This window comes from Desmodus rotundus, chromosome 12 (assembly GCF_022682495.2).
Source record: "Desmodus rotundus isolate HL8 chromosome 12, HLdesRot8A.1, whole genome shotgun sequence".
In the NCBI taxonomy this organism is placed as follows: domain Eukaryota; kingdom Metazoa; phylum Chordata; class Mammalia; order Chiroptera; family Phyllostomidae; genus Desmodus; species Desmodus rotundus.
Window position 1 is genome coordinate 61,473,371 of NC_071398.1, and position 70,748 is coordinate 61,544,118.

General features: G+C 44.7%; 3 protein-coding genes and 1 long non-coding RNA gene across 12 annotated transcripts in view; 2 read left to right on the forward strand and 2 right to left on the reverse strand.

Moving 5' to 3' along the window:
• The first annotated feature begins 19,423 nt into the window (after positions 1–19,423).
• On the forward strand, positions 19,424–29,950 carry LOC112313974 (olfactory receptor 11A1). 5 transcript variants are annotated; one of them, XR_008425864.1, is made up of 4 exons: positions 19,424–19,669; positions 20,224–20,462; positions 23,730–26,170; positions 26,638–29,950. XR_008425864.1 is itself a non-coding variant. In XM_071219830.1 (4 exons), exon 4 carries the CDS (start codon positions 24,082–24,084, stop codon positions 24,847–24,849), a length of 768 nt encoding a protein of 255 aa, XP_071075931.1. In that variant the 5' UTR covers positions 19,424–19,669; positions 20,224–20,462; positions 23,730–23,829; positions 24,005–24,081; the 3' UTR covers positions 24,850–29,950. The 5 variants fall into 5 exon arrangements, 4 of the variants coding, with proteins under 4 accessions (XP_071075931.1, XP_045059876.2, XP_024426351.2 ...); XM_071219830.1 differs by having other exon boundaries at positions 23,730–23,829; positions 24,005–29,950; XM_045203941.2 differs by having other exon boundaries at positions 23,730–29,950.
• On the reverse strand, positions 22,869–25,669 carry LOC128779794 (uncharacterized). Its single transcript, XR_008425865.1, has 3 exons — positions 25,546–25,669; positions 25,332–25,437; positions 22,869–23,060 (listed from the first exon to the last, which is right to left on the reverse strand). It is a non-coding gene; the product is annotated as an uncharacterized lncRNA (long non-coding RNA).
• Positions 29,951–32,075: 2,125 nt separating the features above from the next.
• Positions 32,076–51,849, forward strand: CD53 (CD53 molecule). Its single transcript, XM_024570368.3, has 8 exons — positions 32,076–32,208; positions 42,722–42,801; positions 43,660–43,848; positions 45,044–45,118; positions 45,706–45,801; positions 49,299–49,379; positions 50,131–50,214; positions 51,025–51,849. The coding sequence occupies exons 2-8, from the start codon at positions 42,739–42,741 to the stop codon at positions 51,094–51,096; spliced, it is 660 nt and encodes a 219-aa protein (XP_024426136.1). The 5' UTR covers positions 32,076–32,208; positions 42,722–42,738; the 3' UTR covers positions 51,097–51,849.
• Positions 51,850–66,100: 14,251 nt separating this feature from the next.
• LRIF1 (ligand dependent nuclear receptor interacting factor 1) overlaps positions 66,101–70,748 on the reverse strand; it is a 15,585-nt gene continuing 10,937 nt past the window's right edge. For 3 of the 5 annotated variants that reach the window (XM_024570432.4, XM_045203738.3, XM_024570431.4), the window contains 3 exons: positions 70,489–70,748; positions 69,064–69,327; positions 66,101–67,850 (listed from right to left, as the gene is read on the reverse strand). The exon at positions 70,489–70,748 is cut by the window's right edge. In XM_024570432.4, the coding sequence (XP_024426200.2) occupies positions 67,416–67,850; positions 69,064–69,327; positions 70,489–70,748 (959 nt within the window). In that variant the 3' untranslated portion in view covers positions 66,101–67,415. The remainder of the gene's footprint in view (positions 67,851–69,063; positions 69,328–70,488) is intronic. The other 2 variants (XM_045203740.3, XM_024570433.4) reach the window with 1 other exon arrangement.

The following is a 70,748-nucleotide window of genomic DNA, read 5'->3' on the forward strand; positions in this document are numbered from 1 at the left end:
CTGGCTTTCAGAGAAGACACATTGGGTCTTGAGCCTGGAGGCATCTAGCCTAGAGCCTGGGAGGAGGAGAAATCTGGAGTGGATCCCTGTTCCAAATTCACCCAAATCCCTCTCCCCTCCAGCCACCAGAGCCTTTAACCCCACCCGGGGCTGTGGAGAAAGCCCCCAGATGACCCTCTTTCCTGTTTGGCCACAGCGGATCACCTGTTCTTTTTAAAGCTTCCGAGCCCTTTCACGACTCAATGCCTTGTGCCAACGTCTTCCCCTGACTGAAGCGCCCCCTCTCCCCCGATTTGCTCAGTAAACTGCCGTCCTTTCCTTCCAGGCTTGGCTTAAATGTCACCTTCTCTGAGAAGCCTTTCCTGGCCCGGTTAGACAAGCCACCGTGGAGAGGCTGGATGGGCAGCCCATGGTGCAGGAGAGCACTTTCCAGGACATGAGCCAGAAAGGACCCCTGCTCCGTGTCTGCTAGAAGGTGGGCCGGGCAGCGAGGGTCTTCTCCAGGGTCGGTCGCAGCACCCCACACACCTGACAAGAAGCAGTCGGGTACCCAACCGAGCCACCAGCTGATGGTCAAGGACTCAGTGGCGTCGAGCATGGCCATGATGAAAGTAGCAGGAAGAAGATGAAGCGGGTGAAACCCCCACCTCGGCCACGACGGTTCTCAGTGGGGCAGTCACAGAACATCCAAGCTTCAGTGAGCCTTCCCGACGATCCTCAGGATGCGCTGACTAGAACACACGTGGCCCCAGAGTGGGAGAACTCACTGGCTGTGGGTGGCCGTCAGGGGACGCAGCTCAGTGCTGGAGGGTTCCTGCCCAAACCAGCGGCCCTTGCGGTAGAAACAGTGATCCGTTAGTCTGTTGTCAGAGACTAGAGACAATGATCGATGAAGGGTATTCCTAATTCGCGATATTGATGCTACTTCAAAATGTTTAATTGTGGTGAATGTGCATACCATAAAACTTACCACCGTAGCTGTCTTTAATGTCCAGTGCGGAGCCATTCAGTCGCTCCCACTGCTGTGCAGACATCACCGCCATCACCTCCAGAACTCTTACAACCTTGCAAAACTGAAATCTGTGCCCTGAAACAGGAATTCACTTCCCCGACCCAGCCCCTGGGAACCAACATTCTACTCGTTGTCTCTGTGAATTTGATCACTCAAAGTGCCTCCTACAAGTGCAATCATATAGGCTGTGTCTTTTTGTAACTGGCTTATTTCCTTGACTATGATGTCTTCAAGGTTCATCAGCATGTATCAGAATTCCCTTTCTTTTTAAGACTGGATAATGTTCCACTGACATGCATACACCTCCCACATTTCGTTTATGTACTCGTTCATTGATGGACACTTGGGCTGCTTCCCTGTTTTAGCTATTGTGAATGAGGCTGTGAACAGGGGTGGATCAGTATCTCTTTGAGAACTTGCTTTCAATTCTTCTGGGCCTCGGCCCAGAAGTGGAATGCTGGATCATATGGCGATTCTACTTTTGGTGTTGGAGGAACCACCATACAGCTTTCCACAGCGCCGGCACCACTTTATGTTCCCACCAGCCGTGCCCAAGGGTTCCAACTTCTTTGCATCCTCACCAGCACTTGTTACTTTCTTTCTTACAGCAGTCGTCCTGATGGGTGCGAGGTGGTACTGCATTGTGGTTCTGACTTTCATTTCCCTGGACGTTAGTGATGTCGAGCATCCTTTTGCCATTGCCATGGAAAAGAATACTATCTTCGTATTCTCTTTGTTGTGCTGGGGAGGTACAGGCCTCGCGCCGCTGTTATTAGCTATGTGTCAATGTTTTTAAAGCCCATAACACAACTTTGTTCATGTCATTTCGTGACGATGGTGCCGGTAGGCCCATCAAAATCACATCCTAACTCCTCCCACTCTTAGAGCAGCTAAAGGCTTGTTCTGCACAAGTGTCAATAGCCAGAGGCCAGTGTCCAGGCCGTGTGGCTTTTCTCATGACCATTTCCCATCCACAGAGCATGTGAGGGGCACTGCCAGGTCCCCTCCTGCAGCCCCGGGTCTTTTGGGGCACAGGAAGCCTGTGATAAATTCATCTGAGGAATTCCTGGACGGCCTCTCTGAGTCCCACTTTGCGTGTTTCCTCCTTGTCAAGCAAGGAGCCAGGATGGTAAATTCTATATTTGCTAGAATCCACTGTGAATAAAATTATTTTTAAAGGAATGGCAATTCATTCGGAGGAGATGAGAGGAGAAACCTCTCCTTTGAGGCATCCGAGGTTTAAAAGACTCTTTGATAGTAACAGCTCAAATGGAGCTAGAAAAGCCCGGTGTGTTTCTTGCCAGTCCACTAACCTCCCAGCCCAATCACACGTACGTATGGGCTCCAAGGAGGCTGGGCGAAGGCGGGCGAGGGGGAAATGTATACTTTTTACTAAGACCACAGCAAAAAAGGGCTAATCACGTAATATAATATATAATATAGATAGAAATATAATTCCCGGAAATTTATTCTGTGTACCACCTAGCCTTCGTACCACTGTATTTCAAGGATAATAAGTTCGGCGAGGATTTTTGTTTTTCAGTTCGATTAATAAATCTCTCTCTGAAGGGAATTATCAGCAGGCAACGTGGAGTCTGGGCTGAACACTCCCCCTGGGGACTTCTCCGGCACCTGCCATCTTCCGTGTCACGGAAGCCCGCCTGAGAGCTGGCCTCACCTGGGAGGGAGAAACCCCTCAGGACAGAGACAGGGAGGGAAGGGCCCCAGTCAGGATGGGTACTTGCACCCCACCCCCTATTCTAACCAGCACATTTGGGGCAGGGCTAGTTTGGAACTGTGTCTGTAGGCAGTCGTTCCCAGGGGTTGGGGTGGACGTCTTGGCAGCTGTCCCTGTGGCTTCCTGACAATTGTCTCCTCTCTCCTGACATGCTTCCCGGCCCCGTAGTTCTAGTGCTCAGACTCCTTGTCATTGGGACACACCTTAGGAGGAGGCTGCTTTTCCGGGTATGGAGGAAGTGGGGAGGCAAACGGGGTCAGGACATACCTGGTTCTCTTCCTGTGGGAACAGCTGCCCAGGGTCCCCACCCACTGCAGGTGATGCTGGGGTTTCTCTTCAGCTCCCCAAACTCTACAGCTCCCAGGAAGTCATCCTAAATTAATTCCATTTATGATGTTCCCTTAAGATTCAGTAATTTATTTGTTCATTTCTCTATTCATTTACTATTTTTTATTCTACGAATATCTACTGAATAGATATTTATTGAGTGACTAATATGTGCCACGATGCTAAGCACTATGGCAGAAGGCCTAGAAAGGCTGATTCTCACATGAACAGTTCATTTCATAGGTGCAGATGCAGGCCTAGAATTGCAATAGCCACTAGCCACATGTGGCTACTTAAAGCTAAATTAATTAAAATCAAACAGTCAGTTTTTGAGTCACATTAGTCACATTGCAATTTATCAATATCCCCATGAGTGTTGGCTGCCATATTGGACAGACAGTGCGGATCTGGGGCATTTCCAAAGGTTCTGTTGGACCAGGAAGCTCTAGAGAGTTCGGTGAGTCTCACTGGATCACACAGCCATTCATTCGTTCAAGTCAGACTCGGAACAGTCATGATTTTCCAGCGTCTAACGTTTATGCCCAAATAAAAATGAGACTGAGAATTATTCCAGTTGCAAACACCAGCGTATTTGGAAGGAAACAACACAAATAGAGACGCACACACAGGTATCTATTTTGAAAGAATCCAGGTGGCTGACGCCGACTAGACTAAAATGTCCAAGCATCCTGAGTGAGTGTTTTTATTCATAAAACAAGTCACTAAGACCATTGAAAGCAGGGCTTAAATGGTCACCATGGGCCCCTGAGGACCAGGTCCCTGCTGTGACTGTGGCACACTCCTTCGGCTGGGGCAGACTCGGCCCCTCCCTGATGGAGCCAGGAGGACCCACGGCCGCTCTGTCATCGAGGAGTGTCCCCGCGGAGGACAGTGTGGGGGACGGAGGCAGGTCAGAGTCCTGCCTCCAGCTCGGGACCAGCTTCTCACTCTCTCTAACCCTCCTGTCTGGAGTGAGCAGAATACCACCCACCTGGCAAGGTCGTCGGAAGGTGAAGTGCAGTGATTTAGGTGGAAGTGCTCCAGAGGCTGGAAAGCATTCGTTAGACATTCTTGTTAAAATGCCATTCCTGTCACCCTGGCTGGGCCACCTGCCTGCCTTTAAAAAAAAATTGTTTTTTAATACTCACCTGGAGATGCTTTTTTAAGAGAGAGAAGAAGGGAGAGAAAAACATTGATGTGAAACCTTGATTGGTTGCCTCCTGTATGTGCCCTGACTGGGGATCGAACCGGCAACCTGTTGGTACACAGGATGATGCTCTGACCAACCGACCCACCTGGCCAGGGCCTGCCTTTGTGCTTTCCTGCTGCATCATGGTTAAACCCTACCATCCCATTTCTCAGGTGATGTTTCCACCTGTGTGGGGAGCTCAAGGCTTGCTCTGACAAGGGAAGTTAAAATGCCCTGTTTTGTATCACTGTGGTTGTTGTTATCTTTTTTTAAAGATTTTATTTATTTATTGTTAGAGAGAGGGAGGGGAAGGGAGAACGAGAAGGAAACATTAATGTGTGGCTGCCTCTCATGCGCCCCCTACTGGGGACCTGGCCCGCAACCCAGGCATGTGCCCTGGACTGGGAATCAAACCAGCAGCCCTTTGGTTCACAGGCTGGTGCTCAATCCACTGAGCCACATCAGCCAGGGCTGGTGGTTGTTATTTTTGAGTTTCAAAGCAACATTATTGCCACATAACATAACAAATCAGCTGGAACTACTTCAAAAGGCCAGATGATGTCAGCCCCCTACTGTCTCTGCCTGCGCGTGGGGGCCAGCTCAGGGAAGGTCGGGATTCTCTGTTTCTTCATCACAGCTGCCGCCGACGTGTTCCTGTACTGCGGAGGCCCAGCTGCAAGGATCAGGCTGATGGCCGGACTTGGCAATGTTCTTGGGGAGAGATTCTTTGTGTGGGGCAGGGGCCGTGCCATCAGACAGAAACAGAAACGTGAGCTGGTAACAGGCGTCCCCAGACTCTGCACAACAGATTATTATGATTGAAACTGAAGGAGGTGTCACAGAGCAGAACGATAGTGTGGCTGCCACACGCGCGCATGGGGTGGGGGGCCGAGCTGTCTGTCCCTTTTGGAGTCTGTGTCACACCCAGGGCACTCACAGTGACGACCGTCGCCACTGCCGTGTACTGCGTGCTCACAACGCACCCTTCACACGCATGACCTCCCTTAGCTATGCAGAATGGCCCCAAGGGGTAGGAGCTATTACTCTCATTTTTGTAGATGAATAACCCGAGACTTTAAGAGGATCGTCTCCTTTAAGTGCATTGATTATGTGCTTCCACATTTTCGCATCTTTTAAAATATCTGAAGACATGTCACTGTCAGACGCTGTCTCCAGCCGTCACACGATATCCAGTGTTGCCAGTGAACCCAATTCTGGTCCAGGCCAAGAAGTCTGAGGCTGGGGTTTGCACTTACACCTTCATGTAGGGACGTATACATTTCAGTCGAGTTTTGGGGCAATAATTTAAAGTGCGCGTGAGCTTATCTGGGGGTCTGGCTGTGTTCATTGGGTTGGGGACCACTGGGACCCCGAAGGGGTGACTGATCTGACCAAAAATAACCATCAGAATCCCCTTGTGTTATTGTAAGGGGCTCTGGAACATTTAAAACTATGTTTCCAAGCCGAAAGTACATTTTTAAAATCTTGACCCTGAACTACCTACTACAATGCCTATTTCCCCCTTTCTAATGTTAGTTAGAGCGCGTCAAAGGCAAGTGCTGGTGTCACCAAGAACGACGATAGAGCTCTGTCTCTGGCCCTGTTCTCTGCCTGTCTGCCCCGTGTAATTCCATGCCATCCGGGCTCTGCAATCCGTTAGTAAGTTGCTGATTTCAAAACACAGCTCTTTCCAGGCCTGACATCTTCCCTGGGTTCTAGATGACTGAGACTCTACACCTGGATGCCCACCAGGTCTCTCAGGCTGACTAGTCCAAACAGAGTTGTCACCCTGCACCCAGACCTTTGCCATCTTCCCTGTTCCAGCCCACGGTATCACCCTTCACCGAGCAGCTTAAGTCGAAACCTATGGATCATGCCCGATTCTATCTTCTCCCTCCCTGCCAGGTCCAATCCTCTCACCTGTGCCCCCAAACTCATCCCCCAAGTCTTTCTTCCTTTCCACCTTCCCTCCCGACTGCTCCACCCCAAGGCCGCGTCTCTCTTCCATGTCCTATGCTTCTACTTCAGGGAACTTCGAATCAAGGAGTCCATATGCAATTACTTGGCCTTTGTCTTTACATGAAAACAAGAGAGGAAGTGAACGTGAATGACAGAAGGAAGGGTCTAAGTTAGATGTAAAGATCAAAACAACTTCTTGTCAAAACAGTGGTTCCTCGTGTCTGCGTCTGTGGGGTGTTGACCGAGGCACGACGGGAATCCCTGGGTTGCTAGAAATGCTCCGTATCTTCATCGGAGCGGTGGCTATGTGGGTGCATAGATGCCAGCCCTCGGTTTTTTAAAGTTGAAAAAAAAGAGAAAGAAACAGGAAAGAACTTCTTGCCAAGATTCTGAAGACGGCTTGGCAGCACATAAAGGGATGTTGTGGAATCTACGTTTCCTGGCTTTCTCTCAGAACGGGATGGAGGGCTGGCTGCCCGGGGAGTTCGGTGCCTAGAATTGAAGAGGTGTAATCAGACATCACATTTGTTCGGCTTAATTCTACCCTTGGCCCTGTGCTAGGTGCATCGTGATGAATATTTAATGTGTCACTTAGCATTTTGTCACAGAGGAGTATCTGAGGACAGGATGAATCATTAATATGCTGAGCACAGAGATGTTTGAGAGCAGCCGGCCCGGGCCATCCTCACTGTGGAACCAAATGACGAGGGGACTCTGTGAGGTCACAGACAGCCATCTGTCCGTCAGGCCTTTCCTGGAGATGCGCAAATGCCATGGTGTCCTTCAGCTTCAGAAATAAACCAGCCCAAAGCAAACCAGGCTCCGGGGATAGAATTATGTCTTGGCAAGGCACATTTGTGTGGGGGCACACTTGGGGGCACCCCCAGGAAGCCAGGGTGACTTTCCCTTTCTCAACAATGGGACCAACTGACCAACTTGCCGGCAGGCAGCTGAGTAGACATGACCTAGGTGTGTCGCCACCTGCAGGCAGGCGCCTTGCCTGCTGGATTGGGTGGGATGGGTGTGTGGGAGTGGGTGTGCAGTGTGACAACACGGCGGTGAAAGCATGCGCTGTGGAGTGCAAGGCCCACTGGGGCCACCTCCGAGCTGTGAAACTTCGGGCAAGCTTCCAAATCTCTGCGCCTAAAGTAACCACAGGCAACAGACCCTATCTCGTGGGGCTGTTCCAATGGTTTTAGGTGTTAGTACATGTCATTAAAATAGTCCCGGGCATATGATGTGGTTTTTACAGACATGGAAACTAAGATAAGCTAAATAATCTGGTAGGCACTGGGCACAACCTCAGGCCTCTCGGATCCCAAGCCCCTGCGTGTAACCACTGCTCCGCACTCCCTCTGTGACGGCTTTGGATCCTCAGAGAGGTGTGCTGGGTGTCAAGGTCAGGGGCAGGCTGACACATTGTCTGTAGGAAAGGAAGGAGGCCTCCTGAATTGGTCATATGTGCATAATGTGGCCCAGGTGTGGGGGCGTGGAAATGCCATCCAGAGACCTGAGTTCATAGCCTGGCCCTGTCACACCCCAGCCACATGACCTTGAGCAGGACACTCGCCTCTTGGCTTCAGCTGTGCAGTGGGGGGCTGCGCGGGCCCTCTAAGATCCCTCTGACCCCGACACTTCACGGTCCCAAGGCCCCACACTCGGCTCTGCCCCCGGCAGGTGCTCTGGGATGAGTGAGCAGCTGCGGTGGGAAAACAGAGGCTGTGTGAGTACATCTGAAGGCACCTCGAACGACAAACGTGTCTGAGCAAATCTTTCTCCTGTCCTCGCCAATATCGATTTTTTCCAAGTGTGGGATCGATGTGCTGCTGGGACGGGCGGGGGCAGGGCACACGGTGTTCCTCCCTGAGCCTGGGGGCGGGGTGGGGGCCTTGCAGAGCTGTCTGCTGCAGCACCTGCCTCGAGACCCTCCCAGGGCCTCTGAAGGCACCACCCTGACACGTTGTCTGGAGGAGGGGGCAGCTGGGGGGAGGGGGGCAGTGCGGAAGCACGTTTTCCCTGGCTTCCACTCCAGGGACCCATGCCACCTGACTTCTAGTCACAGCCTCTCTGCTTCTGGTCTCTGGAACCCTGCGTCAGTCCCTCTCAGGGCCTTGGCTTCCTAATCTGTCGGAGGAGGCAATCGCATCCTCAGCCAGTTTGGAATGTGAAAGGGCTCGGTGTCGGCTTCATGAGATGGATGTGGTTTCCCTCTTCTTGGAAAACTTCCAGAGCCCAACAGACACCGTTTACAAATACCTCCAGGCTTTGGGGTGGAGACTAAAAGCTTTGGTTTCTCAAGAGTACAGTTCTGCCAGGGGAGCAGGGGTAACAAGAAGCCAGCCATGGCTTTCTGCTTGGCATCCAAAGCCGGGTCTAGGTGAAGAGCATGTGAGTCTGTACTAACACCCAGCAGGGAGGCAGTGTGACGAGGACCAGGGCACTGTGCTGGGCTACAGGTGTGCTAAGATAAGTGGTGGCCCAGAAGGGAAGACAAGTGGGGTAGACAGTGGCTACCTGTGGTAGAGGACCTACAGGGGCCATGGGCATGTAGAACAGGGACATCGAACCCAGGGAGGCATGGTGGGGAGCGAGCAGGGGGACCTCCCTGGACAAGGAAGTCCTGAGGATCAGTTGGAGTTGGGGGTGGGGGATGCACATTTTAAGAAAGGGAATTCAAAGCCGGAGTCAGGGCAGGAAAGAATGGCCACTCCTGGGAAGACAAGCGGTCCGAACGGCTGGAGTGTAGAGTCCTGCTGTGGGGGACCCATGGGGAAGGAGCAAGGAGAAGGGAGAGCTAAGAGAAGAAGCAAGGGAGCAGGAGAGAACTTTCTTCTGGCTTCCAATTGAAAAATACTGGAACACGGGTTGGGTAAGTGATTTGCCCGAGATCATATTGGGAAAAACATGGCCAGCAGTGTGTGGGGGTGAGGTGGGCCCGAAGCGCCCAGACGCTGTGCTCAGGGTCACCTGCCAGAGATTGTCCTGGGAGACGTCGCGAAAGGTGACGATCGCAACCAGAGGAGTTGCATAGCAGGTCAATAATACACTAACCTGGAGGTATTTGCAGGTCAGGCAACAAGATTCCAGATTTCCCTCCTTTCCTGCGCGGGGAGAAACTAGTTAGACTGCAGGGGCGGGAGGCCTGTGTGTGAGCACGAACAGAGGGCGAGAGTAGCTAATCTGACATTTCACACCCTTTCCACGACCTTGGCAGATACGTCTGTTCAGGGACTTCAGTTCCTCGTTCTTCACTCAGATATCTTCTGAAGGCTTGAGCAGGAAGCATTTAGAAATGGAGTATCCAGATCCCAGATTTTAAAAAAACCTCTCCTTCCCAGTAGCACTGCCCTACAAGAGCAAATGTTTTCAAATGTAAGGAACAAAAGCCCAGACTGTCTTAGCGATTTCTCCAGAACAGAGAAACTGAAGCTGAAACCTGGCTCCCTGTTTCCTGGTCCAAGATGCTTGGCCCATGCCTCCCTGAGGGGAGGTGCTGTCTTGTACAGCCTGTGTGGGGGGAAGCCAGAAAGTTCTGTCACAGGGGTGGGACCACCCTGGGCCACAGATAACCGACCCCACCTCTTAATCTCCTACAGGGGCCCTGGAGTTCAGAGGCTTCTGCCACCTTCACCTCCAACCCCACTCTGCCCTTTGTTTTCAAGATCGACATGACCACAAGGTAGAGTAAGACAGGAGGATGGGGACACAGGGATGCTATTGTAGGAATGATGCCGCTTCCTGCAAGCTACTTACGGATTGACCAAATGTGCTGCGACCCAGTCTGCCCAGGTGAGAGCCCTCCGCTAGCGCCGAGGCTTTCAGGGCTCTACGATGTGAAAACGTGTCTGCAGCTGAGAGGGTCAAGCCAGCCCCTCATCTTGATTTCCTTTCCTTTGCATTAGTTGAAGTGCTCAACATCCAGGAGGACCAGTCAGGGACACTCCCGGGCCTTCTACGATGCTGGGCTGATAGCTTTGGCCCTCTGCCCCACCCCCACACTCTCCTCCCTCACCCCTTTCCTCTTTATCAGGCAAGTGGCGGCTGAGACAGAAACCTGGACGCCTGCATGGGCACCACCTGGGGTGAGGGGCCTGAGCAGGTGGAATGTCTGTAATTATAAATTGGTCTCCAAGATCCTGGGCCAAGCAGCGAGACTGAATTAGGAACAGCTGTAACCCAGCGTTGCGACTCAAGATTTCTCATGGTGACGCTCTGCCCTCTGGTGGTGGATCTGTAGAGATGCTCGCGTTTCCTTGGGTGCCCGATTCCAAGAGCGTCAGTGACTTCAACCCCTAACCAGAGCTAGGTTCTCTGGAACACCCGCAGAGACGGGCCCTGTTCCTGCAGACAGGCAGGACGGAAGGAGACTGCAGGGAAAAGAATGCTGAACTGGGCACCGGGGCACGCACCTCTGCCGTATGAACCGTGGCAGGCGTTCTCCAATGAAGTGGTTTCCCCGAGGCCCTGGGGTGCTGCAGGGGCAGTGAACGATCCTAACCAATGGAGTCAATGTGGCCGTTTTTCTACCCTTCCTGCCCCCTCATTCCTCTGTTTCTCTTCTTCTGTCTCCGAGGCCCACGGTGCCAGGGAAAGCCATTGGTGGATTGGGAGAACACAATCATTAGCCACATTCGTGGGAGGGAGGAATGCTCCAGGCTGGTCAGGTGGATTCCATGCTCTGTTGACTCCCTTTAAAGTTCATGGTAATCATCCCCGGCCGGTGTGGCCTGGTTGCTTGGAGCGTCCTCCTGTAGACCGGAGGGTCATGGGTTCGATTCCTGGTCAGGGCACATACCCTGACTGGGGCGCATATGAGAAGGCAACCAATAGTGTTTCTCTCTCACATCAATGTTTCTCTCTGTTCCTCTCCCCCTCCCCTTCTCTCTAAAAGCAATGAAAAAATGTCTTCGGTTGAGGATAAAAAATAAAGTTCATAGTAATCGTAAGAGCAAATTCTTCTACAGACCTTACTCTGTGCCAGGCAACGTTCTAGACTATTGTTATACTCACTTAATGCTAATGACAGCTCCCTAAGGTAGGAGCGGCTTTATGCCCATTTTACAGACGAGGAAAGAGGTTAACAAGCTTGTCAAGTGGAACCTAGTACATGTCTGAACTACTCTCCTGTGATGCTTCTTGCCCTTCTCTTGCCTCAAAATAGCAGGTCACCGGAGGCAGAGAGCCTGGATGCAGAGAGGCCATTAGAGTTAGAAGCTCCCAAGGAAACAGTAGGATCCCTAAGTCTTTCAAAGGGAAGAAGCGGAATGTTGGGTGACCTGTCTGAGACAGATTCTGCAGGGAAAGTGTTACCCGAGATGGACCCTCTGAGAGCCCCTCTTCAAATAACATCATAACGATAGTGGCTTCCACGAGATGATTCAGGAGTTGACAAATACTAACCTGGAAACTCCTAAGCACCTTGAGAACAGGAATTGTTTTAACAGTGACCAGTGTCTAGCCATGCCTTGCACTTGGTCGGTGTATAATAAATGGTGGGGAATAGAGAATGAATAACAATAATAACTAACATTTAATAAGCAATTACAGTACGCCAGGCAACCATAAGGTCCTTGCATGGATTACCTCCAGTGACATTCACGACATCTGTATCATTGTCATCACTTCCACTCTCATTTCATAGATAAGGATCTGAGGCCCTGAAAGTTAAGCAACTTTCCTGTGGTCGGTCACACAGTGAGGGTTTTAACGCAGAAAATGTGTCTCCAGTGTCCGGGCCCCTAACCACCACTGCACTCGCTGTCTTTCGGGGTCAGAAGAAAGGGGAGGAATCTAGTAGAAATAAAAAAGTCCTCAAGATGCCCACTCTGGATCAGTCTTCCCTAGAAGACCATTGATGGGATTCAGGCATTTGAAGTGTATTTTCTAGGAAGAAAGACCTGATAATAGCAGATGACCTTCACTTGCTTGCATGAAGTACTTGTGGACTGAGTAGTTTTAAACCTCACAGCTCCCTTATGTAGAAGGGCCAGGTGGTTGGATCAATCCATTTTGGGCAGATGTCACAGGAAGACTGTGAGGGAAGAGAGTTGAGGATGCTGAAAAGAGGGGTGTCTCAGGTGGAGAGACAGGGAGTGTCTCGGGTGGAGAGAGGCGAACGCAAAAGTTGGAGGGCTCTACTCAACTTTGAGGACAAGGAAGAGGCAGAGGCAAAGTGCTGGGATGCCATTATCAGATGAGAGAGCTAGACGTTCACGAGGCTTTAGTCATCATCGTCCACCATTTCGGAGCTGGAGGAAGTATAACGTGTAAGATGTGGTCAGGAATGCAGGGGCTAAAAGAAAGAGGAAGTCAAGAAATTGGGGTGCTAGGGTGGTTTGACACTGAAGTTCTCATAAACGTTAAAAATACGTTGGTGAGTCAAGTGCCAAAGCTTGGGTCCATGTGGGACAGACCCCACCCTGGCTGAGACGTAAGGAGGGGTCTCCTGAGGAATTCTGGGAAGAGCTATCCTCCTGATGAAGGATGTGGAGAAGGCTTGGCCTCTGCATTTCTGCTTTTGTGGATTGTTGTTCAAGGGACTGTCCTAATGCTTTAAGATACTGCAGAATTCTTGTAACCATTGGAGAGAGACCCAAAGAACTACTGAGAAGGCTTCTCAGAGACTGGCGTGATTGACCTGCTGGAGAAACTCTGCAATTACCTACTTCTTCCCTGTGAAGGTACAACTCAGGTAATCACCCAGAACCTTCCTCCCCTGTGCTTGTAAACAAGGGAAGGAAGGTTGGTAAAAGGAGTGTGGATAGAGGAGAAATCTTCTCCACACACCTCTGAGTATAGCTTCGTTGAAGAAGAGAGTAGAGTTGACTGCTCTTAAAAATTGATGATCTTAGAAAATGCCAGTAGAAGGGGGGGTGGGATTGGATAATTAATTATAACGAGTTCCATGAATCATTGTTTAAAAGTTTCATACTTTTCTCTTTGTTTAAATTGACCTTAAAGCCCGAGGGACTTCATTAAAAGTTAAGAGTGTTTAACACCAAGGGAATGGAGATTTGTTTAGACTTCCATGGTTTTAATGAGAAAATGGTCCAATGGTGTAATTAAGATGTAGAAACCAGCTCCTCCCCTGCACATGACTAGAGGTACTGGCTGTCATCCTCTATGGGTAGGGTCTTTGTACTACAAGAATATGGGTCCCTGGAGGAGTGTGGATGGTGGAACAGGTCCAGTGAGGGACCTTCCTTCTCTGAAGAGACTGTGTATTCCTCCCATTCCAGGGGAACACACGCCCTCAGGAATGTAAATGTAGACACGTGGCAGCAAGCCCTGTGCTGGGCTGCTCTGGTACTGACGAGGTCGCTGCATCGTGACTCTCAGGGTCAGACTCTAGTTCTCCAGGACACCCATCACTCGTTCAGCCATTAAATTGGTTGGCGGCTAGAATGGAATGTGGCTAAGCAGGATTTGTTCAGATCTCTGATGTTGACAGTCATTCTGGGAGAAACTGACTACACAGTGGCCCAACATCAGAATGGTGCTGCTGAAGCACAGCTGCTCCATGAAGTCGTTCCTGATCCACACCATCTGTTCCCCCATCTTCCAGAACAATCCAAGATTCATCTCTTCCCTAACGCATGTAGGCGGTAACCATATTTTCATGTTTCTGTTCTAATGACAATAATAATAACGCCTCAGAGTTTGAGCACGTAGCTCATGCCAGAGACACTTCCGAGTGCTTTAGGTACATTAGGTACACTAATCCACACAATGGCTCTCTGAGGTAGGTACTACTCTTATTCCCATTTTGCAGATGAAGAAACTGAGGTTAGAAGGTCAACTTACTGACTCAAGGTCTTACAATTCCTATGTGGTAGAGCCAGAATCTGAACCTCGTATTCTGATTCTGGAATCCAGCCTAACCATTGTCATGTCAACTCCTTTTATTAGACCAAAGAATCCAAGGACTCTTAAAGAATATCCTCCTCTCTTTAAGTTTTTCCCCAGGCTCACAGTACCCTGCTATTGCTCTGCAACCCTACAAAGACTGATAAGACATTCAAATACCTATTCTGCCACCGCTTCCAAAAGCTAGAGAGAGAGGCAGGGGAGGCACACTCAGAAAACTCAGAGCAACCTTCTTTGCATCTGCAGGGTGTCACACAGCACCCAGCATATAGAAGGGACATAATAAATAAATAAATACTAAGTACTTAATGAACCCAGTCATACAATAGTGGCCATTCTACATTCTTAGAAGAATGTATTTAGCTTTAAGTTAGAGAAACTCTCTAAAATGCCTTTTAAAAAATCCTAGATTTATTGTTCTAAAATACTGAGAAGCCTAGAAGTGAACTACCCAGAGATGATACTGTGGATCAGAGACAACACAAAGGCCCAGGTTCATTTTTATCGTTTTGATCCACAAAACTTAGCATAAAGTTTCTGTCTTCCTTGCCACACGGCTAATATATATACAGCCTTGGAGACTTAAGATTTCTCCCTTGTTAACTATGATTAGCCAACTTATTTTATAAGGAGAAACTATCTAAATGGCCCTCTGGCTCTAAAAGATTTTTAGTCTTTAAAACTCTAGTAAACACAAAGCTCCACTCTGGTTTACCTTGGCCTCTGTTAGTGATGATGGTGCCACAGCATCACCATTAGGGGAGTTACAGTACAAATCCATACGACGTTCTGCTTCATCAGTATTTTTTCCACGGCGACCTCGGAGAGAGGAAAGTAACTATAGAAAGAAAAAGAAAAGGGAAAAGGAAGGAAAGGGGGAAGGAAAAATAGCTCTTTATCAAGGTTGCTACTGAGGTCTGAATAACATTCTGAGACCTTACATATCCAGGGGTTAGACTAGCCGATGACATCCAGAACGGTCTCTAATTAAAGCAACAAATCTGAACATCGTGTTTCAGCTAAGACAAGTGCAAAAATTCCCGCAACAATTACGTTACTTTTCAAGATGCTGGTTGATGTTGACCAACATCTTCCTTTGGTCTAATCTCCTTGCTTCTGACCTTTAATCTACAGAATTGGCCCCTGTTTAAAGAAAAGCTTGAAAATATGATATTTATTCTGTATCTCCAAGGGGAAACGCTGGCAACAGCAGGCAATAATGCACTAATAATAAAGTTGCTTTACTCAGATATAGCCAACTACGTAAATCTCACATTCTTAGGATGAAAGGATTCCACATGCCAGCAGCCACACTTTTGGTGAGCTGTCCAGGGTACTGAACTCCCTCGGCCTTGAATCCTCTTTGATCCAGAAGAGCAGAATCTTTGGTCTTTGTGCCTGTCCTAGTTATGCTATGAATGCAGTATTGAATTTTATTTTTAGGAAAACTTTTAAGGTAAAGTTTCTGTTCTGATTGTAAGAGGAGAAAAGAAAATTCGTCCACAAATGTATTGCCTCCAAACAACTATAAATATCTAGTTTAATTTTTCTCTAGTCTTTTTATCTCCATATATTTTTACATGTTTGAGACCACTCCGCATACGCAATTTAATCTTGTATCTTGCTCTTTTTCCCAGTGGTGCATGTATTTCTTGTTACTATAAACTCTTTGAATACATCTTTGTAAGAAGATGCATAACACGTTGCCAAGTTCTGTTCCATAACTGGCAAAATCATGCTTATGTAATTGGATATTATTTTTACTTAAAATGTTATTTATAATAAATAATTTTATTCTCTGGATGAATTCCAGAAAACTAGTGAAACAAATCCAAAAAGATCAGGTATTGTATGATGCCATTTATTTGACATTCTTAAATTATAAAAAATAATTTTTTGAATAAAAAATTATAAGAATAAAGATACAATTATAGAATTATAGAACATGTTAGTGACTGCCAGGGGGGAGGTAAAAGGGATGTGGTTATAGCTGCAAAAAGGCAACATTAAGAATCCTTGTGGTTCCTAGTCAGTTAGCTCAGTTGGTTAGAGCATCATCCTAATAAGCCAAGGTTGCAGGTTCAATCCCAAGTCAGGGCACCTACAAGAATCAACCAATGAATGCATCAATAAGTGCAACAACAAACCAATCTCTCTCTCTCTTTCTCTCTCTCTCTCAAAATCAATTCAAAAGAATCCTTGTGGTGATGTAAATATTCTTTATCTTATCAACAGCAATATCACAGTTCTGGTATTTTGCTATAGTTTTGCAAGATGTGTCCATTGAAGGAAACTGGAGAAAGGGTACACGGAATCTATGTTATTTCTTACAAATTCATATGAATCTACAATTATCTCAAGATAAATGAACTTTTTAAAAAGAAAAATAAAACAAAATTTGATTCGCTTCTCTGGTGAAGTACTTGCTATCTAGTGGTGACCTTGGGGGTGGAAGGCCCTGCTGGGCTTCACCCACAGAGATCAAGGTCACCAAGGCAGCCATGAGCACTGGAGACTCACGGTTCTACCAGGGCATAGAACTCAAGGAGGAGGACTGAGAAGTGGCAAGAGTGTGAGGACCTGCCTTCTGTCTCTGGCTACCAAATAGGGGGAGAGCATTTTGCAGGCTCCCTTTGGCAAATGTTTCTACAACTTCTGGGAAAGGAAACTGATGACAAGATGTTTAGAAAGTGGATAGTCGATTATCCGGTTATGGCCATATATTGCTTAACAATGGGGACACATTCTAAGAAATGCATTGCTAGGTGATTTCATCACTGTGTCAACATCATAGATTTCACTTATACAAACCTAGATGGTATAGCCTACGACACACCTGGGCGATGGTTCTAGCCTATTGCTCCTAGGCTACAAACTTGTACAGCATGTTATTGTACTGTATACTGTAGATAATTGTAACACAATGGTAATTATTTGTGCCCAAACATATAAATGGTACAGTAAGATACAGTATAAATAATAAACTGTCTGTATGTGCAGGCTCACTGATGGGTGATGGAGGAAGACATCCATCCTTGGAGGGATAGTAAATGTCAGAAAGAGGGAGAGAGGAAAGGAAGAGAAGGAGAGAGCAGAGACTGAGAGAGACCCAGAAGGATTAGCTTGAAACAAGATATAATAAATGGGAGAGGGGGATGAGAGAGAAGGAGAGAGAGAGAGTGGGATTAGGGAGAGAGAGGAATGGGAGTAAGAGAGATACAGAGAGACAGAGAGAAGAGAAGTGACTTTGTGCTCAGCAGGGTAGGCATGGGCAGGCGGAGAACAGGCTTGGGCTCCTCTCTTCTCCACCTCGGTCCCCTCGCTCCCTCGCCAGCTCCCAGCCCCAGCCTCTGGCTGGCACATACGGTGAGTGGACAGAATGCTGAAACTTCTCCTAGTGCTGATTTGCGGAGCCAGAGAAAGAGAGACCACAAAACTTTTGCACAAAACTTATTACAGCATATTGTTATAGTCATTCTATTTCACTATCAGTTATTGGCGTTTGCCTCTTATTGTGCCTCCATTAAACTTTATCTAGGTAGGTAGGTACAGGAGGGTTCGGTACTCTCTGTGGTCACAGGAATCCACTGGGGGTCTCAGACACAGGGGGGACTACTGTACCCACAAAGTCACATTCCCAGTCATGTTGAATAAGTGAAGTTAACACATTAGGCTCAAAAATATTTTTATTTTAACCACATTTATTTTCTTTTTAGATTTTTTTAACCTTTTTAAGACTTACAGTCTATAGACATTGTAAACTAAAACTTTTCCGAAGTCAAAGAATCAGAGTTGTAATTGTTCCTTGGGCTCCATAGGTTGAGAGTTGAGATACTGGTACTTAGTTGACTCTGCACCAGCCGTAGAGCATATTTGAAGCTTATATTCTTGAGTAAATCTGTATCAGTGGCTTGGCTTCCAAAAAAGTAAATATCTGCTTTTTCTTTTCAAGAGTAACAGTGGTTTTACAGTCTCTCAGCAATTGCGAAGTAGCCTTGCTGCTGAGTAACTGATTGACTCAAACACTGAAGTAGGCTTCTCTCGGATGGCGCTGCTCTAAATAAAATAATCTTTGTTGTTTTTATTCGTGGACTTTTACTTTTTCATGAAGAACTTACCATTACAAAAATTAACATCCGTAGCCACTTCTACCATATATTCAGCTTCTACCTGGGTTCCAGAGCCCTTCCGTTTCCCCGACAGGAAACAGTACCACTTTGTGAATCGGAAGAAAGGCATTTGCTAAAATGCAGAGGACATCGATTTGATGTCAGACATCTGCACACATATTTATTCATTCCTTTTTCTTTTAAATAAATATTTACTTAAAATCTTACTATGTGCCAGGCTCTGAGACAGACAGGCTCTGTCCCCATGGAACTTCCGGTCTGATCCCACCTCCCTCCCATGCTCCTGCCCCGGGAATTTTGAACAAGTCACTTCATCTCTCCAAGCCCGGACTTGCTCATTTGCAAGGTGGCAATGTGCACAGGAATTGAGAGGGCTGCAGAGAGCAGAGGCAGAGCCTGTGCCGGGCACAGGGGCCACTTAGTAGATTTCAATCCCGACATCCTACGCGCAGCCTCGCATACGCGAATATTTGTTGGTGAATTCAATACTGGCGAGTACCAAGGCCTCAAGAGGTCCGGCCTCTTGATCTTACAGAAAATAGTTCCATTTTAAAGAACAAATGGGGTGGTTCCACTTCACCGACATTTTGTCACTGTGTCACTTGATACACTTACTGGACAGCTATATTAATGTGTTACTTTAAGTGAATATTTCTCCGGTTCACGAATGCCTGCAAGAGAACGAGAACTTCAATTCCATTATGTTGTCACTCACAAACTGACAATTCCAGGAGCAGGACCAGCCTCAGTTACTATTTTTAATCAATGCCAGCAATCCAGGAGTTCACAGGCTCTTTAGCATCCTAATTAATGGCTTTAACAATCAATGTTCACTATCACAGATACTTGTTCCAGCTCCTTCCCAAACCTACAACCGTGAGGACATGCCCGGTGATTTCACTTCCTGTGGATAGGAACAAATCGAATACTTCCTTCAAAATATTATTCAATCCACCGTAGAACATAACATAATCATGCATTTTCAATCACTAAATTAAAGTTCTTTCCAAAGGTCATATAAACACAGAGTCACAACTAAAGCAAAGCTTAGCACACAGCAAGGAGGAAAAAGAGGTTTCCTCTAAAGTGGAGGTAACTTGGTTTCATATAATTTGCAAGATAAACAGCAATTCGCCACCAGAGCCATTTGGGAAATGCCCCGAAGTCTTAGTGTCAGGGGAGGCTATGGCTTTGGCCACAGAGGGGCACAAGTTGACAAAGAGGAAGGAGGCTGAACATTGGAACCAAAACATAACCGTCCTCCTAGGTTCATGGGTTCAAATGGCCTTAACTTAGTTTGGGTTGAGTCCGCAGGGCGGTGTATTTGTGGATAAAAGCAGGATTGCAGGGTCTAGCCCAGTCCTCTGAATCCAGGAGAGATGGTCGTGCCATTGTGTCTGCAGCCTGGCTCCCTGAAGGAGGTGTGACCCTCTGCGAGGTGCTGACAGGTGAAGCTTATCCGTTCTGCTGTGTTCAGCCTTTCCTGCTTTAAGTCTATCCCTTGCTAGGTGAGGCCAGGGGTGCCGTTTCCTAGCACATGCAATCAACTATTTGTTTTACAACGAAGCCTAACTATTGAGATGTGTCTACTGTGTTGGTCAACTGTTCACCTGACTTGACCAGCAGCTGGCGAGAGTCAACAGCTCTTACCCATAAGCTGAATGTTGGCTGCATTGATTGGCTCATTCACCGGGTATTTAATTCAGCCAAGAGAATGGACCCATTCAGATAGCACCTAAGTCTCTGTATGTCCTTCCTTGCTTTTTTATTGTTGTTGTTGTTGTTGTTGTTAGTGCAAGCAACACAACCTGTGTTTATTCACTGAGTATTTGTGTTTTCACTTTGCTTTGTGATAAACCTCTTCGCTTTCCTGTGTCCTTGCTCCACATTTGTGTCCTGGGGAAATGGAATGTTTCCCAATTAGAAAACAAAAAAATCAAGTCTAAAAAGGATGTTAAAAATGATCCAATCCAGTGCTTCCGTTTCCTTTAATTGTATTTAGAAGCTATTCCTGCTGGACATGTGCAGTGAAGGGGGCAGATACCTTCCTAAGAGCCTGTCTACCTGTAACTGGGAGAAAAGGCGGGAGCGGAAGAGAAAAGGGATGAAGAGGGGAGGAAAGAGCTCTACCATCTACTGAGCCCTTAGCCCACATCCCTGTGAATGGCAGACATGTGCCTGGTTTGGGCTTATGGCTCCAGATTCCTGCAGCCTAGATGAGCAACGTTAACATAAAAGCAGGTGAGAAATGCACGCACCTCTAGCTTTTTCCTTACTGTTTTTTTTTTTTTTTTTTGGGCAATTCCTCCCTTCAGCTGAGGAGGCAGAGGAAGGGTGGTGGCTGCGTGCCAGGGCCGGCAGGGGAGGGTTCTCAGCCTCCCTGCTGCCAGGGAAAGACTCTCTCATACCGACCTGGAGGCCGCAGGGCAGCGCTTCCCTTCAGGTGGTGAAATGAATGCCTTTGCTCCCACGTCTTTGTGGGTGAGCAGGGGTTTGAATCCAGGCTGTGCTCCCAGGCAGGTATCTCCGCCTGTTTGGTCCATTCCCACCTGCCTTTCACCTGCTTTCCACTGTCCGTCTGTCCTGCGTTTCTGCACAGCGCTTGGTAGAAATGCGAGGGCCAGCTGGACCAAAGTGGCAGCTCCCCGTGCATGCTCTCAAAAAGGATTCTTCAGTTTCTTTAAGGTAATAGGCTAACCTGGGTTTGTTGGGGTTTTTTTTAAGATGCTGAAGAAAGGACACAGAAGTAGCAGCAGGAAAGCCAGTCTGTAGGAGGGTAGAGAAGGCTGTCAGGGGTGGGGAGTCTTTCGGGGTGGCTCTCTCATCGACCAGGGAAGCAGGCCTCCCTTTCCCGGAATTTAAAACCTGGACAAGAGGCTGCCCTGGGGGACCTTCCTGCCCTCTTCCCGCCACCATGAGATAGCGCAAACCAGCTGAGGTACCCCGGGCAGGGCAGCAGTATTAGTGGTTGGGAGCCACGGTTCCAGGGTGAGCCTGAATCTCGCCTCTGCCGTTTTCCAGCTGATGAGCACAGGTAAGTGAATGAGCCTCTCTGCGACTCCAACCAGAAAGTAAGGACCTAACACTGTGGTGATGCTTAAGTGAGTCATACCTTTTCAGCAGTTAGAATAGTGCCTGGGATCAAGTAACATCATCATGAGCGGTGTTGGGGTGCAGGGCAGGCAGCCCCCAAATATCTCACAACAACATAGTGATTGTTTTGAATTAAAATTACTTGATAGACAACCGGCACAAGAAAGGCACACTGACCCTCCATCAATGTTCTCCAGGAAATCGATCTCCCTGTGACAGGTGCTCTCTCCCTGCGGGAGGGGGGAGCTAAGAGAGACCCCTATGGCTAGAGTTAGGGAACCCCGAACCTAACGGAAACATGGAACAGACTGACAGAGACCAGAAGGGCGGGGAAGGGGGATAACGATGGAAGAAGGGGAAGGGACTAGTCGAAGGACATGTGTGAATGAGCCCTGGACATGGACAACGGTGTGGGGACTGACTGTGGGAGCAGGGGTGGGGGCGGTGGGCTGGGCGGAAAAGGGCAAAGGGGGAGAAATTGGGACAACTGTAATAGAATAACAATAAAAAAAATTTAAAAAGCAACCCAGAGCCTAAAAGCTCGCAGACACAAACCCTGTTACTCCTTTACTAAGTCACTGCACAAGCCCGCTTTGTGGAGATTCCCAGTATGGGCACCCGGACCTAAGGGTCTTTGTCCTGGGATTTCTTCACACATTTCTTGTTTCTTTGTCTAAAAAAAGGAAAAGCTGGCTGCTTCATCACTTTGGAAGAGCACACCATTGCTGATCTCCCGTGCACACGTACTGCATTGCTTTTCCCCCTGGTAGTCGACCTGGTCTTGTGCCAGTTTTATGACTGGGCCCGCCGTAAGAACTCACGAAGGGCCGAAGGGCCGGGGGGAGTCCTCCCCTCCGCCGCTTCCCCAGCAGCAGCAAAGAAGCAGAAGCAGCCAGGAGTGGGAACCGAAGCCCTCTCGCTGAGAGCTCAGATCCTCAGCTGTGCTCTGCGGGGGATGAAGAGGCTTCCCTCTGTGCCTTCCCCACTCAGCGAGCTCGGGGTCTGGGTATCCTCAGGGCACCCGGTCAGTGCAGATTCCAGGCTAGTTCTGTGAGCCACTTGGAAAGGTGAAACAGGGCTCCCCAGAATAGTACCCAGGTCACTGGGTCAATTTTTAAAGGGGATCCATGTATTGCCAAAGGCTGTTAGTATGAAGGGAGGAAGCAGGAAGAGCTGAATTACTCACACAATCACATGCACAAACTGCAGGATGAGGCAAAGAAACCGGGATTTGTTGCCAGTACCCCCTTCAAAGTAAGGGCGACCAACCCTCGGCAAACTTAAGGGATATCGGCAGCCGGAATAGCGGTGATTTTCCAGTTTTGTGTCTGTGGGCTTGTTGCACACGCCGGGCACATGTGAAGTTCTTCACCCCCCTGCATCCCAAGACAAGAAACTCTGTCTCAGAGAAGTTTAACATCTTGTTCAGAGTCTGACTCATGAAGCAGAGCCCCCGGCTTTGTGGGGGTTATTGGCTGCTGCTGCTAACTGCCTCACCATCACACCCCACGGTGCCTGCATGTGGGTTGTCCCATCCCCACCCACTTACCTGCAGCCGGCCGGTCCCTCCGTAGATGAGGAGGAGCAGATCCAGTACAAAGCGGGTCGGAACAGCGGTGGTTTCAGCCTCTGACTGAAGAGCAGTGTTTTAGGGGGCAGTTTCTCCATCTGCCCTGATCTCAGTGCAGGTATAAAAGGCTTGAACCAAGACGGAGCTGAAGAGGAGACTTGGCCTTCCTTATCTCTCTGAAAAGAACCGGAGGCACATATACTTAATTGGTCACTTGTACGCAAGGCCTTAGGCCACGAGGTTCTGAATCTTCTTTTCCCATTTACTTGCGTTCTAGATAAAATCTTTTTAAATGGCCTGATTTTACCTATTTAAAATTGTGAGAGAAAGCCCTCCTGCCCTTGGGTGACACCAGCTTGGGCCACCACCAAAGAGTCGGAGAATCTTAAATCTCATTCTCGAACGATTTTCTCTTGCTGAGATCGTGGAAACCAAAACAGAAGTAATAAACGTACCTCTCAAGTCACTAAGAAGCTGAACGAGAGGAATACATAATAAATAGACAGGGACCATTTCCCTAAATGCAAACAGTGCCTGAAGTGTGTGTGTGTGTGGGGTCCTCCTAAGAGTTCACAAACCCTCTGGACTGGGCCCACCTTCCTTCTAGATTTTCTTCCTCTTCTTCCATAACTCCCGGGCTACCATAGTACATTCGGGAAGAAATAGAGCTGGTGTTTCTTCTTCCTTTTTTCTCCCTCCTTTCTCCTCTTCGTATTCCTCTTCCTGTTTCTTCCATTCCCAGCTGCCATTGTTCCTGGTGAAGACAAAAACTGGTGGGAGAAGAAGGCGAGGAAGTTGAAGTGGTCACAAGTTCTTAGTCCAAATTCTTTTGTTTCCCATCTCAGAACTTGGAAAAAAGATGCCACTTCGGCACCTGGATAAAAGGAACTTCCAAACACCTGAGTGGGGCATGAATATCGTCGACTGTCAGGCCATGCTCGGAGGGTAAGCTAGAATTTCCTGCATTTTGCCTGCTTCATTGCTGGGCGTTACGCTCCTCAGGAAGGAAGCCAAGGCATGGTGGTCCCACCCTGGGAAAATCAAACCGTGGTGGAGTTCGTGCTCAGAGGGTTTTCTTCCATCCGGCAGCTAAATATTTTCCTCTTTATGACATTTTTAGTTTTCTTCATCTTAATCGTTTCTGGAAACATCCTCATTGTCCTGCTGGTTTTGTTCAACCACCACCTCCACACCCCCATGTACTTCTTCCTGGTGAACTTGTCCTTTCTGGAGATCTGGTATACCACCAACATTGTCCCCAAGATGTTGCTGATTATCATAGCTGAACGGAACACTATCTCTGTGGCTGGATGCCTGGCACAATTCTATTTCTTTGGGTCCCTGGCTGCCACAGAGTGTCTCTTGCTTGCTGTGATGTCCTACGACCGCTACCTGGCCATCTGTCAGCCTCTCCGCTATCCCGTTCTCATGACAGGCCCCCTCTGCGTTCGGCTGGCCGCCAGCTCTTGGTTCTGCTGCTTCTTCCTGACAGCAATCACTATGGGCCTGCTGTCTAGACTGCCCTTCTGTGGACCCAATGAAATCGAGCACTTCTTTTGTGACTTTACTCCTCTTGTTCATCTCTCCTGCACGGACACCTCACTGACCGAGACCATTGCTTATGCCACTTCTTCTGCAGTGACCCTGGTCCCATTTCTCCTCATCACAGCTTCTTACTCCTGCATTCTTACTGCTGTCCTAAGAATTCCACCTGGCACAGGCCGGCAGAAGGCCTTCTCCACCTGCTCCTCCCACCTTGCCTCAGTCGCGGTGTTTTACGGGACGCTGATCGCCACATACCTTGTGCCCGCAGCCAATTCATCCCAACTCTTGCGCAAAGGGTCCTCTCTGCTCTACACCGTTCTGACGCCCATGTTCAATCCCATCATCTACAGCCTGAGAAACAGAGACATTCACGAAGCCCTGAAGAACTGCTTAAGGAAGAGGCCAGGTTTCCTCAGATAAAGCAAAAGGGAAGAGTCCTGTTTGCCCGGACAGGTGGCTCAGTTGTTTGGAGCGTTGTCCCATACACCAAAAGGTTGCAGGTTTGATACCCAGTCAGAGCACATAACTAGGTTGTGGGTTTAGTCCCTGATGGGGGTGTTTGTAGGAGGCAACTGATCAATGTTTTTCTCTCTCACGTCGATGTTTCATTCTTTCTCTCCTTCTCTCTATCTCTCCCTTTCTCTCTCTTTCTAAAATCAGTGAATATATCCTTGGGGGAGGAGTTTTTAAAAAGGCAACTACCTAAACCAAGAGCTACCAAAGCCAGATGACCAAATGCCCCTGAGCATAGCTGAGGACACTGTTAAGTTCTGACAGCTTCCGGTGAACCGAGGGCCCCAAAATGGTCTAAGTCAGTCAGGCTCTGCGCCACCGCACTCAGTACACCTGCGCCCTTGCGTTAAAGCTCATACCCAGAAGGGCTGGTGAGGCTGGCTACTCACTCATTCCAATAGTCACCGGAGGTCTACTATGTCCAGGGCATCATGCCACATCTGAGTGATAAAATAAGCCAAAGCAGAGGCAGCCTGCTCTCACTGAACTCACGGTCTATAGGAGGAAGACAAACATAACTCAAATAACTAATGTAAAACTACACATACAAATTATACTTGTGATTCAAAATTTAAAATAAGAAGAAGACCACTACACACTTACGAGAATGACCAAAATCCAGAACAGCGACAACAGCAAATATGTGGAGGGACAGGAACTCTCATCACTGCTGGTGGGAATGAGAACTGATGCAGCCACTTTGGAAGACAGTTTGCACGTTTCTTACAAAGCTAAACATACTGTGACTGTATGACTCAGCAGCTACACCCCTTGGTATTTATCCAAACGAGCTAAAAACATATGCATATGTCTATGCAAAAATTGCTTATAACAGCTTTATGCATAATGACCTTCCAGTAAAGGAATGGGAAAATAAACTGGTCTATCCAAAGAAATATTATTCAGCACTGAAAAGAAATGAGCTATTAAGCCATGAAAAGATAAAGAGGAAGTTTAAATGCATTTTACTGAGTGAAAGAAGCCAACCTGCAAGGGCTACATACTCCACGGTTCCAGCTATGTGACATTCTGGAAAAGGCAAAACTGTGAAGATGGTGAAAAGGTCGGCGGGTGCCAGAGGTTAGGGCCCCGGGGGGGATAAATGGGCAGAGCACAGAGGACTCTTAGGGCAGTGGAACTACCGTGTACGATGCTGTAATGGTGGATACACGTCATCACACATTTGTCAAAACCCTTGGACTGCACAACCTCAGGAGCGAAGCCTAAGGTAAGCTCTGGACTTCGCATGATGATGAGCCGGTGTGACTTCATTGGCTGTAACCAGCCTGCCGCTCTGGTGCAGGATGTCAAGAGCGGGGGAGGCTATGCAAGTGTGGGGGCAGAGGGCACATGGAAAATCTCTGTACTTTCCACTCCATTTTGCTGAGAACCTAGAAGTACTCTAAAAAAAAATAAACTGACTTAAACAGAATAATAGTAATAATAAGATGTTAATTATACCTTGAGAACATAGAGCTTCAGTTCCTTTCTCAGGAATAGATTTTGCATTTTCTTTTTTTTAAATACTTTATTTGTTTGTTTGTTTGTTTGTTTTGGAGGAGATGGGAGGGAGAAAGAGAGGGAGAGAAACATCAATGTGTGGTTGCCTCTTGTGCACCACCAACTGGGGACCTGGCCCAAAACCCAGGCCTGTGTCCTGACTGGGAAAATGACCAGCGACCTCTTGGTTTGCAGGTTGGCGCTCAATCCACTGAGCCACACCAGCCAGGGCCGATTTGGCATTTTCTAATCCTTTGCACTCTGGGACTTGGAGGCGGGAAAGGAAGATCTGGGGAAACGGGGCGAGGCCCATACAGTGTCTGCACTGCTGTGTCTCCCAGCTGCGATGGGGTCAGCTGGGGCTTCACTTTTATGGAGTGCCAGCACCTCTGCCAGGCTCTCTGCCAGGATCTTGCTGGGACTTGCTCCCCACCCTGCTGGCACGTGCTCTCCTTAGTTAGCACTGAGGGCGTGGTGGGCGTGTGCTTGCTCTCTGGAAGCTCAGAAGAGCTGAGTTGACTTCAGCCAAGAGAAGCTGAGGTCAGCACCACAAGCGGACTCGGCCTGCCTCCTCATCTGGCTCCTACAGACCACGCTCCCCCAGGACGGAGGACAGGAGTGTCTCTTGCCTAAACGTTTCTGTTGGGGCTTTCTTCTCTTTTTTGAGGTAATCAAAGAGATTATGCTCGCCACTCATGGGGGTTACTCAAAACCTCAGGCGGGAGTCTGCCAACATTCTCAGGCTTTGCCTTAGGAAGAAACAATTGCCCTGTTCTTGCTCCTCTTGTAAACTAGGAAAATATGGGGAGGTCATCTTAGGGGACCCCGGAGAAGGTAAAAGCTCTCACTTACCCACCCAGGCCTCCTCTGCGGCAAGGGCTCCTGTCCGAATGGGCCTGGGGGAGGTCGGGTGGCAGGATAGGACAGCAGGCTCCTGTGCCACGGGCACATTTAAAATGCAGGCGTGGTCGCCTTCCAGCAGTGTGCTTTGGATGAGTTACCAAGTTACCGTAGCTCGCTGAGCTTCACCGTTCTCATCTGTGGAGGAGGGAAGGCCCACCTGCTGGTCTTGCTGCCCTAAAGTGAGAACAAGAACGGCACAGCCTGGCCCATGAAGTCAGAGTTCATTTTTTAAACCATAAAGTAATAAATATTCAGAGTTTTTTAAGGCCCAGAGAGAATGTATGAATTAGCTAGTCTCTCTTCTTTCATAGATAGGGAAGTGATCCTGTGGGGTATTAAGCGGACTTTCCCGAGTTAATTATAAAACAAAGACTAGAATCCAGCACTTCTGTTTCTGAGTCCAGGCCTTTCCCCCCTGTGCCACACCACCTACCCACTCAGTGGCTTTTCTCTTTGCCCAGGGACACCTAAGGAGCTCCCCTCTATATGCCAGGGTTACCCGTAGGACCGCAGTTTTGTTACACTGGGCCAGGAGGGAATGTGGTGTATGTACCATGCCCTGTGCCAGAGCTGCCGACACCCCCTGCCAGCCCCGAGGGCCACACTGTACCACCTACAAGCTCACTGACTCCAAATGGGGGTCACAGCCTCAGGATGTCGGTGGGCAGCACCGCCACTGGAGAAACACTTCCCCACCGTTCCTCGGCAGGAAGCCTCCACTCCCACCTCCCAGACGGAAGCGGAGATGTTGGGTGCAGAACTGCCTTCTTACTTCCACTGAGACATGAAAATAACACACAAAGCCTGAGGAGTCTCTTTCCAAGTGAGTGAGGTGCAGGACTGGAGAAGCCACGGCCCTGGTCCCACACCTGGAAATAAACCCCCACAGTGACAAAGAACCCAGGGCTCTGGCCGCCGGGACCAGTGATTTTCTATTCTTAGAGTTGGGCAGAGGAGCCTGAGAAGCTACCAAAGAGGGGAAGAGGGGAGCAGCCTCGGAGCCCCACCAGTTCTGCTTTCACCTATCGTATTTATTGCTGTCCTATTTAAAACTTTATTTGAATAAAGACTTTTGCTGCTATGGAGGCCCAAATATACATACATTTATTTTAAGTAGACCTTTCATTATAGCCTCCCTTATTTTCCTTACTGGAAAGATATACAAAAACACAGAGGTCACATTTGGATAAATTTATGCCCTATAAAGTCAAGGACAGTTGATGTGCCCTAAGAGGAGAAAAAAGGAGGGAATATTTGGAGAAGGCTGCATCTTCTAGTAGACCAGCTTCTGTAGGTGACCTTGGATGCCACACTTACCTGCACTGCATTTTGCAAGCCTCCGAATGTCTGTGACTAACTTCTCTTCTACAAGCTGAGTCTCAAAGCCACACTGGCCAGTGGCTTCCCTGGGCTTAAGAAGGATCTTGTCCTTGTCGGGCCCTGGATACCCCCAGTTAGCATGGCCACCTGTGACATATTTGTTCTTTGAGGCTCAGAAAGGGGCGGCCAAGGAAAGGAGCCCCTTGTCATCCAGACATGGTCAGATCCCTTCTGGGGAGAAGCAAGGGGAAGGCTGCACAAGGACCCACGAGTTCCTGATTCTGGCTCAGGGCCGTGCAGTCTTTTGCTGGTGGGCAGGAGAGGATAGAGATGCACAGTCAAGGCCGCATGGTGGGGCGGAGGAGAGGAGATCACAGCCACTTCTGTCATCACAGAGAGCAGCCGTGTGAGCAGAGAGACCAGTCACCCTACCCTTTCTGAGCTCACACAGGAGGATGAATGAGAAAGCCCATCTAGTCTGGGCGACAGTGTCGTACAACCCTCGTGGTTTCTCACGGATCCACACGCACCTGAGCTCAATGAGAATGAGACCTTAGTAAGCGTCACTTTTCATGCAGAAATCCAGAGACTTCAGCACAAAAGGACTGCTCTGCGTGCATCCTCCGGCATCTGACCATTTCCCTGACTGCTGAGTGAGCCAAGGGTTGTGTCCTGTCTAGCTGGCAGGCCTGAAGCAAGTCTCTTAATGGCTTGAGGTCTCAGACTCCAAATCTGAAAAATCTGGAAAATTAGCTGAGTGCTTTCTGGGGAGTACACTGAGGATAATAACCAAAACTCATATCATACTTTAAGCCTTAGAAAGCTTTTCACAGCTGCTCATTTGGTCCTCGTTTTGCTATGAAGTAGAAATTGTCCCCAGAGCACAGATGAAAAGACCAAGACACAAAGACAGGTCACGACTTCCTTGGAGTATCTCTGTGGATGCCTGCTGGCTGCCCACCTGCTGTTATTTCCAGCACATCGTACTCCCAGCTCAAAGATTCTATAATTCAGCTTTTTTTATGGGTTTGTGCCATAGACCATGTGTGTGTCCCCCAAATTCACACACTGACACTTAATCCCCAATGTGCTGGTCTTGGGGAGATAAGTGGGTCATGAGGGCGGAGCCCTCACGAGTGAGATTAGCACCCTTCTGACAGAGGCCCCACGTGGCAGCCTCTACATGGGGACTGTTTACTTCATGAAGGGCTGGATAAGCTTTGCCTGTATCACCTAAATCGTCTTCCTTAACCAGTTTTAAAGAATAATATGTGGTGGTGAGAGAGAGAGAGCAGCCTCAGTGAGCGCCTGGTTTCTGACTTGGGCACCTAGGAGGTGAATTAGGGCTTTCCCTTTGGGGGTGATGGGGGAGGGGCAGGGGAAGCGGGCTCCAGTGGGAGGAGGCTGAGTTTGCTGAGCTGAGCTGGACACTGGGCTTCAGGTGCCCGTGTGGAGCTCAAATGAGAGAGCGGGGGTGCACATAGGGATTTGTGATCCTTGGGCACAGAGCTATGGTAATCAGAGGCAAGGCAGGGAAGGAGATGACAGAAAGCAGGAGCCAAGCAGGAAGTCTTCCTCATGTCCTCCACAGCAGGGGCCACCAGCGTGATGTCCGAGGAGCAGAGGAGAGTCCCTACAGCATTTGCTAAGGTGTAGTTACAGTGAAAAATGGTTCCATGGGAAAGCGACATGTACGCTCACACACACACATTGTTCTATGATCAAATAAGTTTGGGGAAATCTGCATATTTAGAGAATGTCAAGGACTGACAAGTTCTGCAGGAAAGAACCATCGCATCTTTGATAACTCAGCTCTCCCCACGAGCCAGCTGTGGTCAGCGGTTACTCCAGAATCTGGATGTCCCGGGATGAAGGAGAAGACACAGAGCAGAGACAGTGCCCATCTCTTTGCTGATCAGATGAAACCACTGTGGTTCAGTGACTGATTCCAAGTTCACGGCTGGCTACAGATACATGAGGGTAATGGTCGCCACCTGGCCCCTTGACTCAGTCTAAGAAAATTCCAGTTGATACAGCAGAGTGAAAACTGGCGACATATTTTTCAAAATTGACTCATCATAGTGTTTCTAGAACAGCATTCTCTGTGACCTTGAATTTGCATTCCGTCTCTGTCATTTCTTAGTTGTATAATCTTAGACACATCAGCTAACTTCTGTGAGCCTCTGTTTTTTCATCTGTTGAGGGGGCTATAACAGTAACTATTTAATAGGATTATAATTAGATGTGACTGTTAACCTAAAAATAAAAGGCCAAAGTGAGAGGCAGTAAGCGTTTATTTGAGATCCAAAAGAACTATTCATGAAGCACTGATTCAGGCAGAAATCCAAACAGGGTTCTGATTAGGAGGTGAAGGCAAGCGGCATTTATGAGAAAGGCAAGGGGAGCTTTCCCATGAACGAAGGAAGGAATTTCCATAGCTGCAGACAAGCCAACACAATGATGCAATTTCTAAAGAACGTTTTTCAGATTCACTGGGTGATCTCGTTGTCTTTCCGGTTGTCGTAGCGGACAGTTATGTGGAATGCAGTGTGGCTCTAGGCCCAGGCCAAAGATGATATTGCCCAGTTTTAACGTTCCAAAGGTTTGAGGGGTAAGACGTGCGAGGCAGTTCTTCCGGGATGGCAGCTCTGGCTCCATTTAAAGAGGCTCCCTTTTTGTTATCTTTTACATGACTACTAAGAAACTGAAGCTGAGAGGGGGAGACCTGTTTGGAACCGCACAACTAACAGGTACAGCTAGCACTGCAACCCAGATTTTTGGGCTCTAAATCTGGGGTTTCCTCTATTAACCCAATCATTTCTACAAGGATCCTTTGAATTGGGCCTTAGGGTTTACCTCCAACAATACCCTGGTGTAGGGACAGTCCAACTTCCAAGACACAGAAGGCTGGGGATGGTGGTCCCATCAAACGGAGACCAGAGATCTTCTGGAAGGCAGTCAAAGGGAGGGTGGGCAGGAGGCGGAGTAGCTTAACAGACATTCCTAAGTCTCAGTCCTAGAAAACTTTTTAAAATACCGATTCTGAGATTGTACTCCAGCCTCAGTCTACCTGAATGGCAACCTGGGGTGGTGAGGCCAGACCACCTCATTCCTGAACAGATCCACAGGCAATTCTGGGGCGCCACCTGGACTGAGAAGCTCTGTCCTTTTCTGGACCAAGAAATCATGCCCAGTTCATCCAAGAGCCCACGGTGCTCACAGATCAGTGCCTGAACCCACCTGGTCTTTGAGTTTTCCTGTTTCACAGAGTCCAGCGTAGGTGTTTGGGTGGGTCGTGGGAGAAAGCTTCTGAAAAGCCGCAGGGGAAGAATTGCATCTCCGAGTGTGAAGAGGGCGGGCCCAGCAGCGCTTCCTCCCTCTCCTCCTCCTCCGGGCTTCCTGTCGTCACAGCACGATGACATTTGTTCCCCCTCACTTCTCCCTTTACACACATAGTCTCAGACACCCTTGTGGCCAACCTTGTCGCAGCCACCTTCTAGGATAAGCATCAGTTCTGCCTGAAGGACTGAGGAAAAGCAAAAGGTAAGACTGGTGGCGTTTTAACCTGGGTTGAGAGCGGAGGCCTGGACTGTACAATGTGGGAGAAGGTAGATACTCAGGGGTCTCCACACACTTCTCTAGTCGCCCTAAAGTCGTCTGCTTCCGTTTCACAAATATTGCGCAAGAAGTAAAGAGATCAGCAAGATCCTAGGGACCCTCAAGAGGCAATCTGGCCAGAAAGACTTTTAATTAACTGGGTTCTCATTGTCTATACTACTTTGGGTCAGGGCATGCCTGTGCTTAGACTGCTTCTGAACTTGTTTCCTGAGTGTGCTCATTTCTGATGCCTGGAGCCTTCCGTGAGAGATGAAGTTGGGGAGATTTTTGCCTATGCTCTGGTCTTTAAAAGATTGGTCTTGTGATTTTCAGGTGAGGGGAGAACCATTTCTAAATGGCCAGAGCCATTCAGAAAGTCAGGTGGGAGAGCAGGTCTTCCGCATGTGAGAAAATTTCAAACGTTAGCGACTTCCTCTAGAGCCACTAAAGAAAAGGACAAATCACAACTCCCAGCCCTGCCAGGAACACAGGACGTGCTCAGTACCTGTGTTTCCCCTGCTGAGAGGCAGACATCCCTAAGGGCTACTTCGATTAATGTTTTCAGATGGCAGGAAGGGCATTGGGATCCTCGGAGTTCCACCAAATAAGCTTGTCCTTGGTGTACAAACCATGAATATGAATAAATATGACTTGCACCAACCAATGAAATATAATATGGTAGTAACTCCTAATTCATGCCCTGTAACTAAAGATCGGGTCCCAAGGACTCAGAAAGTCACAGCCAAGCTTTGGTCCTGGCTTTCTGTGACTGTCATACTGGCCGGAGGTCAGGTCACGACAAGGACTCTGAGATTTCTCCTTCTAGGATCTGTGAGAATTTCTCTTGGAGGGGACAGGAAAGTTCCCTAGGACCACAACCAACCACCTAACAGTGAGGGATGGGAATTCGGCCGAGGGCTCTAGATTCCCAAAGCACCTCAGGGGCTATTGAACCTTGAATTTAACAATAAAGACAAGCCTTTTTAAAAACAAAAACAAAGTCATTTAATAATCAGGAGTTAAGCACCTTCTGGGGCCAGATATTGTGCTTTGGAAGATGCTGTTGGGGTGGGGGCAAGGTGGCAAGATGGGAGGCTATTTGTCCAGCAAATCGTCCTGCCCGTCAGGAACTCCCACGGGCTAAGTGATGTTAGACATGTATGCAAGTGCTTCAGAAAAACGTTGAGCAAAAGCAGAATCTTAGCTGCTGGCTAATGAAGAAGTTTCACTTTCTCAATTTCTACCAGAATGCACTGTTTTGAAATTGTGGTTGAATTGGAGCAGAGGCTGAGCTAAAACTTGATTTCCTGTGGTGTTTCCTGTGTGGCGGTTAAGAATATCTAACCTTTAAATGAAAGGACCTTTATACCCCCAACAAGGAATGATTCAAAGCCCATCTCTTCACAGCTACCACCACCTAAGGGAACTGATGAGAGTTGCCACCTGGGAAGATCAGACTCTGTTCTGGAATGTCTTGTGTCCTCAGTTTGACGCCCCAGTGGCTACACATTGTGCTCAGCGCTGGGGACCAAGGATGACTGATGTGGTCACCCAATTCAGGGTGGGCACAGAGTCCAGCATGCAGGACAGACACAAACACAACACAATGTCTTCTACAATAAGTGGGAGAGTGTGCACAGAATGTAGGAGTTCAGGAGTGTGCCAAAGACTCCCTGGGAGAGGGGGTGACTGCTTGAGTTCATTCTCAAAGATGTACGAGTTTGCTGTGGACACTGGGGTAATGGCATTCCAGACAGAACACACCAAACTCAGAGACGAGTGAGCCCCCGGGTATGTTAGAGAGGAGAGCAAGCAGGACTCCAATAGAACCCACGGTTGCAGGGCCACAGGAAGTGAAACTCCCTTTCTTACTTGGTTCTAGAGTCCCAGCCTCTGAAAGTGGAAAGCAAGCTCCCGAAGCTGGTGGGTCCTTGGTCTAGCCTTGGAGGGGGCCACACTTGAGACAACCACATGGCAGAACTGAGGGGACGTGGACTGAAATGAGGGTGAAGAGGCAGCTGTGTTCCTCCTCGACCTAGATTGTGGGCTCTAGTAGAGTGAAGGGTGGGGCTTTGCGCAAGGTTACGGCCTCTCTCTGCCTCTCCCTCTCCCTCAGCTTCTGTGAGAGTGCTGCAGCTTCAGGAAATGCTGTGTGGGTTCTGTTACAGTGGCTTGGTTTACATTCCTATGGAAGTCAGTGCACAGCACTTCCTGTACCACGTGGGCATTGGATGTATGCAGACCACTCTGGGCCCAGAGACTGGGTGGGCGCTTGCTCTCAGGGAGCTCCAGGACCCAGCTGCCACTGCAGGTGCAGAGTGCTGAGGCAAAGTCACCTGTGGAATCTAGTCAGCTGTGTGCAGAGTGGGCCTTTGGGGTGGCTGCTGGGTCACAGGAGCAGAGGACCGCGGCCGGAGCTCGGGTGGTCAGCTTGGCTGGGCTGTGGGAGAGAGGGAGACGATGCGTCTCCAAAGCCAGAGGGGGGACATTCGGAGTGGAGGCCATGCGTCCCCTGTGTTAAGACACAGAGGCGAGGCCACTCTACCTTCCCCAGTTCTCAAGCATGCCATGGACTTCCTCGCCAAGCAGTAGCGTGGACGTATCCCATGTACGGGCCAAGAACTGTGGCAAAGAAAAGATGCCACAGGGATGCATTTCTAGAATCATTTAAAATAAGAGTGTCAGGTAAGGGCTCCATAGCTCAGGGGTTAGAGCACTGGTCTTGTAAAATACGAGTGTTATATTCCAAGTGTTAGAGTTGCTCCTTAAAGAGAACTTGGAGATTGTTTCAGTTCAAATAAAGCAACTCATAGTGAGAGCCCCACACATATTAGCAATTATAATATTCTAGTTGACTTTTCAATTAAGGTGATGTGTTCAAAGTCATAAAATTACTTAACTATTTAGAATATTTCCTGATTTTCTGTGGAATGCTCTTTCCTTCACACTACACTATACCCCCTTTTCTTATGGACTTTCTATTAAAGAGCATCATTAGACCGTGTTCCTTGCTCACAGATGGAAATTTCCTGTGCATCTTAACACAAGCAAAATAAAAATACAATTCAATTACAAGCCCAATTGATCTGAAATCCACTTATTTAATACATTTAATATCATATATTTAATACATATTTCATTTGTCAAACTTTTGTTTGACATTTCCTCTGTCAGAGCCTGTTGAGGAATAATGGGGAGAAAGGATTTTGACGCCTTGCATCTTTTGAAAGTTGTTCAAGTAAATGTGGGCTCATGGCTTAACATTCATTCTATATCAGGAGTAAATAGAGATACTAAAGAATTGTCCATGGTGGCCTGGACTGTGTGGTTCAGTTGGTTGGGCGTCATCTGGTAGACCACAGGGTCGTGTGTTCGATTCCCAGTCAGGGCACCTGCCTGTGTTGCAGGTTTGGTCCTTGGTGGGGCAACCGATCGATGTTTCTCTCTCACATCCATGTTTCTCTCCCCCTCTCTTTCTCCCACCCCCATCTCTCCCTCAAAAATGAAAACAACAAGCTTTCCTCGGTAGAAATAATAACAATAATAATAATAATTATCCCACATTTTGTTCTTCTGAAAGAAGATTCTGTGGTAGAATCTCAGTCCTTTATACTCTCAGAGACTCAGGTTGTCACTACTTTGAGATCAGAATCCCTTAGACCCTTTACTCACGTTCAACTCACTTTTTATTTTGGCAAAAATTCAGACTGACAGAAAAGTTGTAAAAATAGCACCAAGAATTTCTGAACCCCCTTGATCCAGGTTTCCCAAATATTCACATTTTGCCACACTTCCTTCACCTTTCCCTGGCTTTCCTGGTGGACAGTCTCCTTCTCTCTAAGTGACTGGGTGTGTTTTTTCCACAAACAAAAACATTCTGTCACACAACCGCTTTACAGGGATCGAAACCAAGAAACCAACACACTGACACAGTACTATTAGCCATCTGCAGATTTTATTCAGATCCCACCCACTGCCGCACTGACACTCTTTATAGCAAAAGGACATCGCTGATCGTGCGTTGGTTTTGACTCGAGTCTCTTTCATTTCCTTTCATCTGCGATAGTTCCTGAGTTGTTCTTGGTATTTCACGACATTGATATCCTTGCAGAGTACGAGCACGTTATCTTCTAGAATGTTGTTCTATTTGGGTTTGTCTGATGTTCCCTCATGTCTGGATTCTGGTTAGTCAAACTTTTTATGGAAATACCACAAGAGTGGCTTTTCTTAACCCAGGGAGAGCCTTGCCCACACCGGGCACAGCCTGCGCGCACAGTGGACGGGCCTCTCAGACAGGAACCTTCTACCGCAAAGTTCTTTGTATTTTTAGGGTGAGGAAAGAGAACCTCTGGTCAACTGACTGTGTAACAGCAGTCACCGTTCCGGATTGAGAGTGGCCTCGTGTAAAGTCTACTGGCTCTGTAACAGCAGACTGGCCTTGTTAGGAAGGTCCCTGTCTCGGCTCAGTTGCTAGTAGCGTCTACAATCTTCTGCTGAGCTGTGATCTTGCTAAACTTCCAAATGTTAGACAATGAGCCTCCAAAGTCATCTGGATTTTTCTATCTTCATTTTTTTCTTCTCTCTTCTTCTTCTTTCATTCTCTCTCCTACAAACCACCAAGGCCCCTCCCCTGAGAGCAGCTTTGAAGGGGGAAAATTCCACCAGGCCACAATGTCAGGGAGGCATAAGCTGATGGTCTCATTCCTTTGACAAGGCGATAGAGGAGAGAAAATACATACAAGGTAATGGTTTTGTCGTATTTTAGCATCACCTCTCTCCCTACAAATGCTTATTACCCCCTGGAAGAGACTCACATGCATAACCCCTGCGCCCACACCCCTCAGCCCCTACTCACAGGGGCTCTTCCTGGGGGCTCGGCACTTCTTAGTGGGTGAGCTGAGTTGGGGAGTGGGAGGCACAAAACCGGAACCTGGGGCAGTGGAGGGAGCGTGGGCTTTGGGGGCTGAACCTCCTTGGCCTGTGCTCTGCCTTTGCTGGTCATTGGCTGCTTGATTTTGTGCCCGTCAGAGCCTTGGATTTCCTGTTTGCAAAGCCGGGCTACTGACACCTAAGCTGCGCAGTGGATGTGAGGGTTATAAATAAGACAAGTTTATGAAGAACTCAGCGTTTTTCAGGGCTCAGTGAACTCTATCATCTATCTAATTTTATTCTGACAAGAGGGCCTTAATTTGGGGGCCCTCGTGGACAACAGATTTTTTTTCCTGTTTAGAAAAAAGCTATTCTTAATCAAGGCCCCACTATCCTTCCCTGACGAACCAAAGACTTCCACAGGCTCTGCGTAGGAAGGGACAGGAAGCCAGTGATTACATGGCTGAACACCATGGTCTTCTATATACATTGGCAAATAGATCTGTATATCGAGAGAAATGTATGTACAGAACTGTCCGGAAAGGTATTCACCCAAAATATCCATGGTTATCGCTGGGAGGTGGGGTTTCAGATTTTATGCTTTCTTCTTTCTACTTAATTGTCTGAATTTTTTTGTAAAGGACACACGAAACTTTTAAAAAAGGTATTCACAAAAAAATGAAACAAGCAAAGGATTATAAAATATGCCCCCGACATACTTTATTCCTGAAAATCTAGCAGGAAGCTATGTCACCCTTAGACATGAACAGGTAAGGAAGCTCTGAACTTGATCTTGTAGTCACTATTCACTGAACTAAGCACTCTGATGCTGAGCCATTCAGGAAATACTACCTCATTGAACCCCCAGAGCACCCTGCAAGCTACATATGGACATCACCATTTTAAAGATAAGGAAACTGTGTGAGTTAGAGAGGTTACGCAACTAACCAAGGCTGCGTTTCCGGAACGTGGCGCTGCCAGAGTTCAAACCCAGATCGGATGCGTCCCCTTAGTTGTGCTTATCAGACTGTGTTCCTCGGAACAGTCTGTTCCCGAGCTGTAATCTTCAATACAAGAATAGGTTTGTGTAACTATATAAGAAGACCTTCTCTTAGAGACCCACATGTAACAAATTTCTCAGAAGTCATTCATTTAAAAAACTGTGTATTGTTTTACGGTTTATTTTTATGTAACCCCATTTACTTCCAAAACTGTTTGACCATGGATTCTCTAACTCCCTATTGTTTGTTTGTTCGTGTTAACACCTCATACATATAACAGTCTGTGTAAACAGCCTGCTGTCTCGCTGTGAGTCCACACTGGTCTCTAAGTTCACATCAGATAAGGCTGGAGATCAAGGACTGAAAGTTTCTTGAAGCTTCTGACCAACCTTAGCCAGTGCTAAACTGGATTAAATTCAAGACTAGATTAGATGTAGCTGCAAGTATTGGTCAAAGAAAAGCGAGGGGTTGAACTTGAAATCCACAAGACACTTTGCCTACCCAAGCTCTCCCTTTGGAGGAAACTAAAGGGTAACTTCATCTGTGGCCTCCACGTTGAGCCATGGGAGGTGGCCATAGCTGACTGCATTTCGAGCACAGATATTTCCTGGAAGCTGATGTCAGGGGATTTCTTTATAGAGCCGTGAGTCATGTGGCTGGGCGTGTCGACTTTGACTGCGGAGGGTGTTGGGGCTTCCAGGCAGCGGGGTTGGCAGGGGCAAAGCGGTTGGGAGCTCCAGAACTGGCCAGTCACAGTGAAGAAAGGGAAGCGGGAAAAGGCGGGCATTCTCTCTGGATTTACGTGAAAACTGGGGCCATCATTGCGTGTGGTAATAGTAGTGATGATCTTCACCAAATGGGAAGCTTTTCTCCTTCAATTCAGAGTGAGTCTGAGTAAGTGGCAAATCAAGGAAGGAGAAGGAAGAGGTTCTTCTTCCTGTCTGTGAAGGAAAGAATCAGTGGGGATATTCCCAGGTTTGTGGTCACCTCCTTAGTTGGTACTCTGTGGACAAGGAGGTGACGGGAACCTGAAGCAGTTGTCCCAGGATCCCAGGTTGTTGGGGAGGAGGTGACTCCAGGAGGCACATGGCCCCATTCCTTCTGTGTAGGTTCTTGGCCCATGTCCAGAAGGTCAGTGTATCGGCAGGACAGGCCTCAAGCTGGAGGCTGCTGACTCTGCAATAGCACGATCTCTCCACACACCAGGTTATTTAGAGTCAATGAGCAAAATTCCAGTCATTTGTTCATTCAACAATCTTTTTTTTTTTTTTTTAGAGTAATCAGGTACTGTGTTAGGCCTTGAGGGTTCAAAGGTAAATAAACTCGCTTCTACCCTCAGAGCTCACATTCCAGTGATGGAAGAGATAATTACACAGCAAAGAGCTTGGTACCAAGATGCAGATGCACAGTGTTACACGCACGAAAATTAGACAAAGCCAGAGAAGGCTTCTTGGGAAAGTGACGATACTTGACCTGAGTCTCGGGATGATTAAATAGCTAACCAAATTAGGGGGTCAGAGGGAGAGAAAGTGGAAAGTGCCAGGAAACCACATGAGCAAAGGTAAGGAAGGAGGCATTATGATAAGTATTCAGTATTGCGTGTTAGATTTTAAGGTATAAGACGGGGACCGTTGCCCTGAGTTTGGAGGGATGGACAGGTGCAAATCAGGAAGGGCCTTTTGACGTAGGTGCGCATGCCTAAAAGCAGCCCTACAGTCAAGAGAACAGTCATCATTCCCCAAAGGGTATTTGTGGTCTTTTGTGACCCCTTTCTCCTGTGCTGCCTGACTCCCTCTCTGACGGCATCCCCCCCACTCTTCTTCACGCCCATCTCCAAGCAGTGATTCATCTGCTTTCCACTGCCAAAGGTTAGTTTTCATTTCCTAAAATGTTATGTCGTTGGAATCATAGAGTATGCATTTTTTATCTAGCTTCTTTCACTCATCGTAATTAATTCTGAGACTCATCTATGCTGTAGCATGTGTCAGCAGTTCATGTCTCTATTCCCAAGTAGGGTACCATTACACAGTTATTCCACCGTTTATTTATCCACTCACCTATTGGTGGACCTTTGGGTTCTTTCCAGGTCTCGGCTATTGCAAATAAAGCTGCTCTAAACATTTCTTTACAAGCCTTTGGATGGACATGTATTTTTATTTTTATTGGGTAAATGCCTCGGAGTACGATGGCTAGGTCATGTCACAAGTGTTATGTTTCACGTTTTACAAAGCTGGCAAGCTGTTTTTCAAAGTGGATAACGCCTTCCCCATTCTCCCCAACAGTGTACGAGACCTGCACGTCCTTGTCAACACTTGGCGTGGTCAGTCTCTCATTTTAGTCATGCCGAGAGATGGGCAGTGGCATCTCACTGTGGTTTTAATTGATATTTCCTTAACAACTACTAAAGTAAAGTATTTTTTTCACTTACCTACCACCTGTGTGTCTTCTTTGGTGAAGCATCTGTTCAGATCTTTTGCCTATTTTTAAACGGGATTGTTTTCTTTCTTGCCAATGAGTTGAGAGTTGTCTGATGTTCTGTGTCTTGCAAGTCATCATTGTGTACTTTGTACATTTTTTGGTTGTTTTTGGTGAGAGACTTTCACTTTTCCTGGTTTCAGTTACCCATGGTCAACCACGATCTGGAAATACGAAATGGAAAATTTCATTGTTATGAAAATAAACAATTCATAAGTTTCAAAATGCACACCATTGCCCTGGCTGGTGTGGCTCAGTGGATTGAGAGCTGGACTGCGAACCAAAGGGTTGCTGGTTCGATTCCCAGTCAGGGCACAGGCCTGGGTTGCGGGCCAGGTCCCCAGTAGGGAGCACGGAAGAGGCAACCACACATTGATGTTTCTCTCCCGCTCTTTATCCTTCCCTTCCCCTCTCTCTAAAAACAAATAAAGTCTTTTTTAAAAGTAGTTATAAAAATAAAATAAACTTCATGCCATTCTCATAGTGATGAACTCTTGCCTGAGATGTGACTTATCCCCTTGCCCGGGGTATCCACACTATATATGCTGCCTGCCTGTTAGTCTCTTAGTAGATCAACTGCCACAGCATCATAGTGCTTGTGTTTAAGAGACCGTAACACTACGTCATAAGACCTATGTCATCCACCTCTCCAGTCTCATCACATGCGCACTGTGTCATCTCATGGCATCACAGGAAGGAGAAGGGTGAACACAGTCCAACTGAAGTATTTTCAGAGAGAGATCATTTTAACATTACTTTCACTACAGTAATTGTTGTAATTGTTCTATTTTATTATGTTATTGTTGTTAGTCTCTTCCTGTGCCTAATTTTAAGTTAAACTTCATCATAGATATATGTATATAGAAAAACACAGCATAGATAGGGCTCGCTATTATCTGGGGTTTCAGGCATCCACTGGGGTTCTTAGAACACACCCCCCCCAAGGGTAAGGGGGGTCACTGTATATCTAAATACGCTCATAATCTAATTAACTCTATTTTAACTTGATTAAAGTAATGATGAGGAATTAAGAATAATTTTAAGGGTCAAGGCAAGAAGGAAAGAAAAAGAAGGACGGAGTAAAGGGAAAGGAAAAGAGAAGGAAATAGATGTGAGTATTTGGCCCGCTCGACGGAGGAGAGAAGTCTGTTGTGGAACAGAGGCGGCTCCTCAGACTCACCCACGGTCTGGACGAGCCACGCCTCAGGGCTGCGTTGTGGGCGCTTGACGCCCCAGAGACCACAATGGATTGTACAAGCAACCTGCACACCAGAAAAGGCATAGTTCTAATGGGAAGAAATCCAAATAACTGACTTTCTGTTTTACATATGAGTCTCACGTGTAGTTTTAAAATAGGGGTCACTCTGTGAATCCCAGTACCTCTGAGAGAAATTAAAAATTGGGTATCTGGATCTCTAGAACTGAGGACCAGACTTTGGATCATTATGTCCTCACCAAGAACAAAATCTATTTTTTAAAAATTCAAGTTCTCATTGCTCTCGCCTTTCCTTTCTCCATTGGCTAGCTGTTGGCCACTTCCGCTCTGCTCTAAGACTGGTGTCTTCTTCTGGAGGCAGCTCAGTCGCCGAGAACAAAAAGCTCTGTAAACGTCTGTTCAGTGAAAGAACACCTGAGGCATAAGTGTGTCCCTGCACTTCCGTGGGGAGAGGTTTGCAGACCACATGTAATATGCTGGTGCCTTAAGGGACTTAAGGGACTGGCTGGTTGAGGCACTGGCCATGTCCACAGCAGACTGACCAGCCTGCCCCTGACCCTGGGGCTGCCTTCTTGAGTAGGTGCCCAGGCCCCAGTCCCTGTGCACTGGCTCGGTGCGTGTCACTGTGACTTGCCCTTCCCTAAGAAGGGCTCTAGGGCTTACTGCTAGAGGGCTTAATTCAATGTTAAGCATCTTTGGCTGGCATCCAAGACGAGCCCATTGGTACCTCAGTTCAGAGACTACGAGAGCAGGGAGTTTGGGGAAACTTCCTGGAGAAGGGTCACAGCTCAAAACCACGGTAATGGCAGAGATCCTTGAACCCTGATCGTGTGCGCCCTCTGAACCACCTTGCACAATCAGGTCACTTACATCCTCTTTGTTTCCTTCCACTTTTTAGCGCAAGAATATCCCAGAATGGGCATGAGTAGTTTGAAATTGCTGAAGTATGTCCTGTTTTTCTTCAACTTGCTCTTTTGGGTAAGTGAGTCTCTTCTGAGCGTGGCTGAGCTCACCTCCCCCCATGTAAGCTCTACTTCTCTCCCCTCCACTGAAGAGAGTCATGTGCCGTGAATTCATGCACGCCTGCGTCGCGGGCAGTCTACCCAGCCTAAGAAGAAGGGAATAAAGCTTGCCTTCCCCCCTTCACATCCTGCTACAGTATAACCGTACAAAATTGAAAAGTACCAGTGCAGTTATTTATGGGGATACTGCTTCTCTCTCTCTGGGGACTTTAGGCAATTACGGCTCACTGCTGACATCTATGGGTGAGAAACCTGAGACTCAAAACTGTGTGTTGAGTGCCCTCTTTTTTTTCTAGCTTTTATGTGCCCCCTGGACATCTTGGGAGAGTAGCTGGTTGAAAGACAAGCCACCTTTTCTGGGGATGTTTCGCCATACCTAATTTAGCAATTGAATCTCAGATATAGGATGAGTTGGTACTCGTGTTTCTATGCAAACGTTCTTAGAAGTTGGCTCCTCCAGTTTCCTGCCCAGCAAGATGAACTTCTGAAACAGGGCACCCCGCCACCCTCATCCATGGTTGTGGTTTCCAAAGGGAAGACCACGTGGAAGCAGTTGCGTGGAAATATGATGTTCCTCACAGGCGGGAGCTTCCCCTCCTATCTGAGTTGGCTAGGACAAGGCATGAGGGACATCACAGGAGGACGCTGGGGTCACCCCTTTTCTAGGTGCATGGGGAAAGCTGGGTAGAGAGGGTGTTCGGCAGAGTCCTGAGAGGGCCAATGGGGAAAAGTGATTCTAATCTCAAGGAAGCGAGAATACGAGATGTTGAAGGACCATGCTTTACCTCGAATGTTGTGCTATTCTTCCTTTCAGTTCTGTGGCTGCTGCATTCTGGGCTTTGGGATATACTTCCTGGTCCACAACAAATTCGGGGTACTCTTCCATAACCTGCCCTCCCTCACACTGGGCAATGTGCTTGTCATCGTGGGCTCCATTATCATGGTGGTTGCTTTCCTGGGCTGCATGGGCTCCATCAAGGAGAACAAGTGCCTGCTCTTGTCGGTGAGTCTCTTGCACGTGTGGTGCCCTGTGGTGGGGGTGAGGGAGGGGAGGGGCATAAAGACCACAGGCCCAGGCAAAATGTGTTTCGGCAGCTCACCTGTGGGCACAGGGAAATCAGAGCAACGTAGGATTGGCATCTGCCTAAATCCTCCTCACATTAATCGACATTTTCAGAATCTGACTCAGAGTCACTAACTAATGGAAAATCTAGTCTCTAGATTCTTCTGAGTGCTGTGTCCCTCCTAAAGTGGCTGGGATTGCTTCCCTATCTCATATCTGCACGAGATGCGCCACCATGGGACTGACCGGATTTGGGCGAGGGCCTAGGCTGCAGCCAGAGGTGTAACATGAGGGGGGCCGGAGCTTTCCAGTGTCCCGCTCAGCTACTTCTCCTGGGGAGCACCTGTAAGCTTAGGTTTTGCCTCGAAGCTCTATGAAAGAAGAGCCCCTCATTTCCCTAGTGTGCCCAGAATGGAGCTTGGTATTGGTTGCCAATGGCCTTGGTTCTTCCTTAAGTCATTTGGTTAATGTTCTTCCTCTTATGGGTCAACTCTTAGACCAAGAGTTGAGATAGAATAAGAAAGTCCCTCTTCTCAGATAGCTCCCAGACTAATGGCAAAAGGTGGAAGATAGCAGGCATGGGGAAAAGGTTTTAATTCACGTTAGGGAAAAAAGTTAAAGGAGTGAAAATGTGTTTGCCGTTGTGTGTGATTAAAATAAAGGGTCTAGGCATCTAAAGGTGGAGATGAATATGAACTAGAACCATCATTAGAGGTTCTAATCCATATCCTCCCCATCTGCACAAAATAACTGTCCTCTTACAGAAAGGACCAGGCCCCAAACTCAAAAGGCACTGGTCTTTTGCTCAACTGTTTTGGTAGGCTGATGCCCAATTGTTTCACTGATCCAACAAATGGAATTGCACATGCATTGTGCACATGGAGCCCAGTAGACACGTGGGGAGAAAAAACCAAAGTTAGAAGACAGCTAATTTACCCTCTAGAGCCTTGGGGTCCAGTCGTAGGAAAAGAATACATATTCCTCATAAAACAAGAGAAAGCTTATGAAGACCCGCCCAGGCAGCAGCGAGAACCTGCTGCACTTGCTCAGAGATGTAACTGGACACTCCCAGGATGCAGTGGGAAGGGGGAAGACCTGGGACCCCTGCTGTGAGCATGTCTCTGCTTTGCCCCAGTTCTTTGTCCTGCTGCTGATCATCCTCCTTGCAGAGGTGACCTTGGCCATCCTGCTCTTCGTGTATGAACAGAAGGTAAGTTATACAGGACACAATTCATTGTACTGCGGAGAACAGGGAGCGGGCCGTGGAGAAGTGGGCATAACGTAAGTCCTACAATTAGAGGTAGAAGCAAAGTGGAAGGATGGAGGGAAGAGATTAATCATAACTGCGGAGGTAAAACTTTATGAAGGATGTTGCATTTGTGTGATTCTTTGAAGAATAAGTGGGAAGAACAGTAAAAGCAAGTTTATTTTACTTTTTTCCCATTTACTTTTCTCCATGTGTCTGGCAAAACAGAATGTCTGTCCTGGTGTCTGAAGGAGCCCAGGCTTCGACTGTCCCATTTTCTCCTTTGTGAAACCAGAGTTCTGTTTCACAAAAGAGAAAAACCTTTCTCCTTCGTGACCACTGTGGGCTTCCTCCCACACGTCATCTGACCCTTAGCACTTCTCCCTATAAAGGAAAATGTCCAGAATGTCCCTCCTCCCCTTCCTTAGCTCTGATGAGACCATTTGGAAGGGAGGAGCGAATGGGACCACTCACCTATACTAGAAATTCCTCGTTCCTTGAACTCACTTGCTTTTTCCAATGTCTCCTGTGATGGCCTGCCCCCTGCACAGCTGGATCGCTCTGTGACTGAGGGCCTGAGCGCCAGCATCCAGCGATATCACTCGGACAACAGCACCAGGGAGGCGTGGGACTCCATCCAGAAATTTGTGAGTACAGGTGGGACCCTCCCCAGCTCAACCCTCACTTAATTTTCCAACCTCCGTCCCCGGTGGCTCAAAGGGACTTCCTTTCCTGAAAGTTTCAGAATCTGAAGTCGACGGCCCCTAGGTCCACAATATGCCCGCTGCCACAAACCGGAGAGACAGGAACTGGTGTGATTAGTACCACGTTGTCCATGTTCTCTGTCATCCTTCACCAAATTAGACAGGCTCATTGTTGAAGCCCTACTAAGGAAGACCTCAGCATGCCACACTAGGATAGTTTGTGTACTTTCCAAATTTTTTCTGAAAACAGACATTATGGAATACAAGAAATCTCTTGAATGCCTGAGTAGCCTAAATCCTGCTTGTGACCTAGCCCCCCGGACCCCCATTCCTCATGCCCCCTCCCCACCCACAGACATACACATGACTCTGCATCCCTGCCTTGGGGTGTTTGGGGATAAAGAAAGGTCAGGGGACCGGTCTGGCACTGGCAGAGTCTGTGTCGCAGACAACACCGCTGTGCCATGTGGAGCCACTTGTGGCCCTGCTATGCCTGCTCAGTGTGGAGAAGACACAGCACAGGAATTAGAGCCAGACCAGGACGGGGTGGCCTTGGGACAGTCACTCAACCCCTCAGAATCCCTGATTCTTTCTTTCTTTTCCAATTCAGTTTAGAAGACCTTGTACTGTAGAGTTTTCTGACATACATAAAAATAAAGAGGATAATAGTGAAATGGATCCCTGGGTACCTATCACTCAGCTTCAACAGTCAGTATTTTGCCAACGTGTCAGCTAATCCCCTGTGTCAGGTTTGGGGTTTTTTTTGCTAGAATGTAATAAAGTAGATACTAGATGGTATGTCACCTCACCCACTAAATATAATAACCTCATTTTTTTAAAGAAGACAATATTTTAGAGCAGTTTTAGGGTTATAACAGAACAGAAAGAGGTACGGAGACTTCCCATATATACCCCCTGCCCCCACACACGTGCAGTTTCCCCCTTATCAATATCATTCACCAGAATCATTTGTTTTTACCAAGGATCAATCTACAATTACACATAATCATCACCCACAGCCTGCAGTTTACATTAGAGTTCACTCTCAGTGCTGTACATTCTATGGGTTTGGACAAATGTATAATGACATGTATCCATCATTATAATATTGTACAAAGTATTTTCATTTCCCTAAAAATCCTCTGTGCTCTGCCTGTTTATTCCCGTCCTTGCCAAACAATGTTCATTTCACTGTCTCCACAGTTCTGCCTTTTCCGGAAATGTCATGTAGTTGGAATCATACAGTATGTAGCCTTTTTAAACTGGCTTCTTTCACTTGGTAATAACATGCATTTAAGGTTCCTCCATGTCTGCCCATGGCCTGATAGTTCATTTCTTTTTAGCTCTGAATAATATTCCATTGTCTAGATATACCACAGTTTATTTATCCACTCACTTATTTGTTGCTTCCACGTTTTGGCAAGTATGAACAAAGCTGCTATAAACAATCATGAGCAATTTTTTGTGTGTGGGTGTAAGTTTTCAATTCCTTTGGATAAATACCAAGGAGCATGATTGCTGGATCACATGGTAAGAGTATGTTCAGTTTGTAAAAGTCTCCCAAAGTGTCTGTACCATTTTGCACTCTTACCAACAATGTATTAAAGTTCCTCTTGCTTCATATCCGCACCAGCACTGATGTCAGGGTTCTAGATTTTGACCATTCTGATAGGGGAATAGTGATATTACATGGTTTTAATTTGCAAATCTCTGGTGACATATGATGTTGAAAATCTTTTCATATACTTATGTGCCATCTGTGGGTCATTTTGGTGGGGCGTCTGTTAAGGTCTCTGGCTCACTATATAATCAGTCTGTGTTCTTACTGTTGAGTTTTCAGACTTGGGGGGGGGGTTGGTGTATTTTGGGTAACAGTCATTTTTCAGATGTGTCTTTTGATAATACTTTCTCCCAGTTGGTGGCTTGTTTTCATATTCTCTTGATACTGGCTTATGCAGAGCAGAGGTTTTTAATTTTAATGAGGTTCAGCTTATCATTTATCTCTTTCATGAATTGTATCTTTGGTGTTGTTTCTAAAAACGTATCTCCATAACCAAGGTGATCTAGGTTTTCTCCTGTATTATCTTCTGGGAGTTTTATAGTTTGCATTTTACATTTAGGTCTACAATTCATCTTGAGTTAATTTCTGAGAGGTGTGTAAGGCCCCTGTTTAGATTCTTCTTCTTCTTTTTTAACTTGTGGTTGTCTGGTTGTTCTGGCACCATTTGTTGATGATACTATCTTTCCCCATTGTATAGCCTGTGCTCCTTTGTCAAAGATCAGCTGACTATATATATATGGGCCTATTTCCGGGCTCGTTGTTCTGCTCCATCGATCTATTTGTCTATTCCTTTGCCCATACCATACTGTCATAATCACTGTAGCTTTGGAGTAGATCTTAGGGTTGGCTAACATTAATTCTCTAGCTTTGTTCTTTTCCTTTAGTATTGTGTTGGCTCTCCTAGGTCTTATGTCTCTCTATATAAACTTTAGAATCAGTTAGTCAACATCTATACAAAACTTACTGGGATTTTGATTGGGATTGCACTGAATCTATACATCAAGTTGTGAAGAACTGACATCTTGACAATATTGACATCTTCCTATCCATGAACATGGGATATCTCTCCATTTACTTAGTTTTATTTTATCAGAGTGTTGTAGTTTCTTTTCATATAGGTCTTGTGCATATTTTGTTAGATTCATACCTAAGTATTTTATTTCAGTGGGGGATGTCAATGTATTGTGTTTTTAAGGTCAAATTCTACTTATTCATTGTTGGCATATAGGAAAGCAATTGAATTTTACATATTAACCTTGTATCCTGTGACCTCGCTGCAATTTCTTATTAGTTCCAGGAGTTTTATATTGATTCTTTTGAATTTTCTTCATAGATGATCATATCACCTGTGAACAAAACCAGTTTTATGTTTTCCTTCCAAGATGTATACTTTTCGTTTTCTTGCCTTATTGCATTAACAAGGACTGCAGGGTGATGTTGAAAAGAAGTGCCTTGTTCCTGATCTTAATGTGAAGCTTCAAGTTTTCACCATTAAAAATGATGCTAACTGTTGGCTTTTTGTAGATTGTTCTTTTAAGCAAATTCCTTTTAAGACTGGGTAGTGGGTCTAGGTGTGGTCAGCCTGATCCCTCCATGATAAAGTCCTCTTCACAGATCAGAAGAAATTCAGGTCAAATTCTTCTGATCTGTAAAGTGGGAATAAACTAAACATACCCAATCTACTTCAGGGAGTCCTTGTGAGTGGAACAGTGTGACGGATTTGAAAACACTTTGTTCTCAGGAGCCATAGTCGTCAGCCCAACTCTGGATTTTCTGCTACACAGCAGATGTGAGGGGCCCACCTTTCCTCTAAGATGCATAGTTTTCATTCTGTTGACTTTCTAATAACCACACTTTTTGGGGGGGTTTTGGCTTTCAGCTGCACTGTTGTGGTATAAATGGCACAAAAAATTGGCCCGATGGCCCACCAGCTTCTTGCCCTTCAGATCCACAAGTTGAGGTAATTTTTTTTGTCAATTTTTCTGTTATTGGCCTCTGTTATTGGATGTTTAATGACCTTAGACACTGCAGCCATATAGGACCCAGTCCTCCCAGCCAGAAACAGGGAACCTTGAACAAAATAGAGACCAGGGAGACACCCTGGGTAACTAGACAAATCAAGAAAAATAAGCACTAACAGCAAGGTCATTTAGATTAGAGATGTCATTAAGACCATGGCTGCCCTAAACTATTACATTTGAGGGGGAAAGTTTATGTGATAGTGGCAAAGAGTTATGTCTAGATTTTTCTTGAATAAGAAGCAGGTCTCTTTGTAAGCAGCTCTAATCTGTAAGGTTGAGGTTGAAAAGCTTCTCCTGCAACCTGTTTCTCTGTCCTCCTTCCTTGGAGTTGGCAGGATCCAGCCCCTTAGTGAACTAAATGCTAAGTGAAGGGGTTGAGGATTTGGGGGAGAGAGAGTTGGTGGAACTGGGGAAACAACATGCCCACATAATGTGGACTTCCAGACTAGGCCCAGAGAAGAAATCAAAGTCATCTTCCAACTCGACCAAGTCCTTAAGGTCCTGTTACCCCATGTTACCCACTCTTGCAGTTGTTTGGAAATCTCTGGAATTTTGTAGGTGTCTGAAGGAAGAACGGGACACCTACCAACCAGCAACTGCCCTGGAGCTTAATACAAACTACTTTCCCCAATAAGCCTCTTGATAAAGTTGATAATACAGTTGTATCATTGTACTTATAATTTGTTCTAGGGTTGCTATAAGAAAGCAACATTGTGGTTCCAGTCCAACTTCCTGTATATCGGCATCGTCACTATCTGCGTGTGTGTGATCCAGGTAAGAGCTTAACCGCGGGACTAGTTTAAGGGTTAAATGATTTAAGTCATAGGAGGTTTTAGAAGAGTACCAGTTACATAATATGTGCTCAGTAATGTGAGCTCCCCAGTCAAATAGTAAACAATGTTATTACCAGTTAAAGGCATAGAGAAAATATGCTGTAAGTTCTATCTGGTCACCTTATCCTTAAGAGAAAAGCTTGTGATGTACAAAACATTCCACTGGGAAAATTGGCTTTGTATGCTAAGCAGGAGTTGGTGATGAAAATTATAATCAAGTTCTTTGTTTCTCTGCTTAGTTTGACATATCAGGAATCCATCGTGAGTAGTTTTGTGTTCTTTTTCATAACGTGACATTTCTACCATTTTTATACCCAAGTGTTTGGGATATAGCACAGATTAGCTAATACTTAATCAAGGAGCTCAGAAAAAAAAATGTGTGTGTCTGCTTGGAAACCAAGGAGGCCTGGAGCATGGGCAGAGATGACTCACTGCCTTAAGTGTTGACATGTGCAGAATGTGCCTGTACCAGCAGCAGGGCTTCTGAAGCCTTCTCAAGGATTTCTTAAGGAGACAAGAGATGTCTCAATGCTTTATACTCTGCTGTCTTGCCATCATCTCTCCCACTTGTCTCCCCACTGCCATTTGAAAGCTAAAGGAGACAACATCTGAGAGGGAATTGAAAGTGATGGCAGGAAGGGTGATCGCAGTGTGACAAATACTTTCTTTTACTTTGGGGCTGATCACAGAGGTTGTGAGAGGGATGACCACTCCTATAAAGATCTCATATTTTCCCAATTTTTTTCCTCAGGTGTTGGGGATGTCCTTTGCGCTGACTCTGAACTGCCAGATTGATAAAACAAGCCAGGCCCTTGGGCTATGACCTGCTACTGCCTTTGCTGAAAACACGTGTTTCATCTCTGGAACTCCAAAACCACCCATAGCACGAAGGCCTGATGATCACCTTCCAGAATGACATCTTTGTCCCCCTCTCACCTCTTCCCTGTTTCGGTCCCTGTCTCACACAACCAGAGAAGAGGGTGTTGGCCAGGCACTTCCCATCTCAGGAAGCAAGACATCATTCACCCACTCATGGTGGCAGCCATGTCACTCAAAGTGGTGACACTAATACCTGAACATTTTTCAGACACGAGAGACCAAGAGAACCTGTGGCGCTAATAGCTCACAGTCAAAGGATGGGTCTGGGTCTTAAATTTTTGCATCTTCCCATTGGCAAACAAGTTTCTTGTCTCTGAATCAAGCCAAAGACAAGCTAAAGAGACTTCTGGAGCCTGACCTACTAGATCATTGCCATAACCCTATTTCCTTTAGACTGAGGGTCTTGGCTACAAAATGATGGAGTACTCCTTCTCCAAACACTGAGGTTTCATTTTAATCTCCTATTCATTTATTCTGTCTTCCCAGAGGAAACTATCCAATTGTTCATATCCTGACTTCAGCCAATCTCTTAGCCTCTGATTTTCATAACTGTGGAGGAACTCAGCAGGAGCAGTACCTCATGTGGTTAGGTTGATAATCACATTCAAAAAGTCATGCTGTTATTTCTTTATCACATAAGGTTTTTGTAAATGTACTATTTTAGCTCTTTAATAAATAAAATAGCATGTGATCTCTATCACTATGTTCCCATTGCAATATCTCAAACACTCATTTCATGACTCAGACTGATCGCCTTGCCAGCAAGTCAGGAATATTAGTTATCCATGGCTGCATAACAAATTGCCCCAAAACTTACTGGCTGAGAACAGCAGACATTACCTCACAGTCTCTGTGGGCCATGAATCTGGGAGAAGCTTAGCTGGCTGATCCTGGTCTGTGGTCTCTCTTTTGACGACAATCAACATGTCAGCCATGGCTGCAGTCATACAAGGCTCATCTGGAAGGGGATTCACTCTCAAGCTCTGCCACATGGCTCCTGGGAGGCAGCAGTTCCTTGCCGCATGCGTGTTTCTGCAGGGCTGCCGTATGACCTGACAGCAGGCTTTCTGCATAGCAAGACATTCAAGAGAGAGTGAAATGCAGCACCCAAAACAAGCCGTAGTCCTTTCATAACCTAATTCAGAAGTGCCATCACTAAGCATAATGCTCTCCAGTTCCATTCACACTGTCGTGAAGGGTAGGAGCTCCTTCTTTCTTTCTGCTGCATAGTATTCCATTGTGTAAATGTTCCATAGTGTTTTTATCCACTCATTTACTGGGGGGGGTACTTGAACAACAGTAAAAAAATAAAAAATTAAAAAAATTAAAAAACAGAAGTGCCATCACAACACTTCTGCCATATTCTACTCCGTACAAGTAAGTTGACAAGTTCAAACCATCCTCAGGGAGGAGATAATGTAAAGGTGTGGATACTCTGGGGTGGAAATCATTGGGGGCTATCCTAGAGCTGGCCAACCATGCCATGTTTGTTGCATCAGAAGTTGAATTGAATTGTCTATGAGCTGAATTAAATTATCTATGTGATAATCACATTTTGTAAAGCAAATGCTGAGAACGTATCTCATCCAGAACCAAAGGCAAAGAAGTAAAAGAAAGAGATGAAAGAATTGGTTTCTATTCTCAACTGTTGTGTAGGATCTTCCCACTTCTCTTTAAGGGAAATTGGTCATTTTAATAGTAGTTTATAGGGAAACCTACTTCATCTTTTGCACTTTCCTGAGGCAAAGGAGTTTGCATAGGAGACATTCTCATGAGTATCCCAAGTGTCAAAAGTGTCTCACATGCAACATGTACAAAATGAAATGTATCTTCCAAATCTACTCCTTTTCATCATTCCCCATATTAGTGAGTGATAATGCCACCCTCCCAGCCACCGTGGCCAGAAACCTGGGCTTTGTCCTTAACTCTAGCCTGCCTTTCACTTCCAACACCCAGAGAGTCATGAAGTTCCACAGATTTATCTACAAAATATCAAATGCATCCATTATCCTCATTTTATTTTTGACCTGTATTCCTTCAGCAGTCCACTAGCTTTTCTCCTAGTATCCAGTCTTGGCCCCATCTAAACTGTTCTTCATACAGCAGCCAAAACAATACTGCTAAAACATAAATATAATCAAGATACGTCTCTGCTTGAAGCTCTTCAAAACTATGTTTCTCTTCGGATAAAGTTCGAGTTCCTTATCATGCCATCAGGCCCTACATGATATGTCCCTGCTCTTAGCTCTCCAACCTCACCTCTTGCCATTCTTACTCTTACTTACACTATGAGAGCATATAACTTTACCTATATGCGAGATGTAAAGCAAAAAGAAACAAATGAACAAACAAAACAAAAAAGCTCACAGACACAGACAACCAACCGTATGGTAGTTCCCGGAGGGGCCGGGGTGGGGGATGACGAAGACAGTGAAGGGGGTCAAACACACGATGACAAAAGAAGACTAAACTTTGGGTGATGAGCACACAACGGAATATAGAGATGATGTGTCATAAAGTTGTTCAACTGAAGTTTATATAATATTATTAAACAATGATACCCCCATAAATGTAAACTAAAAATGGGGGAAAAAACAAGGCACTATGAACCAAGAGAAAAAGCAAATGAAAGAAAAGGACCCATGAAATATAAATAGCCCAACTTTTCTAAACACAAAAATAAAGAACAGCTTTAAAATATGTGTAGAGAGGAAACTAAAGACTAAGTATTTTGAAAACTGAAAATATAACAAGTGAAATTTTAATACTTGAATGGATATGCTAAGCAGGAGATGTGATACAACTAAAGACAGATTAATAAATAAAAATTTGTATGAGGAAATTAATCAGAATGTAGCTGCAGCGTGTTGAATTATATCCTCAAAAAGGAATGTCCAAATCCTAACCCCTGGTATCTGTGAATATAACCTAATTTAGAAATAGAGGCATTTTTTTTGTGGATGTGGTTAAGTAAATGATCTTGAGATGAGATCATCTTAGATTTAGGTTGGGTCCTAAATCTGGCATCCTTACAAGAAAAAAGGAGATGAAGATTTGAAACACAGACACACAGGAGAAGACCCATAGATACAGACAAGAAATCCACAATTCCCAGATTCTCCTCAAGGAGTTAAGGATTTAGACCTCACAAAAACTTAGGCCCCAACTTTAAAAAAATCCCACCAGAAGAACAGGCTCTAACAGCACCTAGCTCTGAAACCTCATGTCCAGGAGACCCACAAGACTATGTCCTACAAAAAAGCGGTTCTTCTTCTTTTAAAGTGTATTTCATTGATTATGCTATTATAGTTGTCTCAATTTCCCCCCCTCTATCTCCCTCCACCATGCAACCCCCAGCCCTCCAGGATTCCCCCCAACATTAGTTCATGCCCATGGGTTGTACATACAAGTTCTTTGACTTCTCTGATTCCTATACCAATTTTTACCTCTCCCTGCCTATTTTATGCCTACCAATCATGCTTATTCCCTGTACCTCCCCCCCATTCCTCCCCTCCACCTCCCCACTGAAAACCCTCCATGTGATGTCCATTTCTGTGATTCTCTTCCTGTTCTAGTTGTTTGCTTAATTTTTCTTTTCATTGTTTTTCTTTTTTTTTAGGTTCATTTGTTGATAGTTGTGACTTTGTTGTCATTTTACTATTCATATTTTTAATCTTCTTCTTAGATAAGTCCATTTCATATAATAAGGGCTTGGTGATGATGAACTCTTTTAACTTGACCTTATCTGGGAAGTATTTTATCTGCCCTTCCATTCTACATGATAGCTTTGCTGGATAGAGTAATCTTGGATGTAGGTCCTTGCCTTTCCTGACTTCAAATACTTCTTTCCAGCCCCTTCTTGCCTTCAAGGTTTCTTTTGAGAAATCAGCTGATAGTCTTATGGGAACTCCTTTGTAGGTAATTGTCTTCTTTCCTCTTGCTGCTTTTAGGATTCTCTCCTTATCTTTAATCTTAGCAAATGTTATCATGATGTGCCTTGGTATGTTCCTCTTTGGGTCCAACTTCTTTGGGACTCTCTAAGCTTCCTAGAAGTCTATTTCCTTTGCCAGATTGGGGAAGTTTTCCTTCATTATTTGTTCAAATAAGTTTTCAATTTCTTGCTTTTGTTCTGCTCCTTCTGGCAGAACAAAAATAAAGCCCCTATGATTTGGATATTGGAACATTTAAAGTTGTCCCAGAGATTCCTTGGCCTCTCTTCATTTTTTTTTGAATTCTTGTTTCTTTATTCTGTTCTGGTTGGATGTTTATTTCTTCCTTTTGTTCCAAATCATTGATTTGAGTCATGGTTTCCTTCCTGTCACTGTTGGTTCCCTAAATATTTTGCTTTATTTCACTTTGGGTATCTTTCATTTGTTCTTTCATTTTTCATCCAAGCTCAATCAGTTCTGTGAGCATTTTGATTACCAGGGCTTTGAACTCTCCATCAGGTAGGTTGGCTATCTCCTCATCACTCAGCTCTTTCTGGAGTTTTGCTCTGTTCTTTCATTTGGGCCCTATTTCTTTGTCTCGGGCCCCTGTTGAGTTGTAAGGGGTCAGGGCCTTAGGTATTCACTAGGGCAGGGCAACCCTCCTTACTGAGGCTGTGGCACTGCCTGGGGGAGGAGGGGCCAGAGAGGGAGCAGTGCAGCTCGCCTGCTGGGTTCTAGCCCCACTTTCCAACGAACCTTTGAACCCCGTGTGAGACTGGGAGTTTCTCCCACTGAGGCAACCCCCTGCCATAGTCCACAGTCAGCTCTGAATTTGTTTCCCATTCAGTCAGCCCCGCCCACCCAGTCCCCACGTCGCCTCCGGTTATCTCCGTCAGCCCGCCTTACCAGTCTGGTTGGTCTGGTGAACTGTTTCTTTAATTCCTTGGTTGTAGGAGTTCCATGAAGTTTGATTTTCTGGCAATTCTGGTTGCTTATTGATTTTATATTGGTTGTTATCCTCCTTTTGGTTGTGTGAAGAGGGAAGGGTTTCTACCTATACCTCCATCTTGGCCGGAACTCCAAAAAAAACCCCCCAAAAAACAACAAGCGGTTCTTTATGGGTGCATGAGCATTCCCCAGGGCTCTCCCCCAAGGCTTAGCACAGAGGGAGAAGACAAAATCACCCAACTCCATTTTTCCCAGAAAGAAGGATATCTGCATATTTTAAAAGCTTGTATGACGGCCAGTCATTCAATATAGCAGGTACTAGCAGCTGGCTGCAATACTGCCCCCAATACTGGGGAAGACGTCACACATACCTGGCCTTTTCCCTCCAGCCCACTTTAAACTGCCAGTGTCTGTCTGAAAGGAGCCGATACGCATGTGCGGGCTGCAGCTTTCACAGCTTCCACCCAAGGGATGTGTCCTCGGGTCCCCCGGCTTCAGTATCTAAAGGGGCTTCCATCCCCAAGTCCCACAGCACAGGAAACAAAGAAACTATTCCTAACAGACTGTGCCCCAAGGCTTAGAGCAGAGGGAGCAGGCTAAATCATACATCGCCCAGTCTTTCCTGGAAAGAGATTTATCTGCATACTTTAAAAACTGCTGCCTGAGGGCCAGGCTTCTAATTTAGCAGGCACGTGGGGCTGGCTGTGGTCCTCCCCAGGACTGAGAATTCCACGTTCTCCCTCCACCTGATTCAGTAATAAAGCTAAGTCAACAGTACCTCCCTCAAAGGAGCTTGTACACACACCTGGTGCCACTGCATTTACAGGTCCCACCTGAGGGCAGGCTCACCAGAATGCCTGGCTCTGATAGCCAGTGGGCCTTGCATTTATGAGCCTCACAAGACTCTAAGAAACAACAAAAACAACAAAACACTTCTTAACAGGTGCAGAAACACCCCCTCCTCCATAGCTATCCACCTTGAGTCAGCACAGAGGGAGCAGGCCAAATAGCCATCTCCCAGCTCTCCTCTGCAGGGACTTAAACATGTACCTTCCCAGGTGCCACCTGAGAGTACATCTTCTTCTACTCGGCCTGCAGGTGGATGCTGACTGCGATCCTTCCCTTTGGGACACTGACATGTCTTGCCACAAGCTAAACTACTGCGTGCCACTGAAAACCAAAACGGATGCCTAGACAATCACAGAAGTTTGAGAGACAGCTAGGAGCTTGGGCCAGGCTGATCAATGAGATTCTTCTCCTGTATCAAGACTGGGATAGGTGGGCTGTTTTATCTAATGCATAGAAACCAACACAGGCAGTCAAGAAAAAAAAAAAATGAACAAAGAGATGCATACCAAGTAAAAGAACATGATAAATCTCTAAAGACAGAAATTAATCAAATGGAATACATGGTGTACCTGATCATTGATAAAAACAGTCACAACGATGCTCACTGAGGTCAGAAAAACAGTGAAAGAACCAAGGGAGACTTTCAGTGAAGAGATAGAAAGTATTTAAAAGTACCAAACAGAAATCACAAAGCTAAAACTAAAATGACCATAAAAATTCGATAGAGGTGTGTGAACAGATTAGATCAAATGAAAGGAAAGATAAGAAATTTGGAAGACAGGGAAGTAGAATTCTTTCCACCTTCTTTTTAAATTCCTTTTTATTGGCTGCACCAATCTGTTCCCACCAACAGTACATGAGGGTTCTCTTTTCTCCACACCCTCATCAGCACTTATTTATTGATTTATTGATGACAGCCACTCTGGCAGGTGTGAGGTGATATCTCATTGTGGTTTTAATTTGCATCTCTCCGATGATCAGTGACGTTGAGCATTTTTCATGTGTCTATTGGCCATCTCTATGTCCTCTCTTGCCTATTTTTAGTTGGATTGTTTGTCCTCCTGTTGTTGAGTTGTATAAGTTCTTTCTTTAGAGGCTATTTAAAAACTCAATTGAAGGCATTACAGAAGATAGAACAAATAGAGAAATGTACCATTCATAGAGATTCTATCAGCACTATATACTGATAATTGACTATATGTCAATTATCTCCAAATTAATCTATTGATTCCATTCAAGCCCAATATTTGTCCAACAGATTGCAATATGGAATTTGACAAGATACTTCTAAAATGTATATAAAAGTATCAAAGGATAAGAAATGCCAAGATACTTTTGATGAGGAGTAAGAGGGTACTTGCCAAGATTTACAAGAAGGACCCCCCAGAAAACGGAATTATCTTCTGGGGGGTGGTCTCCTTGTCATACAGGCTTCCCCGGTAGGTGAGTGTTCTAGGAACGCCTCTGTATCATTGTACCAGACAGCATTGTTGTGAGAGGCTGCATTCAGTTTCAGTGAAGTTTTTTTAAGACTCTTTCAGTGCATTTGCCCATTTCATGTTGCACACTTTATGAGCACACCTGTCCAGAGTGCACTGAGTTTTCAGCAGTTTTGACCAAAAACGGCATGACCCCCCATACCCTACACTCACTATTCACCTGATCTTGGCCTGAGTGACTTCTTTTGCTGTTGTTGTTTTTCTGGATGAAAAAAGTCCTCAAAGGGAAACGTTTTGCTGATACGGAAGAGGTGAAACAAAAAATGGCAGAAGCACTAAAGGCATCAAAATGGACAAGTTCAAAAACTGTTTTGAGCAGTGCAAGAAACATCTCAATTGGTGTATCGTATCAAATGGAGAGTACTTTGAAGGTGACTGAAATTTATACATGTAAGAACAAGTACACCATTTTTTATAAATAAATTCTGGGTTTTGGGGTCCCCTCTTGTACATTAAAAGCTATTGTAATTAAGACACAAGTACTCATTGAGACATAGATATACCAACGGAATCTAAGAAAAGGACCAGAAAATAAACCCCCACACAGGTGAACACTGGCTATCCACTGATAAAATGGATATTACTTTATTTCATTCAAGAAGAGATGGACTTTCCAGTTAAGAATGTTGGGGCAATTGGTTAACCACATGGGAAGAAATGAAATTGGACTCCTATTCACACCATTCACAAAAATCAATGAGATGAAGTAAAGACAAATCATTTTAACTTTTTTCCACTTTATTATAATTGTTTTTAGTAATTATCAAAAATCCATGTAACTATCTATTACCTTGTAAAAATAATAGCTTATTTATCTAGTACTTGAAAGGCAAAATTCTAAAACTCTTAGAATTATCGGAGAATTTGTTTTTATAGTGCATCAGTCTAAATCCAATCAGAGAAACAAAACCACTAGAATGTGGAATGGCGTGTGTGTGCGTGTTTGGAAAAAAATCCATTCCAGGAATCTGTCCATCTTGCCTCCCTGTAAGAAGCTATTGTCTTCCCATCTGACCCTAAAACTTGAAGTCCACAGGGCAGGAAGTCAGGAAGAAAAGACGAACGTGGCATGAAGGAAGCAAGAACAAGCTGGAACACACAGGGACAAGCTGAAGGCCATAGGGCAGATTTCTATCTGCGTCAGTTCTTGGTGTCTCTGACCTAGATGATAGGCATGTCCTCCAGGAGACATGGTTCCTTGTCACAGAGATAAGCACAGTCACCTGACCAAGAAGTAAGAGAGGCTAAAGAAAGATCCAGGAGGAGCTGTCCTTTCAGACCTGGCCATGCTCATGCGTGTGAGATGAGCCAGTGGATCAGAGACGATGTGTGAGCTACAAAATGCTTGCTTCATTTTTGCCCTTCAAGTCTCCCAGAAGGGTCTCCAGCTAAAAATATATGCAAAGGGGAATTCTGGGAAATGTAGTTCAGCCTAGCCAAGCTAACAGTACAAAGCTTCCCAGAGGTCAGAGAATTTTTTCTTAGAAAAGACAAAAAGAGCAGTTGTAATAGTACATGGTTAAGTAATTTCACTGGAGAACAAATTATAAGCAGCATATTTTCAGAGCTCTTTAATATTTGAGAATATTTTTCTTGATACCATATATTATTCAAATCTTAGATATGTAGAAAAGTGTTGGTTTACATTTTATCTCCCAGAACTCTGTAAAAGTTGTGCTGGTTCTTTCCCTTAGAGTTACTGAAACAAAAGTAGAAATTCATGGGTGTATTTGACTCCCTTTTATAAGGTAACATTAAAAAGTAGCATTAATATTTTTGTCTGCATAGTTCATGGTTATTCATTCTTGTCCTTATATCCTAAACCTTTTGTCAAAAATATAGTAGACATGGCTTTTGCAACAGACACCACCAGTAACCTACCCAGTACCTACTCCCTTTCTTCTTTACCGACAGAAATTAAATTTTGTGTGAAGAGTAATGTGGTAACTAGCCAAAAAAAAAATTCTCAGCCTTTATTGCAGTTAGAGGTGGTCATGTAACAGTTTGGCCAGTAACCCAATAACACAGGAAGAGAGGTTCTGCTTTCCTAGTATGTCTCCTCTTTATCACTTCATTCCTCCTGTTGAAAGGAGAATGAGACTTTGGAGGTGGAGCTGCCTTCATATGACTATTCATTCTCCATTCTTGTTCACTGGCAATATGTCAGTGAATAAAATAGTCAAAAACCTCTCCTCTAACTTAAACTTAGGTGCAACTTAAACTCTATTGTACATCAACATATAATAATAGAATTAAATAAGTAATACATGCAGAATAATGTTAATGAGGGCTATGGGAAAAATACCAGAATATGGAATTCCAGGAGGCTGTTGGGTGCCAAATTAAATAAGAGTGGTGGAGAATGCTTCACTGATGAGATGACAGGGGAGTAAAGACCAAAAAAAGTATGGCCATGCATACTTTTGATTAGAGAAGGAACAACAGGTGGTAGTGAGGAAAAACCAAAGCAAAGGCTTGAGGCAGGAATGTGCGTGCTGTATCTAAGGAACAACAAGCTGCTAGTCTAGCTGAGTTCAGTGGGGCTGGAGAGAGAGGAAACAGGACAGTTAATGTAGGGCTTTTAGGTCATTGTATATTATTTGGCATTGACTTTGAGTGAGATAGAAAGTCACTAGAGGGCTTTAAAACAGAAGAGGAAATATTCTCATTTACATTTTTAAAGGTTTTCCTTTGTTTTTAAACTTTTTGTTTTGATCTAATTTTAGGCTTACAGGAAATTTGCAATAATAGTTGTATTTCTGGCTTATGTCGCTTATCCCACTTCCTCTAATGCTAACTTTGCATCAAGAACAGGAAATTATCATTGGTGCAATACTCTTAACTAAAATACAGACCTTATTCAAATTTCACTTTTTTTCCCACTTATTTTTTTTCTGTTCCAGAATCCTATTCTAGGTCCCATAGTGTAATTCTCTTTTCTTTTTTTTGCCCCTCTTTAGTCTCTTGCAGTTTGCAACAGTTCTTCACTCCTTTTCTTTTATGACCCTGAGACTTTGGAAGAATACTAATTGGTCATTTTGTAAAATGCCTCTCAGTTTGGTTCATCAGATATTTTCTCATGCTTGGAGAGTATTAGTCATTTTGGGCTGCTGTAATAAAAATACCAGACTGGATGGGTTACACTATGTAAATCTCTTTCTCATTGATCTGGAGGCGAGAAATCCAAGATCAAGGTTCTAGCTGATATAGTTTCTGGTGAGAGCTCTCTTCCTGGTGTGCAGATGGCTGCATTCTATGTTGTCTCCTCTCATGGCCTTTTTTTTTGGTGTGAACATGCTAGCTCCTCAGTGAACTCATGAAGGCGGTGATGGTGGTGGTGGTGGTGGTAGGGGCACTCTAATGTCTCATCATAAAGGACACTAATCCTGTTGGATCAGGGCCCTATCCTTTTAACCTCATTTACTGCTTTAGAGTAAAACTGCAGGGTTAGGGCTTTAATGAATAAAGTTTAGGAGAGACACAAATATTCAGTCCATAACAGAAAGGTTTTGGATTTATGGAAAGACTACCACACACACAGTCTTTCTCTGTGCATTATATCAAGGGATTCATGATATTGACATGTCTTAATATTGGTGACATTTACCTTGATCATTTGGATAGATTGGCGTCTGCTAGGTTTCTCCACTATAAAGTACTATCTTTCTCTTTACAGTTAATAAGTAACTTTAGGGACATACTTTGAGACTGCAAATCCTCTTTCTTCTCAAACCTGTGTCCACCCATTTTGGTATTATTGGTGTATCTTGTCTGCAAAAGTTATTACTGGGGTATTTGCAATGATGATTCTCTATTTCCCCTTTCCATTTATATTAACTGGAATTCCACTGTAAGGAAGAGCTGGCCCTTCTCCATCATTTATGTAAGATTTTTATACTGGTATAGATATAGACTCACTGGGCATATTTTACTCTAAGGATTAAAGTCAAATACCATTAATTATTTATTGTTCAAATTATTCCAGTTTTGGACATTAGGAGATCCTTCAGATCAGCTCCTGGTTTTGGTAAGCCTCCACCCTTATTTTAAGAAGCATTTCCTTACCTTCTGACATCACAAGATGTTCTAGCCTCACCTTGTATTTTCCTTGCCCCAGCCTGTCCTGGAAGCAACTTCTCCACAGAGCCCTGGTTCCTTAGGTTGGATAATGGTGTTTAGAAACCAAGATCTGGTGCTAGGTGTGCTCATTGTTCTGGAGTACCACTGCTTCTAGGCCCTCTCAGCCAACAGAGTCAGGAAATATATGAATATATATTAACCCACCCATACACCCATATGTACATTTCTTAATGTTTGAATGTATAATAAAAAGCCTTGAGTTTATACTGATGTCCCTTAGTCTAATCCAATGCTACAGGGTTTATTTTAGCCTTCCTTCTTTCCTTATGTTTTCCTCCAACAGTGAGGAACCTAGCTTTCATCATGAAATTATTTGTTCAATTCTAATATACATGTAAAGATAGTTTCAGGATTTGCTAATTCATACTCCTGTGAGAAACACTTTTTTACTGAAGAAATCACAGCATTTAAGTCTTTAGCTTTTCACTACCGAGTAAAGATACTGCTACTTAAATTTTCTTTTCCATTCCCTTAATTGTGGCTATGTTATTCTTTTGTAATACATGTACTTTCATTTGTATTTGCATTCCAGTTTGAGTTTCCATTTCCTGGCTGGTGTTAATCATTTATTTATTTGGGGGTTCGTGAAGGGTATGCAAGACTTTAAAGTTCAGAGAAATGTTACTCTACATCACAGGTGGCAAACACAAGGCCTGCGGGCCGAATCCGGCCCTCCACCTTGTTTTATCCGGCCCAGCACGTTGTTTCTGCCCAGTAGCAACACTGAGCTCGCGCTTAACTGTTAAGGAGTAGTTACATTTATACAGTCCTAAAATTACATTCAGCCCTTTGAAGGCAACTGCAAGGCTGATGTGGCCCCAGTGAAAATGAGTTTGACACCCCTGTATCATGATGTAGAGTCTACATCATTCCTGCTAACCTATTACCCTCTTCTCTTTCCCTTAAGCAGTCAGTATCCTTCCTGTATTTCTTTTGCACAAACAAACAGGTATCTATGTATTTTCTTATACCTTTGTTTCTTCTCTGAATGATGGCATGCTGTGTACTCTTTCATGCTTTGCTTTTTTCATTTTAGAGTATGCCTTGGAGATCACTACATATCAGTTCAGAGAGCTCTTCCTCATTCTTTTCTTACAGCTACTTAGTATTCTGTGTGAACATACCATGGATTTTTCAACCACTCTATGAATGAGCATTTAGGTTGTTTCCAATACTTCATAATTGAAAACAATATTGTAATTAATAAACTTTTGAATATATATTTTCATATTGTTGGAAGTGTGTCTTCAGGATAGATTCTTAAATTGATTGAAAGGTAAATACATGTCACTTAGGCAGTCAAATTTCTCTCCAAAAGAATTGTAACAAATTGCATTCCAATTAGCAACGTATGAACATACCTACCTCCTCACAGCCTTGCAAGAATATGTTGTCATATTCTTAATCCAGTCTGATCCATGAGAAATGGTATCTGAGTGATTTTAACTTGCATTTATTTTGAATTAATTTTTGAGCACTTCCATATGTTTGAAGGTCATTTTTGTAATCTTTTATGGCGAATTGTCTGTTCATGTACTATTCCCATTTTTGTACTGAGTTTTTGGTCCTTTCCCCTCCTTATACTTTTAACACAAATCACTTGGCTCTTGTGCCAAGTACAGGCTGTAGAACACTGGTGGAAGCAGGGAGACAGTTGGTTATTTCAATCCAGATGAGATAATGCAAGGTTATCACGAGAGGTGGTGAAGATTCAAGAAAATTGCCTTTCCTAACAGTCTCATTGTAGGTTATAAAGAAAAAAGAAATTAAGGTGGACTTCAACTGTTTGAACAAGTGGAAACCTGGACTTGGATTTGTCATTAACCAAGATACAAAGATCTTGGTTGACATAAATTTGGGGTGTGGATGATAATCAGAAGCTGGGGTTGGCCTGTGTTAATTTTGAGATGCCCATTAGACTTCCAAGAGGAAATGTCAAGAAGGCAGTTAAAGATACAACATTGGAGTTCCCGGATACATATAGCATTTTGATCCGTGAGCAATAGATGAGATGATCACATGAGTATAGATGTAAAATAAACTCCAACATTACAGAGATAGTGGAGAAGGGAAGGAATCAGCCAGAGACTGAGAAGGAACAGCCAATAAGGTAGTAGGAAAACAAGAACATGGTGTCAGGGAAACAGAAGAGAGAACACATTTCAGTAACAGTGATAAAGTGGCAATGACTATAACCTAGCAATTGTTGGAGGCTTTGAAAAAAAAATACAGCTTTAGTAGAGTGGGAAAGATAAAATCTTAATTAAGTGAATTTCAGAATGAAGAGGAGTTGTTTGAGACCATCAGCATAGACAGATTTTGGGAATTTTGTTGTAAAGAACTCAAGCCACATTTTGTATCGTAACATATGAGAAATATGGGTGCCTGAGGATTTCATAGCAGAAAATTCAAAAGAAAGGAGACGAATGGTAAAAAAGTGAAATGGAAGGTGGATGCATTATCTTTAGGATAGTTTTAGTCGAATTTATTTAACAAACACTGATATACTGAAGAGGGACTATTCAAGAATTTGTCAATATAACTCAGTATTTTCTTCCAATCCTCAAAATTCATTTTTTCCCTATTTTTAAATGTCCTCAGACATGTTTATACTATCTTAAGGGATGTTATCCAAACCTATGACTTTAACATTTACTGATAGTCTTTAATTATGTATCTTCTGGCCCTAACATTTAATATTAGTATCTTAGCTTAATAGGAATGTAAAGTTTTAATTCTTAATATTTTAGCTTGCTGTACCTTCTAATTTTCTATAACATACCTGTACTGCTTAAGACATTTGAAGATTTTTCAAAGGAAGTAATAATTCATGAAACATTGTTCTCACTGATGAATAAATTAAGAAGATAAATGAGGACTGACAACTGATCACTGAATCTAGCTATATGGAAGTCACCGGTGTCCTTGACAAGACCCATATTGATCAAGTAGCGGGACTACAACCTGACTGTAATAGTTTAGCAGTTCCTCAAATATTAAACAAAAAGTTAGAATATGACCTAGCAATTACACTCTTAGGTAGATACCCAAGAGAACAGAAAATTATGTCCATACAAAAACTTGTACCCAAACATTCATAGCAACATAACACCCTAGTAGCCGAAAGTGTAAGCAACCCAAACATCCATGAATGAATGAAGAAAGTGTGCTAAATATCCTACGATGGAATATTCAGCAACTTAAAAAATTAAGTACTAAAACATGCTAGAGCATGGATGAACCCTGACATTAGCTAAGTGAAAGAAACAAAGCAGTCACTAAATATATAAAATACTTTGAATGAATCATTCCATGCATATGAATGTCCACAACAGGCAAATCTACAGAGACAAGAAAGTATATTAGTAGCTGCTGAGGCTGCAGGAAGGAGGTTCTGGGGAGTGACTGCTAATCTGTATGAGGTTTGGGGCGGGGCTGATGAAGATGTTCTAAAAGTAGATGTTGATGTTACAAACTGTGAATATAATAAAAGCCACTGAATCATACACTTTAAAAGAGTGATTTTATGACACATGAATTATCTCAATAAAGCTGTGTGAATATAATAAAAGCCACTGAATCATACACTTTAAAAGAGTGATTTTATGACACATGAATTATCTCAATAAAGCTGTTACAAAAAAGGCAGTAGAACCCAGCTGACAATCAGTTTGTATTTCTTCTACTTCTTGGTACTTGCTGTTTTCTATTTTGTTGGCAATGTACAAGTTTAATTTGACCTTACTTCTAGAGATTTGTTAATCATTTTTTTAAATAACCTTTTCTTCCTTCCCCTTCATCCCTCTCTACCACTTCCAAACTCTCCAAGCCAAACATAACCAGACAAAAAACTGTCTCTTTTAAGAAAAACCATTTTACAGTTTAAAAGGTATTAAATGTGGCCATTGTTCACATTTATTTTTCACACAGTCCAAGTAAGTCACGTATGTCCATAGTCATAAAAAAAGCATTTACCTAGAAATATTAACGTATCATGTTAAGCAAACAATACATTATATAGCCGAATTCTAAAACTCTTTTCGGATTATATGAAACTACCATGTAAAAGTTACAAAACAAGAGTCCCTCAGTCTTGAGAAATGTTTAAATTTTTAAATAATGCTGCTTAATACTTTTTTCATGAAATTTAAAAAAAAATTACAATGGTGAACAGAAGGTATCATCACTTCATGAGCAAAGACTGAGTATATATACAAGCCCAGCAACAACACTAAGTTTAGAGCTGACTTCTTCTCTTAGACTATGTAATTTCAATAGTATATAGTAATTATCTATTGTTGGAATAATACCTGAGCAATTTGGCTAAATATATAAACAACAGCTCTGGCCAGATGGCTCAGCTAGGTGGAGCATCATCCCATACACCAAAGGGTTGTAGATTCAATCCCCAGTCAGGGCATATACCTAAATTGTGGGTTCTATCCCTGAACTGGGCACATACTAGAAGCAACTGATATTTCTCTCTGTCTCGCTCTCTCCCTTCCTCTCTAAAATCAATTAAAAAACATAACCTCAGGTGAGGATAAAAATAAAAAATTTAATTTATAAAAGGATACAAACAGTACCAAAAATCCTGCATAAATATTCAAACTTGGGGAATTCTAGTTAAAAATAACAAAAAATAGACTATCTTTCCTTCCAAAAAAAGGTTAAACAAAGATTTAGATATCCCACGTAGATTACTCCAAAGATTTGGATCAGAGAGGTATGTGAATCAACCTTTTCTGCATTCCTTAAGTAACATTTTCTAATCAACTGATGAAAAAACAAATTTCATACTCAGAGACACTTTCAGAATGCATCTATAGTTAACTTAATGCAAAAGTATATGGTAAAGAGAGAGCAAATTCACTGAATTCTTTAAGTATAGCAACATTTTATTTTTGGTGCATCTTTTTGCGCATTTCTTCAAGGGCTGCTTCTTTCTCTCTCAGCATCTGCTTAAGTCTTCTTATTTTTTCATCTCGAATGGTTTCTTCTAACTCTGGTGGTGTCATGGGAAAAATATCCTCAGTATAATTTTTATTAAAGGAATGACTTTGTTCAAAATCTGTATTTGAACTCAATGCATCTTTCTCCTGGTTCTCACGCGTACAGTGTTGTACCTCAGTTCTCTTTTCTTCCCTGGTTTTATTGCAGCTTGTGACAATGTCATGGTGTGATACATCTGAAGTTGGTAGAATATAACTGAGTTGGGAACTGGTGACATTAGTTCCTCCATTTACAGTTGTGTTATAATAAGCACTCTCGGTTTTCCTCTTCTTTGTGTGATCCATCTTAACAGTTTTTGATTTTCTTTTCTTATCAAAAACCTGTTGCAATGTTGAGCATGATTCCAACAGAAAAGCAAAATGTTAGTGCCATATAGAGTGTGCTCTGAAACTTAACAAGTTTGCAGGTACAAATATTTAGCAATTAAATTCAACTCAACAAAATATACTGAGAACGACAGCAAAAGATTAATATTTATGGTACACACACAAACACATAAAAACAACAACAAAAAACCAGGCAACGTCCTAATGATTTTCACTAGTGAGAATAAACTGCTTAATTCATTTTCCTGCTTAAGTATTAGAATCTGTACTGATGTACCACTAAAATATAACAGATATTTGTGAAGAACCTGAGAATTAGAATTGATTTAATTTTTTCCCTTGGCATGGTAGGCACATAACTAAAGATTTTTATTGGGAAAGATCAACTGACCTCTGATTTGAAGTTCAGGATATTAAACGATGTAACAATGACATAAGTAGACTGACAGTACGCGAAGTTACCAAGACGTTTCTTTTCACCATTATTGACTATGGAGCTTTCTTAGATGTTGGTAATACTGCAGTGAACATCTGCATGCTTATATTTCCCTACTTGGATTATCTTATTTTGTTTATCCTCACCCGAGGACATTTTTTCATTGCTTTTAGAGAAAAGAAGGGAGAGAAACATCAATTGGTTCCCTCCGGTATGTACCAGGGATCGTATGTACCCGGGACTGGGGATCGAACCTGCAAACCTTTCAGTTTACGGGACTACGTTCCAACCAACTAACCCCACACCAGCCAGGGCAGATTATTTTAGATAGGGTATTCAAAGTAGTATAATCAATTAAAAACCTACAGCAATTTTCTTATAATTTTATGACAAACAGTAGGTAAATAAAAACACCATCATTAATTAAGCAGGGATGCATTTTTACCTATGCATACATACTTCTTTTTTTACATTATTTTGGCATAATACATATATACGCAAAGTTGGATACTATTATACTAAGACGTAAGACTAGTAGTGGCCATGTAGCTCAGTGGGTTAGAGTGTCCTCCCCATACTCCAAGATTGTGGGTTCATGCCCAGACAGGGCACATACAAGAATCAACCAATGAATGCATAAACAAGTGAAACAACAAATCAATGTTTCTCTCTCTCTCTAAAATATCAGTAATTTTTAAAAGAAAACACAAGAAAATTAATACATTCATGTCTCTTTAAAGTACTTACAAAGAAGATACTAAAATCTATTACCTGTTTTTTCTCTTCCTCTTTCCCCGTTAACTTTGTCTCTTTGTCACTCTTCAGCAAACTCCCAAAGGAGTCAAAACCTTCTCCAGTATCCAAACGGTCAGTAATCCGAGTAAGGCATACTCTCAAATCTTTAGTGAGACCAAACAGCTTTTTCAACTCAGCATCAGTTTTCAGATATGCCTTATTGCTTCTTCCTTGAAAAATTTTCTTGTCATTTCTTTCTTGAGTAACTTTTTCTAATGTTGATGCCATTTCATTCTGGATCTGGATTAGGAAAAAAAAAACACACAAACAATACTGCCCATTACTTAAGCCATTTTATCAGACTGGCAACTAAGTAATTACCTCATCTTACTTCAAGCATGCTTTAAAGTCCTACATGGTTGGTTTGCATTACCCTTGCCTTACCACCCACACTCGAAAAACTGAACTGAATCCATTTGAAATTTTCCCACGCAATTCTTCATTTATTTTACTTTCGTGCACTAGAAAGGTAACAGGTACTCAATTCCCAAACAACCAAAATAAGAATACAGACTAAGGACAAGTTAAAAATGATCTATATGATATTAATTAAAAATTTTAGTCTGCTGAAAAAGTCTCATGCCCTTAACCAGTGGTATAATCAGAATTTACCTCCTTGTATCTCTGGAGTTGAATAAATTCTGTACTGAAAGGGGATAAACACTAACATTACTAGGTAGACCTCTAAGTAAGGAAAAGTTGGGTACAAATATTTAGCAAAGAAACACATATCTTAAGTAGAACAGAAAGGTTCCTATGTGGATATGTTGGATAATTGGATGAGTAGTCAGAAGGGCTAAAAAAGTGGGGGGTGGGAGGGTAAGAAAACTTGTCTGCTAAAAAAAAATTCCGATCAAAGATGTTGATAAATACTATTTCCACAAATGACTTGAAAGGTACTGACTGACCCTGTCCAACCTCTTCTACCATCTACCTAAAAAAATTGCCAGATAGTTATATACCACCACAAAACAAACCCCCCGCCCCTCCTATATGCATAATGTTGATCTCTTCCTTCCTAAAAGTAGGCTATTAAATATGTATGTATACATGTGTGTACAAATGTGTATTACACACACATATTTTACTAAGCTTTTAATTCACATTATCTTTCTCCAATTCTTCTAAACCCTGTTGCTCTGTGATTCTTTTTCTTTGTTTTAAAGATTTGGCATGCCAAATGATTCGAGACAAAGATACTGCTTGGACTCTCTCAATTATACTCTTCAAACACTTCCTTCAGATAAAAGCTTTGACTTAATTAAGCATTCATGTGTGTATGGTATGTGTGTGACGGAGGATGGGAGAGGAGGGGAGAAAGGTATTATAGATAACTTTGAAAATTAAAAAAGAAAAAAATTCTATATAGATAAAAAGAACACCCTGACATGGGAAAATTACCTTTGGTTCTTGATCTCTGACAACACACTGTTGTGAAGTAATACTTGTTGCATCAACAGAGGAACTTATTTTCTCTATGCTCTGGATGATATTTTCTTTTTGGGGGGCATGTGGAAAGTCTGCCTTTATGAATAAAGTCTTACTCTGTTTTAGGTAGTTTATGGATGGGTTCAGTTTATGTGGGTTTAGGATAGAAAGAGATGTTGTCTCCACTTTTTTATTCTTCTCTGCCCTTAGATTGGCCATGGAAGCAAGCTGGG

Excerpts from the sequence above, each read along its gene's own strand:
- LOC112313974 (XM_045203941.2), top strand. The coding sequence starts at position 23,902 with ATGGTGGTCCCACCCTGGGAAAATCAAACCGTGGTGGAGTTCGTGCTC.
- CD53 (XM_024570368.3), top strand. The coding sequence starts at position 42,739 with ATGGGCATGAGTAGTTTGAAATTGCTGAAGTATGTCCTGTTTTTCTTC. Across the intron at positions 49,380-50,130 it reads CTTCAGATCCACAAGTTGAG|GGTTGCTATAAGAAAGCAAC; the intron begins GTAATTTTTTTT and ends AATTTGTTCTAG. Across the intron at positions 50,215-51,024 it reads TCTGCGTGTGTGTGATCCAG|GTGTTGGGGATGTCCTTTGC; the intron begins GTAAGAGCTTAA and ends TTTTTTCCTCAG.